The following is a 59,972-nucleotide window of genomic DNA, read 5'->3' on the forward strand; positions in this document are numbered from 1 at the left end:
AATTAGCGTACGAAAACTCCGAAAAAAGTATCTTTCCAAGACGTATTAAGAAAAGTGATTTAGCAACCCGAAAAGAGCTAAAAGTTTTGCGGTTTTCCGAAGGTTTGAGTAATAATGAATTACCTGTTGAAGCAAACGAAACAAAAACTGAGGAGAAAAAGAATAATGAACAAGTGGTGGAAAAAACAGAAACAAAACCTGCTGCTGAAATTGCTTCAGTTATTCCCAAAATTACGCAGCACAGTATTCCGGTGATTTCCATAAAAAGTGATTGGAAGAAAAATCCACAAATGCAAGAAACTTGTCGAATAAATATCGTGGATCAAAGAAACAGAGAAACAAAATCTGGCATTCCAAACAACTTAAAGTACGTAGAAATTACGTATGGACAACCACTTGATGAGGACACTCCGGCTACTCCAATTAAAGAATCCAGTCAATTGCTTACTACGCATAAAGATGAAGAAACATTTAAACCGAAAGTTATCATGAGAGTACCCAGATCGTCTATAGAAAATTCCTCTAAACGGAAATCAAGTACAAATAAATACTTGGAACCATTTTTAAACCTCACAAAGCAGACGAACACAAGCCAGGAAAAAGTTTTTCTTGTGGCAAGTTCAAGCGACCCCAGTTCTGGTTCAGAGGAAAGTTCGGATGATGCAGCTTTATCATCAGATGCCGGCGAAAGTTCTTCGGTCGATGCTGTTCAACAGTTGAATTTGAGATGTAAAGCATCCAAACGATCGCCGCCAAAACCATGTCAAAAAACTGAAACCACACTTGAAGAAATCACCCTACAAAACCTATCAGTAGTTCCTCGTTTGATGAGTCCCGCCAAGTCGGTCCAGCTTCAAGTACCGTCTTCACCTTTGCTAGTCAGACTACGAAGTCCACCAAAAACACCGCCTCAAAAAGACCAGCCAGAGGAGGACTCCGATTGCATACCTCCGATTGAACAGCCCCAGGAGCCTTCTCGCTTCTTAGAGAATCTACGCATCTGGAAGTCAGCCATCGAGGTACAATCGGAAAACATGAAGCTCGGTACCCAACTGACTCAAAACTTGGACACCCTCAAACAAAACATGGAAGCCATAGCGACGGAAACTCAAACCATCAGCAAGATCACCCAAAGTTGCGAACAGAACCTTAAGCAGATCGAGGAGATGAAGCATCGTTGCGCGGAAAATTTAAACCAGAAACAGTCCGATTTGAACTCACAAAAATCTCCTCAGTTCTCTAATAAATGTAACACGCAATGTGGCTGCTTCGGTTGCCAACCTCCGGAGTCCAGCGACCTAGGCCACAAAAACTTCCAGAAGGTGGTACTGCAGCAAAGTCCCCGATATTCGCGGGTTATACGGAAGATTTGCGAGGAAGGAGCAAATCAAACCTATCGGAAATCGAGCGATCTGGATGATTTTAGTCGTAAAGCTGCTGAACGAGCTACCCAACGATTCTTGGATAGTTGTGGCCGAACGCTAAGTTCTGTCGATAATGTTGACTTTATATCGTCGAAGAGCTCTTCTTCTTGTTCTTCTGTGGGTTCGTACAGATCAACGAATGGAGGGTATTCAACGGATGGAAATGCAGATTACTTGGGTTCAGGGAAAGATTCGACGAATTCACCACTGCGTTCAGAGGTTCAACGAAGATTTTCTTCAACATCTGTGTCAGCATCTGATGGTAGTGATTCGGATTTAGGAAGAATCAGAAGCAGCTCCAGTGGTCTTCACGTTGTACAACATACTTTTTCCGATGAAGGTGAGGTGTTGAGTCAAGGAGAGATAAGATGATTTTTAATAAAAGTAAATTTAGTTAAGATGAATCAAAACTTGTTGCACGTTTATTTTGATGACCGCCAATCATAAGTCTCAACCTAATAAATCTTAGTCTATTCTTTCATTCTCTACCCGAGAAACAGACAGTAATCTGACGAAATTTTTTATTACCAAGGTGATATGCCACATTACCCTTATCCCCAAACACCCTGTGGAGGGATGGCGTACAGCCGGTCTCCGAAAAACAAATCATCACATGTTCTGCACTTCCTTTTTCCCCTGTCAACTACATGGACCTGGCCGGCGTCGTTATTGGTTCATATTAAAGATTGAGATACTCAAATTTGGACAGTGAGAATGTGTTGCTTGTTCCCAGCACCTTTTATTATTAAGCTCAAGTAATCTGACAACATTTTTAATTAATAATCGATAATAATCTCTAGTTTATGGCGTTTACCAATTCAGGCCAGTTAACTCGCTTACGCCAAAGTTCGGCCACGAGTTTTCCGCTTGCAATCGAATTGATGATAAATACGTCGAAGGCGGACATCGGGTGGATACCTGTAGTAAACAAGCGAAATACTGACGGCAACACGAGCATCAACTTCTACTAAATATCCATCACTTTCAACCACACGAAGATGATAGTTTATGAAAAGTTTGACGTTGCTTAAGTTGTGTACCCATATGGAAGGGCATCAGACGGTAATGACGGTAGTGACGTCAAATGGTAAAGCTTTATGAGAACAATGCCAGAAGGCGCTTGAAGAATTTTGAACTATAGTGGACACGATTGTCGAGAAACTCATAAGTAGGAGAGACTTATACCGCATTTGTTTTCTCCCCTCGTTCAGTGTTTCACCGTACCCGATGAAAACAAGCACAAATCGTAGCCAGTGTATTGCTACCTCACTCACTCACACACCCTCTCGCAACACTGACAAAATTTTCGGAGCACTACCGCCCGATGGCAGTGCAACACCAGGTCAAAACAAGTGCAACACTGTCCGAATAAACAAACAGTTTGACAGCCCCTAGTGGTGCACCAGTGCAACACTAGTACAACACTCGGCATAAACAAATACGGTATCGCTGATCGTAGAAATTCTACTAGAAGCCGCTGCCCATGACGTAGAAGATAGCTTTCAAGTCGTCTAAGCCAGCGGTCAATGAGATCGAATCCCGGTCACGGCACCGTCCCGGCCAAAAACGAGCATAAATCGAGTTTTGCTCTCACCTATATAGTTGATGTGCGTGAAATCGATAGAGCCAACTTCAAACATAAACTTCCATACAATTTGTTTACATCGGGAAGCACGACCTTTCAAAATTCACAATAGTATTGGTGAGGGCACAAGCAACACTGAATATTTTCAAAGTGTGTTGTTACCCATATTAAACACGAACAAAGCAAAAAGTGCACTACCGGTGCAAAACTGAACGAATGCGAATACGGTATTCGTGTTAAGTTGTGTAGTCGGGCCGTTTTTCTTATGAACATACTGTTTTGGCGTCGCCAACAATGTTTATAGGTGTTTATAGTGCTGCCGCTCTGCGAGATCTAAGCTTTGCGGCATTCTTCTCAAGAATTGCAGCTTTACATTCAAGCTATGAGTAAAGGCACATCATCGCACTAAAACATTGAACATCAAACGTCATTTCACTCACACAATGACTACATTCATATGGTTTACAGTAATATAATTTGCAGTGGTGCAAGAGCGTGCGTGAAAAATGTTTAAACTAGAGGTTGAACCACTGACCATACTGACTGGACACTCGATTTCGTTTTCTGGATAATTTTTCCAACAGTACGCAATGTCGATTCCAGAGTGCGCATCGATCGATTTGAAGAAATGCTATGCCAGTTAGGAAATGCCACCCAACTTTAAAAATAAAACACGCTATTTCTACGATAAAATCGGGCTAAACTGGGCCATTTTTCCTACAGGGTATTTTTTGTCAAATTTTTCAGGTTCGCCACCTGCCGTCGGTATTGCGAACCTGCAAATTCTGACAACAAAAAATCAGACAGAAAATGGTTGAATTTTTGTTCTAAGTGTCATGTCAGTGTGGTCAGTGGTTGAACGTCGCCCGATTTGTCTCCTGGATACTGCTGGGAAGGTGGTCCAGAGCAGGATCCAGCTCTACACCGAAAGTGCGAACGGCCTATCCGATAAACAGTTCGGTTTTCGGGAAGGCCGCAGTACGGTGGATGCCATTCGACGTGTCATCGAAGGGGCAGGCGAAGCCAGACTGAAGAAGAGGAGAGGAAACCGGGTTTGCGCAGTGGTCACCCTTGACGTGAAGTACGCCTTCAACAGCGTCAGTTGGATATCGATTGCATCGTCGTCCATTCATATGAGGAATATGACCAGCGAGGAACTGGAAACAGTGAGTATCTCGACAGGGGTTCCACACGGGAGTGAGACTCGTGGGATTCGCCGACAACGTGGTTCTCCTGGCATCGGGCCCATTAACCGAAGAGGTCCAGCTACTCGCCACAGTAGCGATTGAGAAGGTGGAAAGTTGGATGCGCTCCAAGAGTTTGCGTCTGGCTCACCACAAGACCGATATGGTGCTGATCACCAACCACAATCAGGAACGATTACAGCTGGACGGTGCGCAATCGAATCCAAGCGTACGATCGACGACCGGCTGAGCTTTACGGCCCACGTCGACTACGCCTGTAAAAGAGCGGCAATGGCTACAGCAGCCCTATTGCGGGCCATGTCGAATAACTAGGCGATCCTCTTAAGCAGAAGGAGGGTTCTGGCGGGTATGACCTAGTCCATTTTGTGGTACGGAGCGGCTGCCGGGAATTCAGCCTTGAGCAGGCAGTGTAACCTGCAAAAGCTCTGCAGTGTGCAGTGTGCAGGAACGGTGTCTTCGGTAGCTGCTGATGTTGTGGTGAGGGTCATGCACATCTCGGTTTGGACACGTGGCTTCGCCATCCTGTCTAACCTGCGGAGACATAATAGAGACGCCAGAACACGTAGTGTTCAGCTGTCCAAGGTTCGAGGAGGTACGTGCTAACATGCTTGCCGCCTGCGGACCAGACACGACAGCCGACAACATCGTGCAGAGGATGTGCGAGGACGCCAACACTTGGCGCGTGGTCAGCGATGGGTTCACCCGGATCATGACTGCCCTGCAGAGGAGTTGGAACCAGCACCAGTCCGCGATCGGTGTAGGGTGACTCCTTCGTCGGGGAGCACCTGAGTAGTGTGCTTCCGACCCTGGCAGTAAAGCATACAAAGATAAGACTTTACCTTCTGCGTATGCCGAGCTGCTAGGTACGTCGCGCGTCTGTGTGTAGGATACCTCCATCGTTATCGTCACGGAGTATCCGAGTCGAACGCGCCCTCTGCGACGGAGGCTGTGGGGATAAGACACGACCTTCTCCGCAGTCGAACTCGTAGGGGGAAGAGTATTCACGTCGCGGAGTACTCTCGGGTAGAGTGGTCTCACGTCGCCGTCGGATGAGCCACTTGAGTCGGGTAGGATGACATCACCGTCGGGATTCATCTGAGTCGCAAGCGTCTAAGACCCGTACGTGTGCTGTGACAGGCGCGAGTCTAGGATAAGCTGCTCTCGATTCGGCACACGGCGGGCAAAAACCCTAGGGTTGCCAGCCAAGAAGAGAGGAGGAAGACCGGACCACGGTCGGAGTAGAATGCCCTTTCGGCGGAGAGGGGCATTCGAGTAGTGTGTCCGTCCGATCCTAGCAGTAAAGCATACAAAGATAAGACAATACCTTCTGCGTATGCCGAGCTGTTTAGGTACGTCGCGATCGTTGTGTTGGATACCTCCACCGCCGCGGAGTATCTGAGTAGAACGCGCTCCCTACGAGGGAGGCTGCGGGAATAAGACTTGACCTTCTTCGTAGTCGAACTCGTAGGGGGAAGAGTATTTACGCCGCGAAATACTCTCGGGTAGGGTGACTTCACGTCGTCGGCTGGTGAGTCATCTGAGTCGGTTTAGGATGAATTCTTTGCCGGGAATCATCCGAGTAGTCTTTCGTAAAGCCCCGGGCGTGTGTTGTGACAGGCGCGTGTCTAGGATAAGCTGCTCTCGATCGGCACACGGACGGGCAAAGAGGAGAGGGCCTCGAGCCAAGCCAGGCGGAGCCAAGATCTCAAGTCTTTAGAGGAGAAGTCATTGGACTCTTGCAGTGGTCTCGAACAGAGGCGGAGCGCACGATTATCGTGGGAACCAAGCTAGTCTCGAGTTGCGAGTAAAGGCCGCATCTCAAGTCGTTATAAGAGAGGTCCTTAGTCTTGAATCGTAACAAGAGGCAGGGTATATATGCAGGAGTTTGACTCGAACTGGAGTTTGCCGATGAGCGCTTAAGCGCGGACTTGGTCTCCCATCTCGGGTATAGCCTTCGTTGCAGGTACGGATGGGAATTATGGCCAGAGGCCCCAGGTGGACTTTATGGCGTAGGGGTACATAGTATCATGAGTCGTCCAATTGCACCCATGGACCCAGAGTAGCATACTGGGGGGACTCGGTCGCTCGCCGTTCTTTGGAATGCAATCCGTAAAAAGGATTTACCACCTGGGTGATCAACTAATAAAAAAAAGAGGAAGATATCTTCTGCTACGTGCATGTGCCTGTGCCCGATGTGCGGAAACATGCCAGAGAGGCCTCGATGTCCAGTTGGCAGCACCACGAACGGACAGCCCGGAATGTGGCCGGTCGACCCATCGCTTGATCCCTAACGTCGGAATTTGGATGGATCGGAGACATGGAGAGGTGGATTTCTGCATGACACAGTTCATGACTGGTCACGGATGCTTCATGCAGTAGCACCATTGGTTTGGACACGTGGCCTCGTCATTCTGCCCAGCCTGCGGTGACACAGTAGAGACACAAGAGCACGTAGTTTTCAACTGTCTTAGCGGAGGATGTGTGAGGATGCCAATACTTGGCGCGTCAGCGATGGGTTCACCCGGATCATGACTGCCCGGCAGAGGAGTTGGATCCAGCACCAGTCCGCGACTGGTGTAGGGTGACTCCTACGTCGGGGAGCATCTGAATAGTGTGCGGCAGTAAAGCATACCAAGATAAGACTTTACCTTCTGCGTATGCTGAGCTGCCTGGTACGTCGCGCGTCTTTGTGTAGGATATCTCTAACGTTACCGTCGCGGATCTATGTGCAATTTTGATGGTTCTTGTCAATCACGGAGTAGCAACTACTGAAATGTACGGTTTATCAATATCTCTAACGTTACCGTCGCGGAGTATGCGAGTCGAACGCGCCTTCTGCGACAGATGCTGTGGGGATAAGACAAGACCTTCTCCGCAGTCGAACTCGTAGGGGGAAGAGTATTCACGTCGCAGAATACTCTCGGGTAGAGGGATTCATCTGAGTCGCAAGCGTAGACCCGTACGTGTGACGTGACAAGCGCGGGTCTAGAATCAAGATGCTCTTGATTCCGCACACGGCGGGCGAAAAGCCTATGGTTGCCAGCCAAGCAAGCCTCAAGTTACGAGTAAAGGCCGGACCTCGAGTCGTCAGAGGAGAGGTCCTTAGTCTTGAATCGTAACAAGAGGCTGGAGTTTGACTTGAAATTGAGTAAGCCGATGAGCTCTTTAGCATGGACTTGGTCTCCCATCTCGGGTACAGCCTTCGATGCAGGTCCGGATGAGAATTATGGCCAGAGGTCTCAGGTGGACTTTATGGCGTAGGGGTACATAGTATCTAGAGTCGACCAATTGCACACATGGACCCAGAGTAGCATACTGGGGGAGCGGTGGCTCGCCGTGCCTTGGAATGCAATCCGTAAAAAGGATTTACCACCTGGATGATCAACTGATAAAAAATAGATCCCGTTAGAGGTTCGTTGAAGTGAACTTCTACATGACGTAGTTCCTCTCCGGTTCAGACAGACAAGTGCGGACGGGTCATCAAGAGAACATGTTAGACTTGAGTTGCTAGAGAGAAGCCTCAAGTCGCAGGGAGCAGAGATCGTAAAGTATGTATTTGCTGGAAGAAGATTCGGCTTTGCGTCTAATAAATACATAACAGCAATCCGGGGAGGGCCAACAATCAGAGACGCCAGGATAATTATACGTGGGTTTGATCCTCACCCCTAATCCCCAGTCGTCCCATTGTAGCCATGAGTTCAGTGTAGCAAACATTCGCTATGCTTTGGAACACAGTTCGTAAACAGAATTTACCTCACTGAAGAAAAACGAATAAAAACGTTGGTTTCCTTTGCTTGCTGAACAATCATCATGGAACATGCCAATTTCCAATTCTGATTCTTACTTATATGCCAAAGGCCGTAAATTGCAGTTTCAAAACATTGATACGTTACCTTCCCCTACCAAAACGTGAATACCTCAAGGAATATTTCGGAAAAATAAAACATAAAACAGATTTAATGAATGGATTGAAATCTCATTTGTGTTTGTTTATTACTTATAGCAAAATACTATTTAGTTTTTCTTTCAACTTCATTTTTGGTATGCTCTTTTGCTTTGCGCACCGCGATCTGCACCTGTTTCTGCACCGATTGTTTCGTGTTTTAATACCTACAACCTACTAGAAGTCGGTTGGATCACCTAATCACTGCTTCTTATACAAATTGGCAATCTCTAGAAATAACCGATATATTCAACCTCGAGTACCTTTCAACAAAGTTTCTCTTTATTTGAAGCTCTTGCTGCTAATAGATTATTTTACAAAGGCGAAACGACGTTATTTTGCGCAAGCTTCCAGCCTTAAGCCTTTCTTAATACAAACTTTGTCCGTTGTAACCGTTGCTTGTGTTGATTGTACGTGAATATGTGTAATGTGTACTGTTTATAATGCGTGTTTTTGAAGCAAACATTTTTTAACGTGGTCTGCCCTTCTAACTGCTATACAAATGCATAATGTTTCTTAACTTTTTGGAGCAAGCGTTTATGGTACCTAGGCCTTTATTGAGCCGAACTGAAAATTGTAGACTAGAATCACTGGAAAACATAAAGCCAACATGGGAATTAACATTAGGAACTGGACGAAAGTGCTAGTTGCAAACTATTGGGAGATATTGCAATTGCAGGAAGAGAGCTCAGTTTGTAGAAGTATTTGTACAAATACTACATCTATATTTGACAAAGAATTGAATTTTGGAAGCATAAAAAACGAAAGTACATAACAAACTAAAAGAAATTATATAATTATTTAAGCATTGTCATTTGTTTATAAATAAATGGATCTTTCAATGTTTAAGACCTATTGCGTAATGGTTGTTACTAGTTGCTATCGTAGATTTTGTAAACTAAACGCAAGTTACAACTCAGGATTCCTCCGGGTTGCTTTTCTACTACAAACCTATTTCTAATTTCAGTCTAGCTTAGTCTGTTAAATCCTTTTGATAAAAAGGGAATACAAAAATAAACGTGAAAAACGTGAACATTACTAAACGCAAGTTTCGACTGCAGTATGATCGAAACTTGGAAGCAGAACAAACGGGCAGGTGGGTAGACAACTAATAACACAACAACGAAAACACTAGAACATTACGGAGGAGAATACAAAATGCAACCCTTGGAAACGACCAACTAGAAACGTACCAAAGTAGAACAGAAACTATATAAAACAAAGAAAGAAAACCGGCAAATGTTTGTGAGTTACAACGTTGAAAGGCTTGTTTGTAGATTGGAATAGAAGAAAAACACCAACTCCCTCTACTCCAATGCAATGCCCTGAATCCAGGAGCTGAGATCCGAGCTGTCCGATTCCATCACGATCTCCTGCGGGGAATCTGGCGTAAGTAGGATTTGGGCAGCTGTTCTGCCGCTCAGATAAGCACCGTGTACCGTTGAGTAGAAGTTGGAGTGCGTGTGTTCTCCGGCAAATAGAACCGATGGCTGGGAATGTTAAGATTGAACAATGTTTTCATTGGAAAATTTCATCGGTCGAACAGTTTTTTTTTTTTTGGAATGAAGATGATTGTGAACAACACAATGTGTTTTATTTTTTAATGAAAATTATCTTTTTGCGAATGTACTTACCTTTGACTGGTGGGGACTAGAGTAGAGTGGCTGGGCAATGTTGTCGATATCATCCTGAGACGCTCCGACGGCAATGGCCGTATATGAACCCCGGCTATAGGGTTGCGCGTGCCAGCTGGTGCACACACAGCGCTTTGGTTTTGGAATGAAGGGATCCTGCAGAAACTTCCGCAATATCTCGGTGCACTTTTCAGCGACCACTTCGTGCGATATTGATTCCATGTACTCGGCCTCCCGGCCAGAAATCCATCCTAGTAGTAGAGTGTCGGACACTTTCGAGAAGGAGTAAATCTTTTTGAACCAGTTCGCCTTGAGGAACTCTTCCTGGTCCCCATCGGGATCGGGTTCAACGGTTTCCCAGAGAAACATTATTTCACTAATCTTAGCATTAAGGAACGGTCGATCGTACTCTAGGAAGATTTTGTCTACCGTCCCGTACAGGAGTGACTCAATAGATTCTAGCTTATACTGGGGTAAACTAGGAGTGAACAATGTTTCACCTCGCTCCTTAAGCACTCCTAACGGAACTGTGCAAATCACGTGATCTGCCTCAATGATTGTTCCGTTTTCGCATTCAATTTGCACGTTTGACGTATAATGCTTCAAGCTAGAGTTCTTATTATCACTTTTTGAGTCTCCTGTTCCACCAATCGGTACCTCGGTCACCGTTTTGTCTGAATCGTCAGAGTCGATATCGTCTTCATCCTCTTCGAGAATTGTTTCTGTTTGATTGTTATCTCGAGCCCGGCTTTTTCGCCTCCAGTGAATGGTCTTTACCGGACATGATAGTATTATGTTTTCAGGTGGTAAAGTATCACAGAGAGGCTTCAAAATGGAGCTGTAACCTGTAGGGAGCACAATGTTACCTCCCTGCAGTTCAGTATAACTGCCCAATTCCAGCAGATCTATCTCATCCATATTGTGACAACCGGTAATGCAGGTTTCCCGTTTCAACAAACACTCAAATATCAACTGTCGCAAATGTTTCTCCTTTTGGTCGTCTATGTTATTTAAGTAGATCTCCGATTCCAAATTGATATGCTCCCCTACACTGTGAATATCTGGCGGAGGAAGGTACTGGCAAAGAAAATATTCTTCGCATCGCCTCAGGAAACAGACATAGGCTTCGTAGATTTCCTGTAGTACCTGGAACGGTACCTGTTTGCCGTCCTCTGTTGCCGCCACTATTTTGTGGGGTTTTGGTATGTTGATGATGCTGATGAGTCCATGCTGCATCGCGAGCTCGAACATAGGATTACCGAGCACTCCGTGGATCCAGTTGGCTCCCAGCTCGATCTGAATAACGTAACGAGAAAGAAAAACAAAAGTTATATGGACCATTAGAATGTTGAAATAAGGCCAAACTTGTCACTTAATATTAATAGATTCGTGGGAAGTCATCAGGCCGGCTTCATGGAGAGACGACAGACCAGATCCTCAAATTAAGGCAAATCTTCCAAAAATGCCGTAAACACGTCCCTACGCATCATCTATTCATCGACTTCAAAGCCGCATATGACACGATCGACCGTGACGAGCTATGGAAAATGACGTTCTGAAGGTATTTAGGTGTTTAGGAATATCCGACATTCGACCCTTTTACAAAATGAGCAATTTTCTCGGGTTTAATACAATATTGGTAGGAGTTATCACGTAGCAGACCCTATTTATTCACGAAAATTTGGATGGTCAAAGATTTTTTTTTGAAATATCGTTGAGTTGAGAAGCTCAATATGTACTTTGGAATCTACGAACCTCCCATAATGTCCATTACTTCTGGTTTCCTTTGAGGTTGAAGACCAATATTCTTTTGGAAGTCCGTCTACAGGATTTCTAAACAATTTTCGCAAACTGTCTGCTCATTAAAGATTATTTCTTGCATTGAACAACCGTAAAACCTTGGTTAAGATTTTTATAAACCAGTGGAAGTTTCAATGTACATATTTTTCACACTTTCTTTGGGGATTGTCCAGATTTTTTTATGGAAACCACTAATGACCAATTTTAAACGCATCGCTTTATCCCTATCTTATCTACTCGTCTCAAATGACGTGTGCGTGTATCCAGTCACGTATGTGGTAATGGCATTAGAAAACGAGCTGATAATTTTTTTTTGTTTTTGTTTATGGGTTTATGAGCGCCTGGCTGACCCGGAAAGGAAAAACAGAACGGGGGACAGAAGAGGAAAATTTTAAATGAGAGTAGAATAGCTTAGAAAAGGATAGCGGCAACAGAGCCCGAGGGTTCTGAAGCACCAGTTTAGGGAAGCGTTAAGATAGTGCTCGACGGACTAGGACGGTTGGTGGGCCCCATATGAACTTCGAGTTAACCCAACCTTCAATTCAACCGAGCAATAGCAGTATGGTATCAAATAATATGATATCATATGCTAACGCCTCGATATCATTGTCAGAAGGGTTCACTATCTTACCGTAGTTGAATTTTCCCTACCTGTCATCTACCTTACTCGTTTCCATAAATTTGGATTCTTCCTAGTTTGATTTAGAAATAATCATAGATTTGCTAAGTAAAAGATATATTCAAGTGATTGATTCTACGCGACTACACGGTTATTCGATAACTCAATTAGGATATCATAAAAACAGAATCTAGAAAAGGTGTCTCTTAAACTCATCAACAATGAACTGTAAGCTTAAATAGCAATAGCTTTATTTATATCGTCAACTTATCAACGGTACAGGAAAATAACAGTGCTGTTCCTTAAAACCTTGTCACTAATTGTGGTCAACTACTCAAACAAACTTTTATACTCAATCTACACGATAGGGGTTCAATTCAAATAAACCGTGTGCCTGTTTTTAAATGCCCGAAATAAATTATCTAAACTATCTACTCATTCTTGCTTATCGAAATCATATTTTCTATTTTAAACTTCGATTTATGAATTTCAATCCTAACCGAAAAATGTATAGATCTACCAAAAGTAAATAAATAAATCAAAACAAATGTCGAAAGTTTATTACAAACTGAAACATCATATTTGTCAAAACAGCATTCCCGTCCAATGAGCCCCTAGTTCTTGTAAAATGCTTGATTTAAGAATAAGCCAACGAAATTCATAAACCGCAAATGCACACTTTCTAGAGCATTGGGGAGGCGAATACCATTACCTAACCTATCAATACTTGAAACATCCTAATTCTATGAAACTAAACTAGCTAACTACCTTACCAAACAGATTATGCCCTATTGAAAAGTATCACTTTATGACGGCAAAATGTGATATTTTCACTACAAAATTTTCCCATTGTTCAACGGAAGGGAGGGCAAGTGTTTCAACTCCCATTCATCTTATCAGCATGGATCATGAAAAATTTGGACACCATTGAACCTACCGCTAATTTAATTTAAATAAAGGTGTCCATCACGCCTTCTAATTTGAGTCATATTATGATCCAAGCTTGACAAGATGTGTGCAACGACCCTCTCAGGACAATGATAGTAAACCATCATTATCACAAGCATGCACACCGCCGCCGTTACCCATGGGAACCCAGGGTACGGGCATTAGAAAACGAGCTGATAATGGATCAATAGTGCAAGTGCAAGGTTGCATCGCAAATTTCACCAGCCCAAATCTTACATAAGTGGGTTGCATAGATTTCACAAAACAAACCACAGTCCTGCATAGTCATAACTCATAACATCCCCTCACCCATATCTGAACCGGAGATTTATGCATATAGGAAAAATAATAAACATACCTTCTGCGATCCCATATCGATTCCGATGATTCTTCCCCCGACACGGTTCCGCGCTTCCAGGATAGCGAAGTCCGAACATCCATTCTTAACGAGATGGTTAGCGGACGAAAGTCCGGCCATCCCAGCCCCGATGATGACCACTTTGTACTTCTTCTTCAGAGTACCCATCTGTTGGAACGATTTTCCCTTCGGATCCCCATCGCTACCCGCAGAAAAGGAACCAGCAGAAGTTTGCTGCTGCTGAGCCATTTTAGCTAGCCACGAAGCACGATTTTCCTACTCCCAGTGCGAAAGCACCAAACCGGAAGTGGGTCTGTCGCGAAAGATTCGACCGGATCGAGCACTGTGACCGGGAAATTCCGAATTTTCACTAACTTTTTCCACTACGCGGATGAAAAACTGCGGAACGATTCGTCGCTGCGGAGAGAAAATAAAAATATACAGAAACGTTTTGACGTTTTCGAGTTTTTGATTGTGTTTGTGCGGTGATGCAATTTAAAAGCCGTATTTCGCCAACTTCACAACGATAGGGTGGCAAGAAACAAAAATCAGTGGGATGAATCTTTATGCGTAAAATACTCATGGCATACATTGTATCGTTCCATCGATGGCTAGGTAGATTTCTTATTTTCGTTTTGTGCGGATGTTCCAACTGGATTGAGTTGTCGCATACGGTCAACGGTCAGAAATCTTGGCCTAACTATTTTCGATTATCGGAACGATGTTTTGTAATTGATTTTTATAGCCGAATTATTTTTATTATTTTAAGAGGAGAAATCATCGTGAATTTGTTTTATGAAATGAATTTGCGGCTTTATCGGTGAGGGTTAAAGAGTTGAAATGAAAGACGGATAGAAGATCAGAAGAAAATTCTAAGGTGGTGAAAAGAGCGAAGAGCATTTGAAATAGAAGCTTGACCACATACGAACCATCCATAATTAACTGTATCGAAAAATGTAGTGCCTTCTCTATTGGGTACTACTTCTTCAATACAGTTAATTGGTGTGGGACAAAGAATTTAGTATGTGGTCAAGCTTCTATTTCAAATGCTCTTCGCTCTTTTCACCACCTTAGAATTTTCTTCTGATCTTCTATCCGTCTTTCATTTCAACTCTTTAACCCTCACCGATAAAGCCGCAAATTCATTTCATAAAACAAATTCACGGTGATTTCTCCTCTTAAAATAACAGATACCTATATTAGAACTAATCATACTTTTAAGAAGGTGGGCTCTATTCTGTTTGTAAGATTCATCATTATAATTTCCATAGTTAAAATTTATTAAAATTAAATTAATTAATTCATTAATTAATTAAATAATTTAAATAATATTCAATATTTTAACATAAAAGTTAAATGAATAAATTGGCGAACGATGACAACAATATACATTGATGTTTTGTTTGGAAGCATAACTATTCTGATGATGATGTTAATTCTCTCAGATAAACAATCTCTTCCAAATATACTTATATAATAACCGGCAAAAATAAAAATGCACCCTCTTCTAAATGACGAAACTTCGATTGAAACTTAAGTAAAAAACTGTGAATATAGGCATTTATTGATTTGAAAGATGAATGATAGTGTCGTAACCGATCACAATTTTTCATAAACCGGCCAAGCCAAGCCAGTCTGTCAAGCAGCCATTTTCTTTTTTCAAACTTGTTCCTTTCCGTATTCTCTCATATCAACTACAGTCAAGAACGTCTGTGCATCAATACAACCTTTTACCAACTGACTAGACGAGTCGATTAACGACGCCATTTCCTATACGTTCATGGATGAACTTCTTAGGCTGATGTCATGCTGAAGCAACTAGCAACGCGACCTACAACGCAACGTTCACACGACTAACCAGCTCTCATTCGATCTCCATGGAAATCGCGCAGACCTGTCATACTGGTCGCTTTGTGTAGCGCGACCAATCTGATGCCAATGTGTTTAGTAGCGCGACTAGTAGGAAATCCAATAGGAACATTGTTTTTTCTCGATTTGTAGCAGTGATTCCGGGTTTTAAGCACAATAGTACGAAGATCTGTCCGAACTTGTGATAATAAACTAAAAACTATCTTAATCGGCGAGAAAATTTTCATGAATTCTTAGTTCCGGCAAAAAACAAGGAATTTTGTCGGTTCAAATTTGGGCATTCTTGCAATCCGGGTCGTGATTTGATGAGTTTTTGATGGCTCCGGAAAGAAAGGAGACGATTCAAAGCATTATCAGATGTAGAGAAGTGATGATTTGTAGGGAATTTCAAAGTGACAGGTCGCGCCAGCATGACATACCAATGCAATGCAACGCAATCTTATTGGAACGTTGCGTTGCGTTGCGTTGCTAGTTGTTTCAGCATGACATCAGCCTTAAGTTCTCAATGAGAAATTTATCTCTCTCGCGTCTCCGGCTGCGTGAATGATTTACACTGTAATATTACGTTCCAAATATTTACTAATCTTAATCTATGTTCTTACTTTCGAAGTTATATTTATTATTATTTACCTATCTTCTCTACAGATAGCACGATTCCAGTAAACTTTTTTTAGTGTTCAGAGTAAAATTTTATTCAAGAATTAATCATGAAATCTAATAACTTTTTTAAACTAATCCGAATTATTTAATCAGAATCTTTACATTTTTATTAATATTTTTGGCACCCCTAATAAATAAATGTCACATTTTTTTGGGTTGGCGAAATACGAAATCTCTCAACCGCATCAGATTCTGCTGTTTTGTTCGTTTTGAAATTTTTGCAAGTTGTGCCCGTTTCCCGAAAGAAAACTGGTTCCGGTCGTGAAATTCTGGACGTATTTGTACCCTTAACCTAACCGTTGAAGTGCCGAATATGCCTTTGGCAAAATCAGATCGAAAATGAATCGAAAGCGCGATGAAGACAGCAGCTTCGGATTGACGCAGAAAAAACTGCGCTTCCGTGGTGACTTGGCACAGCAGTACGGATTCGCCACGATGGATGGGAACCGGGTGGAGGATCTGTCCCAGGATGACGATCCCCGGATCCGATCCTCGGTAACCGGATCCCGAAATGGAGAAATTGGTGGATCCCAAGGCGCTGGAGACGGAAAAGGTTAGTTTGGGATGATATCCTCCGGGGTTCTTCGTTCCAAGGGGAGATGGATTCTAATGTTGGTTTGTTTTGGTTTTTTCTTGCACTCGACTAGGTATTCGAAAAGGCGAGAGTAAAAATAGAAATTTGTTAACTTTTCTTCAATTTCAATTTTTAAAACTTCTTTTTTATTTTTTTTGTTTCGATTATAGTCGTTTTACCATCTTTATGGCATTCGCGACTTTATCAACGTTGCAGTTGGCGGATCGTTATTGAGAAACTATCTGGTACAACTGTGTTCGATGTTTACTCTTGGGCTTGAACTCGCGAACATTGGCTCAGGAGACAACAGACTTGCCAACTGAGCTATATCACAAGCCCTGTTTTGAACAAATTTTTCATAAATCTTATATTTTATTTTTTGTTAGGTTCATTCTTATAAAAATAGCATCAAATTTAAAATATTGTTGTATTTATTACAACAATTGTATCGTAAATAAGTATTGTTTCTTCAAAACTATAAATATTTTATTAAACTACGGAGTAGAAGAAGGCTCAATCTCGTAATTAATCAACAATATATTTGAAATAATAAATAAAATTAACTTTTTTATCCCTATTCGAACTTAAATTTTGTATTTTTGTAATTTGTAATTTTTTAACTTTAACGCAGCCTGTCGATTACAATAAACCTTTAGTTCAGGTTAAGGAAATCAAATTAGCAAACAATTTCCTATGCCTAACTCCAATTCAGAATTTAGTAAATAAATTAAAAAAAATATTTCATATGACTGTTTCTATGAACTTTTACAGATCTTCCCGAGAAGAACAGTCTCTATGATTTTTTGCGCATCGAATTGACACGTGGCTATGTGCTGGAGCACGACGAGGAACGATACTCCGCTCGGCGGGAGAAAATATACTCTTTCATGAAAATCCCTCGGGAGCTGGAGAGCTTTATGGCCTACGGAGTGCTGCAGTGTGCGGATTCGTTTCTGTATTTGTACACGTTTCTGCCGATAAGATTCATACTGGCCCTGTGGGCTTTGATAACCAGACCGTTGGCTCGGTGTCTGGGTTTCCGAAGACCTCGGCAGCGACTGTTGGCACCTGCTGAAATCTGTGACCTTCTTAAGGGAACCATCTGGATCATCTGCAGTTGGGCTATGTTTTATGTGGACACGAATATGTTATACCATTTGATCAAAAGTCAGTCTATTATTAAACTGTACATATTCTACAATATGTTGGAGGTAGGAGATAGGCTGCTGTCCGCATTTGGTCAGGATATTATCGATGCCCTGTTCTGGACAGCAACAGAACCGAAGGACAGTAAGAAGCAGCATTTGGGAACGATCCCGCACTTCATCTTCGCCATAATTTACGTGACGATCCACAGTGCTTTGGTGATGTTTCAGGCAACCTCTTTGAATGTGGCCATCAATTCCAATAACAAAGGGCTTCTCACGATTATGATGTCCAACAATTTTGTTGAGTTGAAGGGAAGCGTATTTAAGAAATTCGACAAGAATAACCTATTTCAGCTAAGTTGTAGCGACGTGAGAGAGCGTTTTCATTTGACAATTTTGATGTTGATAGTTTTGATTCAAACTATGAAGGAATTCAGTTGGAAGGCTGACCAGTTTTTCGTTATGATTCCGGACTGTATGTACGTCATGTTGACAGAGCTGTTTGTGGATTGGATCAAGCACGCTTTCATCACCCGATTCAATGAGATTCCAGTCGATGTTTATCGAGAGTATACTACCAGTCTAGCTTACGACATGACTCAAACCCGCCAAAAGCATGCCTTCTCAGACCATTCAGATCTTGTAGCTCGACGAATGGGTTTCATCCCAATACCTCTGGGAGTTGTCTTAGTCAAAGCCCTCTACCATGCTCTCTCGTTTGATAATGCCGCTTCAATCATCATATTTATCATTGCATACATAGTGCTGCTTTCCTGTCGAGTTCTGAACACTATCTGCACCCTCGGCAAAGCCTGCGATCTAATGAAAAAGCATCAGGACGAAAAAATCCTTCTGCAACAACAGCAGCAGCAAAGTGGCCCGGCCACCTCAACCCCGATACAAATCCCACGGAACCCGAAAACCACTTCCGACATAGCCACTTCTCCAATACACCATCTGACTTCCATCCAGCGGTCTCAAACTGTCGAATGTGTCCCCACCACAGTACCCCAAATTAAAATACCCGAACAGCAGCTGGACAGCGTCATGCGGGAACCGTCCACCCTTGGGGCAACTGCACTCTTCTCCAACAGTGATGTCGATCTGGATGACGTCAAACTCAACGACAAAGTTCTCAATCTAACGCCAAGCGGCAAAACCGACGAAGAAGCTGGCACAGGCCAAGAGGAAAACCTAGCTCGAAGTTTTCCGGACCTACAACAAGAATCGGCTTCCAGTCCAGTTCGTGGGGATCATAGCACTTCACCAGCCAGCGATGGAGATAGCTTTTCGTCTCTCCAGGGCTTACACCATCGAACGCACAAGCGATCCGAATCGGAGCCTTCGATTCAGCTGGACACATCGGAGCGGAGTGGAAGTTGAGCTACCGGTTGCTATCGATAGGTATTGTACACATGCTGCACCAAAGGCTGGAACTGTTTGTTTTTTTTTGTGTTAAGCTTTGAATACTTATAATAAAAGTCTATAACAAGCGCTTTGTGTTGGTTGGTTTTAAGAAACTCTAGGAAACAGTTGATTGAAAAAAAAAAAACAATTGTGAATTTGATCGGAAGACTACTAATATTAGGAAGGCATATTATTTTAAAGTACCGTTTTTTGTACATAAATAAATTATTGATGAGCTACTTAATCGATGGTTTATTTTTCAGGAGGAAAAGGACGTAAAAGAAAGTTACATTTATTTTTTATTTCATAGTAAAATATCCAGTTAAGTACCTACTAGGAGCACATATGAATTCTATCTCAAAATAAAATTTTTAGCTCAATCGGTCTTTCAGAAGTGCCTTAAAAGTTAAGTTACCTATTCAAATATGTAGTGCAACTTCAGATTGGTATTTTTTTGAGAATGGTATATTGTTTCAATCAAGCGTGGTCTCCGAAACGACAACAAATTAAAGAAAATGTTAAAATTATTAAAAAAAAACTTGATAAGAGACCAATTAAAATGCCAATATGGAAAAGAAAAAACCATAAAAGGAATTTATAAAATAAAGAAAAATGACGAAAAATAAAAAAGTATAAAAATGAATTATAAAAGTGACCATAAAAATAATAACAATGACAAAAATAACAATACAGACAAAAATGACCGAAAACATAAAATTTGAAAAAAAAAAAACAAATATGACTCATAACAGAAATGACAAATATCTGTCTCAAATATTTGTGTATAGCAAAAATTACAATCATAATCTATAAAGCTATAAAAAATAATAAAAAAAGGTCAAAACTGAAAAAATGCCAAAAATAACAAAAATGATAAAATCACAAAAATGTTAACATTTAAAAATTGTTTTAAAAAAATTACAAAAATAACATAAATTACGCAAATTACAAAATTGAAATTTAATGTTGTTGAATTTTAGTTATTTTTTTGTATTTTTGTGGTCTTTTTCTAATTTTTGATATTGTTGTTATTTTGGACCCTTTTCTACAGTGTAGCTTGTAATTTTTGTTATTTTTGTAATGTTTCAAACGGTATTATCATAATCTGGTTCATTTTGTTATTTTTGTAAATTGTGTAAATTTTATAAATTTTAAAAATTTGTCAATTTTGTAATTTTGTTAATTTGGTCAATTTCGTAACTTTTGAAAATTATGAAAATTTTTTAAACTGTTTATATTTTGTAAATTTTGTATTTTCGTAAATTTTGTATTTTCGTATATTTTGTTGATTTATTTATTTATTTGTCTATTCAATCAACAGACCAAGTATAGGTCCATATGACGACTTAAAGTTAAAGTACACAAAAATATGATAAATTGTGCAAATTTTGTTCGTTAGATAGTTTAAAATTTTTTATAATTTTTGTCACTTTTGTAAGTTTTGTTTATTTTTTATTCTGTCATTTTTTTAGATTTTTCATTCTTGTCATATTCGATGTTTTTCTGATTTTTATGTTATTTCATCGTTTTGCAATTTTTGGTTTTGTTTTCATTTTTATAAAATTTGTTATTTCTGTCATTTTTTGTTGAATTTTGGTTTTTCTTGTAATATTTGTCATTTTTGTAATTTCTGCTATTTCTTGTAATTTTTTATATATATTTTGCAAATGTCTAGATTAACGAAGATTCAGATTTAGAAGAGAAAATAAAAAAATAAATTAATTTTGCATTTTTTTTTAAATTGTAGTTGTCCTAAATTTTGTTAATTTGGTTGATATGGTAAATTTGAAAAATTTGGCGAATTTTGTAAATTATGTTTATTTTAAATTTTCTAAATCTTATGTATTTTGTAAACTTTTAAAATTTGGTAAAATTTTTGAATTTTGTAAATTTTATAACTTTTGTAAATTTTAAGAACTTTGTATATCGTGTAAATCTCGGATTTTTAAATTTTTGTAGTTTTACTTTTTATTATATTTTTTTATTTGTGCCATTTTTGTTTTGTTTTTGTCAGTTTTGTCATTTTTTGTCGCTTCTGTTAAGCCGGTTAAGCCTAGTCCACACTAGGAAACGGTTCGTCTATATAGAGACGGTCTCAGCGTCTCCCATTTTCTTCGGGAGACACTGAGACCGTCTCAGGTTTCCAACAACAACAACAACAAACAACAAAGTTCGTTTCATAACAAAAATCACAGTTCATGTTGCCTAGTGAGGACTAGACTGTTTATAATTTTTATTATTGATAAATTTTTTATTTTGGTTATTTACATACGATGGCTATTAAAACAATACTGTGTAGTCTATTTTCAAACTTTTAATGCAGAATGTTAAATTTACTTGTAATTTCCCCACATACCCCGGTTTACATGTAATTTGGTTCTTAATTTTTTTTTTCATTTTTGCAATTTTCAATATTTTTGTGATCATTCTTAGATGTTTTGTAATTTTTGCCATATTTAAAAATTGTATCAGATTTTCATTTTTCGTCTCATTTCACATTTCCGTGATGGCATTATTTCTACAGTTTTTGTCATTTTTGACATTTTTCTTTTGTTAATTTTGTAACTTTAATGTTTTTTTTATATTTCTGTATTGAAAAAAAAATTCTTGGCAAATTTTAAAATCGTAGTCAGAATTGTGATTAGGTAGGTTTTACAACCATTTATTCAAGATCTATTTTAGCTAGTGAACGGTAGACAATGTGCAACTCGAGACCCCATACATCCAACCTTCGGGTAGTGGTCATATCACCTCTTGTCTGCAACTCTAATTCTCTACCTCCCCGTGGTGCTAGCTGGGGTGCGAGCAACCTTAGCAGAGATCGGGTACCCAACCCCGGTGGATGCTTTGGTCGCATGCAGACTGAGTTAAGAGGCTTCGTACGCGTCTGTTCTCCATGTCAGGGGCGGCGTGCGGAGTGCAACAACGTCCTGGTGGTGTTCGGGACCCAAAACAGCAACATCACGACGGTCCTCCTGCGAGATAGTGGGGTTAGCTGCGGGCCTTGAGAGCCCGTGACTACAAAAAACATAAGCAACGAACAACGAACAACGAACAACAAATTTCGGATGGAAATCGGCAAAGACCCACGCGACGAAAAGGGACCGCCGATCTCTAAATTTTGTGGGCAGTACCCACGTGCTCTCCAACGAATTGAAGAGCCGCAAATTCGACATCGTAGCGCTGCAGGAGGTATGCTGGAAGGGCTCCACGGTACGAACGTACCCAGATGGTCGTGCCATCTACCAGAGCTGCGGCATCACACACGAGCTTGGAACAGCTTTTATAGTGATGGGAAAGATGCAAAAGCGCGTGATCGGGTGGTGGCCGATCAACTCACGAATGTGCCGGTTGAGAATCAAGGACCGGTTCTTCAACATCAGCATCATCAACGTGCACAGCCCTCACCTCGGAAGCACCGGTGACGACAAAGACTAATTTTACGCGCAGCTGGAGCGTGAATACGACCGTTGCCCAAAATATAATATCAAGATCGTCATCGGGGATTTTAATGCTTAGGTCGGCCAGGAGGAGGAATTAAAACCGACAATTGGAAGGTTCAGTGCGCACCAGCTGACCAACGAAAACGGCCTCAGACTGATAGATTTCGCCGCCTCCAAACGAATGGCCGTACCTAGTAACTTTTTCCAGCACCGCCTCCCACACAAGGACACCTGGAGATCACCGTATCGAGATCACAGATCGACCACGTTTTGATTGACAGCCGGCACTTCTCGGACATCATCGACGTCAGATCCTGTCGAGGCGCCAACATCGAACCACTATCTGGTGATGGTGAAGATGCGCCCAAAACTCTCCGTAGCGAACAACACACGAAACCGGCGCCCGCCTCGGTTAAAAATTGCACGACTATAGCAACCTGAGGTCGCGGCAGACTACGCGCAATCGGTCGAAGCAGCGCTGCCGGCAGAGGGCGAGCTTGACGAAGCCCCTCTCGAGGACTTTTGGGATACCATCAAGACACCCATCACCAGTGCTGCGGAGATGTGGAGCGTACTAGACGGAACGACTGGTTCGACGAGGAGTGTAGGAGGGTGATGGACGAAGAGAATACCGCGCGGGCGGCAGTAGTGCAATAAAGCATCCGTCGAAATGTGGAAAATCACCGACAGCGGAAGTGGCAGCGAGTCCGAATTTCCCAGGAGAAAAAGCGTCGCCTGGAGGAGGAGGAGCTCGAAGAGCTGGAGCAGCTGCATCGTTCCCAAGAAACACGAAAGTTCTATCAGAAACTCAACGCATCCCGCAAAGGCCTCGTGAGGTGATCAAAAGGTGGAAGCAGCACTTCGATGAAAACACCTGAACGGCGCACATGCAGGAGATCAAGACGGTGGGGGTACATCGGCGGCGTAGCCAACGAGACGTAGAGGAGCCACTCCCAATGATGAGTGAAGTTAAGGAAGCCATTCGCCAGCTGAATAGAAACAAGTCGGCTGGGAAGGATGGCATCGCAGCTGAACTCATCAAAATGGGCCCGGACAGGTTGGCCGATTGCCTACACCGGTTGATAGTCCGGATCTGGGACATAGAACAGCTACCGAAGGAGTGGAAGGAAGGGGTAATATGCCCCATCTACAAGAAGAGCGACAAATTGGACTGTGAGAACTACCGAGCGATCACTGTCCTCAATGCCGCCTACAAAGTGTTGTCCCGAATCCTACTCCTCCGCCTAACGCCACAAGCAAACAGATTCGTGGGAAGTCATCAGGCCGGCTTCATGGAGGGACGGTCTACGACGGACCCGATATTCACATTACGGCAAATCCTCCAAAAATGCCGTGAACACCAAATCCCTACGCACCATCTATTCATCGACTTCAAAGGCGCATACGACACGATCGACCGTAACGAGCTATGGAAAATCATGAACGAGAACGGCTTTTCTGGGAAGCTGATCAGACTGATCAAGGCGACGGTCTATGGAACGCAGTGCTATGAGCGGATTTCGGGTGAATTGTCGAGTTCATTCGAATCGCGCAGGGGGCTTCGACAAGGTGATGGTCTATCCTGCATGATGTTCAACGTGGCGCTAGAAAGTGTTATTCGACGAGCGGTGGGCGAAATGCGGGGCACGATTTTCAACAGATCCAGTCAACTTATCTGCTTTGCCGATGACATTGATATAGTCGGCAGATCATCTGCAGCGGTGGAAGAGATCTACCGCAAACTGAAACGCGATGCAGGAAGGATTGGGTTGGTGATTAATACGTCCAAAACGAAGTACATGCTGGCCTGCGGATCCGAAACCGACCGAACCGAAGACTTTGTCTATCTCGGGTCACTGGTGACCGCAGACAATGACACCAGGTGTGAGATCCGGCGGCGAATTATCAGCGAAAGTCGTGCCTACTATGGACTCCACAAGCAACTGCGGTCGAGAAGAATTAGCCCTCGTAACCTGTATATGACGCTCATTAGACTGGTTGTTCTCTACGGGCACGAGATATGGATATTGCTCGAGGAGGACCTGCGTACACTCAAAGTATCCAGTATCCAGAAGACAGTATCCAGAAGGTGGTGAAGGCTGGCCGGATACGCTGGGCGGGACATGTTGCGAGAATGCCGGACGTCTGTCCTGCAAAACAGGTGTTCGCTACGAATCCGGTAGGAACAAGACGAGCAGGGGCGCAACGAGCGAGGTGGTTAGACCAAGTGGAGCGTGATCTGGCGAACGTGGGTTGTCCGAGAAATTGGATAACGGTTGCCATGAACCGAGTGAATTTTAGGAATTATGTTCGTCAAGTTATGTCTTGAGACGGAATACTTTGTAAATAAAAAAATAAATTTAGCGGTTGAGTCCTTCAAAAATGTCGGATATGTTTTTTTCTTTTTTCATTTTTTATATTTTTTGTAATTTCTTTATTTGAAACGGCTTTACAGGGCTAGTAGGTACATCTTTTTCTGGGGTGCAGGGTGGTTTCCCTAGGACCCGAAGAGATTTTTTTTATGTTTTATACTTCCTTTAATTATCGTATTTTTTTTTTGCTATTTGGTAATTATGTTATTATTGTTTTTTGGAGGTTTTGTTTATTAATGTCATTTATGATTCTTTAAACTTTTAACTTTTTTGTCAGTCTCTTTGCATTTTTATTATTTATGTTTAGCATTATTGTCATTTCTATTACTCCTGTCAGCATTATCATTTTAGTAGTTTTGCCGTTTTCCTCATATCGATTTTTTTTTCCTTTTTGTTATTTCATTCACTTGGAATAAGGATTATTTTTGACTTGTTTTATTATCCGCCCAACTGGATCACCATCAGTCAAGCCCGCTATTTAAGAGATACAAAATTATTTTTAATTCGCTATTTCCGCTACGCTGTCGGCAGATGAAATTATTATCATATGATCCCTCACTTTTACGGACTGGCCAAACAAACGGTAGCCCCTGTCAATATCACTCAATGGAATCTCGAAAAGTCAGCCCTTACCCCTGCTGCCTCAATCAGTGTTTCGGGCATTGATCGCACTTTCGCTGTGCCTATGGTCTCTAAAATGCTGTGTTGTCCGTATTGAAGTACAACTGGAGTTTGATGATCGAAAACTTCTGAGCTATAGCGTACAGATGATAATCAATATTTGATCGACGGTGTTTATTCCGACCCGAAAGGTGTTTTTTCAACTAATAACAATGCTGCATACATCATCGATAGCCATAGGTTCTCTTGACGGAGTCGATCTTTTGAATGAAGTTAGAAATTTCAATGAACCAATACAGCTCCCAGCGAAGCAAAAGAAAACATCATAGTGTAAGGAATCAAAGCGGGGAAGCCTTCGCTGGATGAGTTTACCTATTTATCGCATGACTACCGGTTGAATCACGTGCCATCGCCCTTTTGATGTTCATTCAGTAACATCATGTCGATAACAATTCAATCAGTATTGATTTCTTGGAATGTTCAAAGTATCGATTTCTTGGAAAGTTCTGAGAGTTGAAAGAGATTCCGTCCAATAGATCACATCAATAATCTTGTCTCAAGCGTTCTTTAACGTGCTTTAACCTTAATCCAGAATAGTCTAAATGGCATTTATTTGAAAAAAAAATAACACTCTTAAATGTATTTTTAAAAAAATTTCAATACATTGTTGGCCAGAAAATTCCTCAAACAGATACGAGATACAGACCCAAAATCGAATTTTGCCGAAATTGAACGGTTTTTTTTTCTTAATTTTTATTTATTCTTAATTTTCCATGTATGGAGTGATATCTTACCCCAGAGGTTCATTTTTCATTGTAATCGAATTGATAAATACAAGAATTTTTGGAAGGGCAACTCCCATCAAATAAAACCCATTTTTTAATCAGTCAATCATATTTAGACCTTAGTTCAAAAAGGGTTATTATTTAATTTTTTTATAATTTTGATAGCGCTTCTGAATTTTACAATAATTGGTTTTATTAGATATCTAAGCAATTCATATTCTTCAAATTCGGTTTCCGCTCAGGGTTTCGGTACTATAGGGTGTCTCATTATGTCTAAGCACGTTTTGAAATGAACAGTAAACACAGTTTAGGAACAAATTAATATTTTTCTTCACTTTTATGTTTTCTATATTCAGTGAATCAATAGGAAATAAGATTCCAATTAATCGTAGGGTAATGATCGAATTTTTGATCGGAGACTGCTTATTAGTTTCAGCACAGAGGGATTTGCGATGATTTTGGCCACTTTTTTCCAGGTTTTTGCGATGTTTTCGATAGAATTTACAGGCTTCCCATGATTTCTCAAATACGATTTTTCATTTTATGTGCCAACTTGCACAAAACTTCGTAATGGTTCTTCTTTCCACATTTTCGACATTTTTTACCCTATGCTGGACACGAACCCTTGCACTATGGGGCATCTCCATGCAAACTGGTGGCCTTAAATTTATCTCCGCCAATTGAAGTCCTAGACTAGAGGGTTACTGTCTTGGGCAAAGTTGTACAGAATATCGAATACTATCCGACCCCCACCATGTATAAAAAATATGTTGTATTTATTTATTTATTTATTTATTTGATAACATATCAACGGATCACATGTTGATCCCAATGATGAAATGAATATAAAACAAAATAGTTTAAATGATATATCTATAAACGGGATTACACACTACGATGTTTTCGATGCTGTCAAAATTCTTCTTTTAAATAAAGGGGAATGTAGAGCTGTAAATTCCGGTCTCGAAGTCCTCGAGGACGAACACTGAGGTTAATCGATTCCAAAAGCGTAAACAGTATAGGGTAACGGACCAATTTTGGACCGCTTTGGGAAGTGGCAATGCTATTTTCTGAAATAAAAAAGCACATGTTACAATTTTTTACTGCTTTATCCGTTCATAACGAAGACCAACGCTTTTTCTATCGAAACATATCGTCGTTTGTTGCAATGTAACAAGATTTAAGCCTAAAAGCTCGTTTCTTTGATCATTACTCAGGTCGGTATTTTGGACCACCAGGTTTCTATTTTGGACCACCCTTTGGACCTATTTTGGACCACCCTTAATCTGAATTAGTTTTTTTTCTCAATTTTGCTTTACTTACAACCGCGATTGATGCTCAATTATAACAATAATTCAGTTAATCTCTACCTTTCCTGTTCTTGTAGTAAAGTTTTGATTATTCACGTTAATTCAATCCAATTTTTTCTCTAGCCTCTATTTAGGTACACTTGTTTGTATTAATAGTTCCTACTACAACCATCTGTTATTTTTCAACAACTTCTACTGCTTTAGACAGTAGTTTTTGATAAGAATAGAGTAAAAACAGGAAAATTCCCCAGTTATATAGTGTGTTTCAAATGTATTGAAAATTCCGACAGCATACTACTATCTCGACGAAATTTGTTCTGCAGTGTTTTATACTGACCAGTTGACTTATTTTTAGGATCAATTTTAGAACGCAAATCTCCTTCACGCGACCCAATGATAAGTCTGACATCATCAACTGCGCAACATTAATTGATGCATTTTGAGTTCCAAAACCTCAGTGGATTTGGTTTGGCCTTAGTACTGTAAAGTAGAATATATTTATTAAAAAATATATATATATACGAGAATTATGCGATATTTTTAACCATCTTATAGCCAGATTTTTGTTCGCTTTAAAATTCTCAAAAATTCTGTTTTCAAACAACTTTTGTTCCACAAAAATTCTTTAACACTTTTTTTTTAGAAATTGCACAACCTTAGGAGCTGAAAAACTAGATTTTTAGTACTTTTTCGCTTGTAATATTTACAAATTTCAACAATTTTTTCTAAGTTTTGAATCATGTAAAGAGCTTTAGAGAGTTGATTAAATAAAATAATGTCAAAATTCAAATTTTCTACATATCAAACGATTAAAGTAGGGTGAATTATGCTTTTCATATCGCCGTACTACGTTGTATTACGTTCAAGAACATTTAACAGCAAGTTCAATACTCAGGTTATGTTGGGTGGTCCAAAATAAGTCCCTAAGGAATTCAGTAGGACCTATTTTCGACATGGGTCAAATCGCTATTAAAACAAGTTTTTTTGGTTCTCCGGGCTTGCAAACCAGTTTTCATGTGTTTTGTCATAGGTGTGAACATGTTTGTAGTTGTTAAATTCATCACAGCTTGGCAGAAAACTTCTTGGAAGTTGACTCCAATAATGACACGTCCTCCTTAAATGGGCTTGATTTGGTCCAACCGTTAAAAATCAAATCTTCTTTTTCAATTTTCTATGTCTTATCAGCTTATTTAAATGAAAGCTTAGATATGATTAGAATCATAAGAAGTAGCTTTAACTATATTTGATCAAAATTTTCATGGTTAACATGATATATGAGAGAAAATTGGAAAAAAGCTGCAAGGTGGTCCAAAATAGGTACCCGGTCCAAAATAAGTCCGTTACCCTACGTCTTTAAAATCCTTCGTTAAACGGAATATAAAGCCCAAGCATCGAGAAGATTTATCAACTACAGTACCGTTCATAATTGTATAGAAATTGGAAGCAAGCGCACTGTCACTTCGACTTTGAACTTCCATAACTTTTTACTCTGATGATATTTTTTGATCCAATTTTTTGCGTTAGATAGATCAATTATTACACTATTATAACACAAAATTTGAGCTTTCTGGAGTTTTTGTGACCTGAGAAACAGTAATTCTACGAAAATCGGAGTTTTTGGACTTTTCTCATTCAAACTGCAATTTCTCTGAAACTATATACGCAACATTTTTTATTGAAAATTTGCATAGTGATTGTTGAGATATGAAGCTAGCATGGCTGAATTTTTCGAAAGGTTCTATCGATGAGATCAAAAGTTACGCGAGGTGCAATATTTCAGGCATGAACCTTGAAATGCGATTTCTATAGAATTTTGGACGATTCATGAGAACAATATCGTTTCCTCCACCAATCAGACAAAAAATGTCTAGCAAAAGCAATGAAGTAAAGAAAAAATGGAATATATGATCCATTTGTGTTTTGAAATCAGAATCTCGCGATATTGTTGTGATTTTTTGGTTGAAATAGATTTACTGGTTGTTAAACAGAGAATGTGATTTTCCTATGAAAAAAAAACGTCCAAAATTCTATAGAAATCGCATTTCAAGGTTCATGCCTGAAATATTCCACCTCGCGTAACTTTTGATCTCATCAATAGAATCTTTCGAAAAATTCAGACATGCTAGCTTCATATCTCAACAATCACTGTGCAAATTTTCAATAAAAAATGTTGCGTAGTTTCAGAGATACTGCAGTTTGATTGAGAAAAGTCCAAAAACTCCGATTTTCGTAGAATTACTGTTTCTCAGGTCACAAAAACTCCAGAAAGCTCAAATTTTCTGATATAATAGTGTGATAGTTGATCTATCTAACGCAAAAAATTGGATCAAAAATTATCATCAGAGTAAAAAGTTATGGAAGTTCAAAGTCAAAGTGACAGTGCGCTTGTTTCCAATTTCTATACAATTATGAACGGTACTGTACATAGTTGGTATGTCTCTTGATGTCCAATTTTGGATCAAGAATTACCCCTAAATCCGTGATGTGGTTCACACGAGCGATTGGATGGTCCAAAAGAAAATAATCTGCAGATATAGGGTGCCGTTTGCGCGAAAAAGTTATGCACCAGGTAGCAAACAGGTGGAATAGCCTTTACAGTGAAGCAGTGTCCTCTGGGGTTTTAATTGCGTTGAATAATTTTAGATCGTCGCCGTAGGCGAGTTTCGGTCCGTCAAGCATAAGAAGAGCATCGTTAAAATAAATTAGAAAAACAATCGGTCCACGATGGCTTCCTTGTGGAACCCCTGATGTGGCAGGGAATTGTCTTGAATACGAATCCGCCAATCTAACGATGAGTTGCCTTCCGCTCAGGTAACTGCGAAACCAGTCCAATAAGGAACCGCAGATGCCTAGACGTCCGAGTTTGGCAATATGGTATTGTATTGTTTACCAATCAGGTATTTTGATGAAGAATTATTTGTCTACGAAACCTCTTCCCCTAGCCCCACACAAAATGCTTGCATAATCGATAATCATAACTGACGCAGATAGTATAGATTCCAAACTAAACTGTGATGGTGGTCTCTTAAGACTGCTCGGCCCTCCTCGTTAGATATGGGCGTTGGGCGCGCTCGCAATCCCAGTATACGATTTCACGTGTGTTAAACGGAGAAAGCTATAGCCTTCACTCCAATATCACTCCGATTAGCTGTCATTCTTATGGAAATCTGTGTAAGAGTGAAGAGCATGTAAGCTTTATTCTTTTTAGCAGGCCCAATCCCAATAGACCAACTTTGGCCAAAAAAATACATTTTTTCAATAATTACCCATTTTTTGCTAATTTAAATAAACCGTGTTTCCTTTAAATCAAACCCATTTTAAAGTTCAGACAATTACCTTTCCAACGGTGTATTACATTCAAAAATTGGACCATTATTCGCTGAGAAAATTGCATTTGTTTAAAATGCATTTTTTCTACAATTTTCACAATTTTGCTAGGCCTGATGTCTGTGGCGCAATGAATTTTCATTACAGACGGCTGACATTTTGGGAATCTAGGTTTGAATTCTCTGGCTATCAAATGGTATACAAGACACGTCATTCAAAGCAAGTAAATTTTTCGATTTTTGGCCACCACTTTCCCCATAGTGCCTTGTCGAGGTTGTGCAAGTCCGCACAAAATTTACACTTTCCCAATTTTTTTTTTTTTTTTAGCGTATTAACATCACTCATCGAAAAGTCCACAGTCGTAGAATTCTGCTCAGTAATTTCTTCCGCCCGACACAAATTTACTGCTTTCTCTTCCGTTAACTCTGACATTGTCAGAAATTTCAAACGCAATGTTTGCCACTTATTCGATGTAGCATTCTTGTACGTTACAAGTTTTTCCTCTAAATCACCAAACCGGCACAAACGAGCAAGCAATTTCAATCACGAAACAAACTCGTCGATGCTTTCTATTGGTTGCTGTTGCATTGAGAAAAAGTCTAACCAATCGACAAGCTGGTTCCGTTCACGCACCACTTTAGCTTTAATCGCAGCAAGAGTTTTTTCTGGATTAGCTAATTGTTCCGGTGTAAGATCGAAATTGATATATTTCTTTAATGCTGACTTCCCAATCACTGTCAACAGAACACTCGTTTTCAGGCGATTTTTCTTCTGGGCCATCGATCCATTCCCACTGCCCTCGCGTAATTTTTCCAATTTTGCACAAAAAAATTAAAATTTTCTTCCATATCACCCACCAATTCGAGCGATGGAGGAAGAGGGAGAGAAGATATTTCAGAACTTTACATCGCGACAGGCCTTGCCGATGCACTTGCAGCTTCATTAGCCACATTCCTGTTTTGAACACTTTGCACCAATGTAAGGAGAGCCTTATTTTGCTACTCCATAAAATACTTGAACTGTTCGGAATTCATTTTGAAAATTTTCTTCTTCACTCCGGCGCGCAACAAGAAATATGGCCGCCAAACAGTAACGAAAATGCACTCAGCTAACAATGCAAAAAATTGTGCACTGTTCGCGAATGATTCCGTCACGCCCGGAAATGTCTTTATTTTTCAACACACGGAAACTTTTTGCGATTTAATATGACGCAAAATGACTTTAAAAGACTACAAGAACTTCTAACACCATGTTTCGGATGTTAATGAAAACTCTAGAATTAACTTTTAGAAGAACTTTATTCACGCGTCTTTCTCTACTGAGGTACAGAACTCGAATGAAACAAGGAGCAGTGTTGCTGTTGCGTATTTAGATTGGCAGGAACATGTCCATAAACTACGAAACTAGGTGACTCCATATATTATGTCACATAATATAACACCAAGACACACCGATATTCAGTATTCCATTTGTCAGAACTCACTGGACCAAAAGTTACAAATTTAGGATCTTTGGTCCACCGAAAGTGTTGTGTTCAATTTCGTACACTCAGAGGAAATCTTATTATAAATTTCATAAGATATATCTTATGAACCACTTTTTTGCGTCCAAACTAATTTTTCATAAGAGTCTTATGAAATTCTTTCAGTTTTCATACGATGTTCTTATGAAAAATAGAAGAAACGGCATTGTGAAAAAATGATGAACACATTCATTCATAGCATCAGTTTTTTTTTCATTATCTAACAGTACGAAGCAATCGCCAGTTCATAGTTATTATAGTTTTCCTTCAATGTTGAATGTTATTGTTATCTCCGGAATGGTAAGTTCGATTTGATGTTTTTGGTGTGAACGTTGAATATATTAGTAAACTAAAATACATTATTTGTTTACTTTTCAGCAAGCTGATCGGCAAAAAACGAAAGGTCGAAGATTGAAATGCGGCGAAAAAAAACTTTGATGGAGCTGTCTGTTGATGCGCTGCTGATGGTGACCATGAAGGATTTAATTTTAAACAAATTTGGCAAACAATAAAGTGAATGTTTTCAGCATGAAATATCGAGAATTTTTCTTATTAGAAAGTGATTTACTGTTTTCATAAGAATCTCTTATGAAAAGCAACAACCTCTCATTGAAGTAGGCGTTCATCTTCAGAATTCATTCGCGTCATAAGACAATCTTATGAATTTCATTAATTTTTCTTATGGCGCCACTTCATAAGAGAATCTTATGGCATACATAATAGTATTTTTCTGAGTGTAGAGTTTCATGATTAATTTTATATCATTTAGTTGGTCCCGAACTGCCTCAGCAATTGATAAACTAGCATATGTAAATATTATGAAGGTGTTTTGTATCCTTTATGATCAAGAAAACTGGTTAAAACTGTCAAAATAGAGACTGATTATTGTTACACCAAAGCATCAAATTCTAAACAAAAACGAATTTGATTTTTCAATAAAATTTAAAATCTATTATATAAAATTCTCTTGTAACGGTGTTTGTAGTACTACTCCTCCGAAATGATCCAACCGATTCAAATGAAATTATTTTTAGAATATTCTGTGGGCATGCGAATCGGTTTATATCGAACAAAAACATCAAAAAGTCGCATCAATTGTCCGTAATCACTAAATTTGTAATAAATTGAATCAAATTAAAGTCATGGCCTTCAATTTTATCGAGATTTTCTTTCTGTTCGGCGCCGGGCGGTTTGTTTTTCGTCTCCATGGTCGAGGCGTCGCGAGCAAGCGTCGTAGGAGGTTAGTAACTATGGCATAGCATACTGTTTAGTGAGAACATTTGGGCGCGCATTTCTCAACCAAGTATAATTTCAATGCATGTGGTGGCCATATGAAGCCTAGATGTGTTTTTTCTTCTTGATTCCTAGATCATTTGTACAGCACACAGTAAAGAATGACGCTTACATTTGATCCAGATTGATATTTTGCCGATCAAATCAAAACCATTTACACGATATGAAAAAAAAAACTTTAATTCGTGTTATTTAAAGAAGGAATTGTTGTCTGAATAATATGAATTTAGTACTGATGCGTATGAAATAATGGTGTGACTCTTTGCGGACATTTGAAAAAAGAAAAATGGAAAGATTTGGATTATAAATTCGCTAGAAATATTTTTCGAACATGTACAAATGTGCTTCACAGAAGTTGTATCAAGCGCCTTTAATTTTATAGAACAACCACAAAATCCGTTGCAAATGAACAGACACATGAACTAAACAAGAACCTGTCCTTTAAAATAGATTATATAGGATTGATGTTCATTTAAAGGCCGAATGCAAAGAATTGCAAACGTTCAACATTTACAAAAAAATGTATGCATGATTTCTTAATTTATAAATGGTTTTTAAATCGTTCACCAAAAAACTGTTTACAGGTTCCCTGTTTGTTTACACAGAATTCAAGTACGTACTTAACATAAATGTGTGTTTTTGTTTAACAAATTTTGACTACATAGAAGAGACTTTAGATCCGATTGTTTGTTGTAAATTTTTTTTGTGATTGATTTTCCAGAAGCATAATTTTTTTGATAGCAGAAGCAGGATTTTTTTTTGATAAGTTTTTATTATGACCTAAAAGTGTTGAAAATAATATTAACTCCTGTCATCAAGTGGCAACACGCCTTTTAGCCATGAAACATATACCAATTTTTCTCTAAAATAGTCAGATAGGGTATCCCGAGTGTTAAATTTGAAGCGGATATTTAAAATTTTTAAATGTCGTGGTAAATTTCGAGGTAAATGTACATGAAAATTTCCAGAAAAAAGAATGAAATGATCGTAAGGCTAAGATTAGTTCTTTTTTATGTATTTAATTTTTCAAAACCTGTATTCCAATTAAATGTTATTGAATCTTGAAAATATCACATAATCTTAAACAGAATCGCAAATCACCTTCAACACTGTTTAGGAAAATTTTAAATCAGACAACAATGGTTTAAATTGGCAGGTATGTCTTTAAGGAAAAAATGAAAATAAAAATGCTTTAATACGGTTGAATAACAAAAAAATTAAACATAAATTTTCTCCTTTCAAAACCAAATTCAATTCCTTTGAACATTAACCCAATAAATAAAGTCTTCTTGATTTAATTTGCATTTTTTGCTCGAACAAAGAAAAAAAAGGCGAAATTTTTTTTTGATCATGATTTTGATGAAAATATGGAAATAAAAAACCACTGCTTCCAAAGGCGAGGAAAGCGAAGCTGCTTGAAAATGGTTTGTAAAAAATCTTATCTAATGTTTTTATTTCTTCAGTTCTAAAAAAATATACCATCAAAAGCTACTCGGGAGCTAAAAGTGCTGCGCTAGGCAGAATATTGGGCAAAACTCCATAAATTGTCCCGATATTAAAAATTCTTCTTCCATAAAGTTTCATATGCAATGAATTCCAATAAATGAGAAACTTTTGATTTCGATTTAAACCTTAAAGTGAACTCGAGCAAAGCGGAGAAAATCAACTAAATGGTATACAATAATTAAAACATAGATATAATCACATATGTTATTTATGGAACAAGTTATAAAGAGTAGATTTTTTTTAAGCAAGAGGCTTGCCAAGTTTGATGGTAACGTTGCAACGCGTTGAGTGCTGAAAAAATCGAATTTGCAACGGGAAGCTGTTACCTGATTTCATTCGCCAATATTCAAAGCATCCGAATCAAAGAAAAGTAAACGAAAAGGATTCATGTCATATGCATGTAAAATTGATAGGAGAGAATTTTTTAATAATTTATGAAAAGACCCGTGGAATTGAGTTAAAATTCCTAGATTTGATTCCGATATAATTGAGCGGGACAATTCGAGCAAACGGAAAAGATGGATATGTTAAAAAACTAGGACATGTTCAAGAAAGCGATACGATTAACAACTCAAGACTTGATGTTGTTTTTAAGCCAAACAGCGAAAAAAAAATTGACGCCAAGTTTAACATGGTAAGACGAAGTTTACCGGGTCTGCTAGTAGTCTAATAAATTTCTCCAACCATGTTTTCGTTCATAAAAGTATGAAACATTCCACATTCCCTTTAACAGAAAAATAATCGAAAAGTATTGAAAAAAAATGATCAATCTTACCCCGGATGACGGTACCTTTACAATTGGATCATAAGTGAAATATGAATTACTTAGTAAAGCTTCTAATTATTTTTGCATCCTTCTTTCGAAGCCAATTTTCATTCAAACTGTCGGGGTCTGAGTTGGTTCAATTGCGACATAAATTAGCACGAACAGCCGAAAGCCCGAAGTAATTGCATGCCTAGCTGTGATAATGTTCATGAAATATGCTTAACAACAATCTAACAAAGTTCTCCCGAGAGAATCCGCCGTATGGCATAGCGCCAGCCGGACAATGATGATGGCCATCTCGAGGCGGCATGGCCATAATAAGTGTTGTAGATATGCAAGTTACGTTCCTGGTCCGGCGTTATCGCAAAGCGACCAAGTTTGGCTGAAGTAGAGCAAAGTCTCCGGAACCGGTTCGCGTAACATGAATATGTCTGGGAGAGACGTTTCGCGCACGAGGTTTCCTACCCGGATGAGGCGCCCCCAGCTGAGCTAAGCTGGCCGATGGCAGTAGGAAATGATTGAATTCATGTTTTATTTACATTACATCTGCATGCCGAACGGGTGCGTCTAGCTTAGTAAAATTCGGACCTCAGAAAAATAAAATTGCAACATTACAGTCACTTCCGCTTGAAAAATGCTTTAAGCAGTTCTGTAATGTGAGTTCTTAATTAAGGGGGGAGTAGGGTCTAACACTTTCAAAAAATCGATTTTTTTATATTTTTATTTTCTTATTGTAAATCATTTCAAGAATATTGTGTCAAATTTTCAAGTCAATCAAAGCAAAACTGTAGAAATTATTGGCCTTTATCTCCTCTTATCTAATACTGCAAGAAAGAGAGAGCAGAAACTTCAAACGCGTTTTTCTCGAAAGCACATTTTTAAAGTCTACTTCACCGATTCTTTTCAAATTTGGAACATATTTTCTACATATAAAATACCAAACCCCACCGACTTTCTTTTTTTTTATTATTACTTTGGGGAAATTTTACAGATAAAAAATGGCGGATTTTTTCGTGAAAAATCGTAGTTTTTACTTCAAACAGCCACAAGAATTTAATAAAAAAAATTTTAAGTTAAATAAAATCGTTGGGGTCCAGAAAAACATCTATTAAAAATATTTTGCTCTGATTTTTTGACTTCAGACGATTCTGTGCTGAGATACAGTGTCCAACGCAAATCCTGTTTTCTAAAAGGCATCCTCGAAAGTGCTCCGTCACCGGCTCATTTTTCAATATGTTTCTACGAAAAAATTACTAAATGTTCATTTAACAATGCTTTGTATAATGCAAAAAATTTGAATACATTTGTTTGGACGATAGCTCTAAAAAATTCGTGAAAATGGTGTTTTTTTTACCCGTTAGACCCTACTCCCCCCTTAAGTTTCGGTAATTAAAAAAATATTTTTTTCGCTTAGGATATAATTTCCCTTTTTTAAGTTGGTTCCCGAAACGTGCGGCGGTGTCGGAAAAAAGAACTCTCTCGCGCCTCTGAACAAGCACCATTTATTTCAATTGATTTCAAAGCCTTATTTCAATGCTTGTTTCAAACATTCTCGCACTCTTTCCAACGATATTAGGTAGGGTAAATGATCTTGAGCGGAACTAAATGGCTCGATTCGACGCAACTCGGAACAGTTGATCAAGCGGTATTGATAGAAGTTATATCCGAAAGATTTTTTTTTGTTCAGCGAATAGATCTTGGTTTCTGCTTTCAAACGATGATTTATAGAATATTTTAGAGTAAATCCTAACAACTCTATAGCTGTTTTACTGAAGAAAGAATTCTGATCTTGAGCGGAACCATTTTTTTACTGTTAACATCTTTTGTTACTGTGAAAAATTTCAATTGAATTTCATCTTTAAGGATTTTTTAAGTTAAAAAATTAATGTTTTTTCGTAAATTAAATAAACTTATCCTTCCAAAGCTATTTTCAAAATATCCGTTCAAATTTATTGCTAACTTCAAAAAAGATATCCAATTTTCACTTTGATTCACTGTATCGAGTTTTGAAAATTTTTCGATTACCTAAACTAAAATTCTTTTTTTTTATCTCAAAAATTAAGCTCGTTAGTAAATTTGATTGATTATTTGAATGTACGCGTTTAGGGTCATATTGCCTCGAACAACTTTTGAAGGTAAAAGTCATTAATACAAAAGAAGATGCATTAAATTATAGATTTTTCAAAGAAAAAAAACTGTACATTGCTTTAAATCAAGGTGTTTTTGACACAAAATTCTGATTTGTTATGATTTTATCCGAAATATTTGTGCTGGATTTATGTGATTCTTATTCCTTCAATTTCATTGAAAATTCATGATAAATTGGGTTTTTTTTTTCATATTTTAGTTGAGAAAAATCAGTTTACATTGAAAATCTTATCATAAATTTCTGATTCAAAGTAAGCAACCTAAATTTTATGTTGACCAAAAAATTATAACGAAGGAAATCAATTCAAAATTCAAAAATTCTTTGAAATCAATATTTCAAAATTCTGTGTTCCGTGACACAGATTTTGTGACAAAAATTTGCTCAAAATTTTGTAAAATTGTGCTCTAAACAACTCATTTATAGAATAAACATTTTTATAAATTCCAGTTTCTTATGAATCACAATAAATGGAATGGAATATGGAAACAATATGGAAACATTAAGTATTTAGCTTCATTGATAAAACAATTCGTTATCGAGTTTTGAAACGAATGTACCAACATCGCTGTTTCGAGAAAAACGCGTTCAAAATTTTTTGCTAAGTCGATTTCCATGAGTTCGAGCTCAAGTGTTAACACTAAAAACTAGTGCGGATAATTAAAAACATAATAATTTTCGGCTTTTTTGTTCAGTTTTTATTCTGCGCTGCAATTATTTCGCTCACCGCTAAAACAATATGTGGTAGATGAAGTTGGTTTTTTGCTAAAACTGTTCAAAAATGCATAACCATTCAAACCAATTTCATAATATTCTTCTTTTTTATTGCACACAACCATATTACAGTCACTTGACGTGACTGATTCCTTAAATCACTCAATGCTAAAATTTTTAACTTAGATGAACTTTTGTTTAGATTGAACGGTTTTTTTTCTCAATTTTTTGTTATAGGAGAGTGGGGAATCATGGGCCACTTTTTTCTATGCTCTACAACTTACAATTTTTAAAATTTTTAATTAGTTACTTACGAGGGTTTATTTTTATTATCTGACAATTTGCGCCGGGGGTCTTAAGATTTTCCCCAAAATTGAAAATTTGGTTCATTTTTGCGACTTAAAAACACATGTATTTTCAGATTTCTAACATTTTTATTTTTTGAGTTAGCTTCGGTTAGATTTTTTGTAAATAAAAAATAACCATTTTTCAAAGCTACATAACTCTGTTGTTTCTCAACGGAAATTATTAAATAGCACATCAAAATGCATTGAAATTTTATCAGCTTTCCGAATAGAATAGTTGAAAAAAATTAAATAATGACCTTCAACATGAAAAGTTGTAAATAAACTTTAAATGGCGTCTAAAAGTACCGTCTGCACCACCGAATATTTTGCAAAAATACCATTGTATAGCTCGATTCATGATGCAACTTTCATCTGAAGACACCAAAGTGGGCCATTAACACCTTGAAGAGTTATGAAATAAATAATGACAATAAATCTCTTTTTTTGCATCGAAGACAAACAATGGTGGTACAACTGCACTCACATATGGAGATAGCAAGCACTTCTAACAACATGGAAACAAAAGAACTTATTACACTATTTTTTCGTCCTTTTCAGACTGCCCTTACTCGCATAACAGTCCCATATGAATTTTCGTCATTTTAGGTCAACATAAGGCTTCAACATAAAAGACTAAAAAAAGAGGTTTTGTTCTAGAAATTTCGAAAAAAAAATATCAATTCGTGGCTGCCCTATATGAAATATACCTGAAAAACAGTCCCATATGTGAAATACCACGGACCACAGAAATCTGAAAAAATACATGTGTTTTTAAGTCGCAAAAATGAACCAAATTTTCAATTTTGGGGAAAATCTCAAGACCCCCGGCGCAAACCCGTCAGATAATAAAAAAAATCCCCTTACCTCAAGTTCTGACTGTTTAAAAAAGATTTGTTTTGGATTTTGAAAGATTGTGGGGAATTGTGGGCCACCGAGTCCAAATTGACTAGATAAATGAAATTTCATAATTCATTTAGTTATTTTAAAGAAATATCTTATGGTGAAATAAAAAAGAGAGTTGTGTATGATCGAATAATTCCTAAAACCTGGTTCGTGAACGTTTCGGCAAAATTCCGTTTCCGAACGATTCGTACAAAATATTTTTCATAACTCTTCATTTGGCATAAGAAAACTTTACAGATAGGAAAAACGTATTTTTAGTTCTGAATGTGTATGAAAACATAAAAATATAGGTGGCCCAAGATACCCCATTGTCATTTTAGATCTTTAAGTTTATATTTTTTTTATTTAATTTTTTAAATTTTCGAGTGCCAAAATCGAATGTTTCCAAAATCGAATGTTGTTAACCTTCCAAAGCCGTTCGCGAAATTTCCGTACAAATCTATTTTTGATAAATTTGACCTGCAGTTTACGAACGTTCTCCTGGCCGCAAATATTGACCGATTTCGATGAATTTTAATTCATTGTATAGATAATTTATTCTAGTTTCTCAATATTGAAAAATAAAGTCGAAATATTTTACAAAATCACCAGTAGCTGATTCCGAATGAAAAAAGTCCCGAAAAAGATTTCAGATTCAGATTTCAGATTCAGATTTCGATTTCAGATTCAGATTCAATTTCAAATTTCAGATTCAGATTCAATTTCAAATTTCAGACTCTAATTTCAGATTCCGATTCAAATTCCGATTTCTGATAAAAGTTTCTGATTAAAATTTCAGGATATTGTTACTTGAATCATAGATTTTGTGTCTCCTGCAGTAGACACTGCTTGAAATAAAAGAAAAGAATCATGATAACATTCAAAACAAATGTATCACTGAAGAATTCTAAAATTCAGAAAATTCAGAAAAGAATCATGATAACATTCAAAACAAATGAATCACTGAAGAATTCTAATGATAAAATATCTAAAAAATTCAAGAAGTTTATTTCAATCTGGAGAAATAATCTTTCTCTATTTGAAAATCAAAACATTTAATACGCAAAGAGGCATAAGCATCAGCACAATCAATTAACAAACCACGCGGCGAGACGGCAGTTCCTCCTGCTGCTGGGTTGGGTGGTAGATTTGGTGAGCAACAAAAAGAGAGCTACAGGATTTGTTTCTCCCGCAGCTACGTGAGGGGTGCGAGATTTGTACACCAACCTGTTGAAAACGTGGACCAAACTGGTTGAAATCTGGCAGCTTTCAGTAAATTAAAAAAACGTTGCTACAAAATTTCAAAACACAACACAAAATGTATGTCAATCGAAAGAGGAGATTCTAATGAATCTCTAGGTATATAAAAAGTGACCAATTTGAGTTCAAATTTTAGAGAAATCACGCTAACAAAATCGCGTAAACCCACCGACACGAGGGGGAGTTTGAAAAATGACAATAAAGATGTGAGTTTCATTACCTAATACTGAACAACTGAGATTTTTTAGGAACCAACTATGTTCTACGAAAATAATAATAAAGTTAACGAAAAAAAACTAAAATTTGAATTTAGAGAATCGATCCATTGGTAAGCGAGATACAGCAATGCAAAGCCAAAATTGGGTGACTTTTTTGAAGTAAGAATTTTTTCTGCCGGAAGTTCCGGGATAGCGGCCAAAACTTCCTTTGGACCACCAAAAATTTATAAATCCATGGATAGATTTATTCTTGACAATTCCAAATATTATAAAATCAGCGCAATATTTGGAACCTGTCTCAAGTTATAGGCATTCTAAAAAGAGCTCTTTTTCGGGACTTTTTTCATTCGGAATCAGCTACTGGTGATTTCGTAAAATATTTCGACTTTATTTTTCAATATTGAGAAACTAGAATAAATTATCTATACAATGAATTAAAATTCATCGAAATCGGTCAATATTTGCGGCCAGGGGAACTTACGCAAACTCTCGGGTCATATAGACCCGAACAGCCTAATTACGGATTTTTTTGAGGGAGCACTTCCGGTGGTCACAGGAAGTTGCCTGGTACTACAGATTGTGTATTTCGTGATTCCCCAGGGATGTTTTTAAAATCAAATTTTTGCGATTTTTTCTTGAAGAGTTATGATGATTTGAATGTGCGCTTCGGGTCATATTGACCCGAACGACTTTGGAAGGTTAAAAACGAACGGGGTCTGTACTTCAGTTATTCGACGAGGTAAGCTTAGGAGCAAATATAGTAATTGTGGCATCTTGATATGAGTTGTCTTTTCGCTCTCACCATATAGGCAGTGTATGAGAGTCGAATTCATCCAACGATTTTGAGCCATCGCTAGCACAACTGTAACCTTTGCAGGATCTAGCCAGCTATCAAGTCGGTTGTGCGGGAGTCTTGATTTGATCTCTACAGTTATGATACCTTCACTGTCAGCCTCTCCAAACACCTCAGTGAAACAAGAAAAATATTAAAAATATCCCAACCAACCAAAAGTCTACTTAAACTCGTGCCTCCAAAGTTCGAATTTCGCTGAAAAAAGGTTCCAAACGGAATTGGTACCGAATTTTCTCGAATGTGAGCATGAAGGTTACAAAAGGTTCCTCAAATAGCCTTCTATTGACTCGAAGTTCCCCAAATAGCCCTTTTTGTGACATGTCAATCGCATCCATACAGTATAAAAGTTACAAGTTTGGACTCGAAGTTTCAAGATGTTTCTCAAATAGCCTTTTTTGAGACATGTCCGCCATTTCATGAATATGAAATGTGAACGAACATCTCAAAAGGGCATATCATTTTTTGTAGCTTGGAAATTGTTGAAATGCTTAATTTATATTACAATTTCAACGCAGAACCACTTAAAGCTAACTCGCAAAGGATTGTTTTTGGAAAGAGTAAGTTTTTTGACTTTAGAAAATTTCGTCCAATTGTATTTTCTTACCAGGAATTTATCACACATTGAAAGTCAGTTGAAGCAAATCATGAATTAAATATCAAGATAAGTTCAAGAATTTGTAAAATTTTATGCTTAACAGTTATAACCATGGAATTCCAATGTTTTTTAAAACCGATATTATTTCAACGAATGTTGATTTTTTTTCCTGAATTTTTCCCGAAAAACGGAGGATATACTGTTGATTAATTTGATGTTCCTCGTAAGATGGCTGATCAAGGCTGACAAAATCACTGAAAGATCCAAAACTTCACATTTTTTAAAACAAATCTCGTTAAAGTTATATTTTACATCCTTGGTTCTTATATTATTCAGATTTCATAGATTGTCTTAATTGAGCTGATTAATGAAAATCTTATGAAGTTGGTAATGTGGATTGCTAATTTTCAAGTAAAATGACTCATTTAACAACGCATGATCATACAATCTATTTAAGCTTGAACGAAAGGATAATGATTTCACCACCGCAATTAAAAATGCCTCTGATCATCTGAAGCCTTACGATTTTTTTGTTTTTCCGATCCGCTTTTATGCATTTTGCATTCCAAAGTGAAAGTTTTAAAAATTTAGGTCACCGAAAAACAAAAATCCAATTTTACGTTTTGAACAATATTTAATATTGCACTTATTCCTCTGAAAGTGATAAAAAAAGATCCGATCGTCGAGTCGATTTGGGGTCATTTTTTAATTTCTCTAAACCTGAAGTCTAAAAAGCTTCGTTTTGGTTCAATACTCATCCATGATTTTTTGCAGAATTTTTAAGTAACGTTCACATGAGTAATTTTGAACTACATAGGTTTGTATAGGAAAATTGAATATTTTGTACTGAAAAATCCACATCATTTCTGTGGAACCAAGCCTGCTAAAGAATTTCGTGCCAATTTATAAATTCTCCAAAGGAAATTTTCCGCTGAACAACTTTGTCGAAGATCGTAACTTCGTATTTTATAAGGCAACAAAGTTATTAACTGTTTAACAGGGGTATGTCTTTTGGCATTGGCAATTGACACCACTGCTGGGTGCCTAAAGCTTAGTTCTTTTAGAAATGGGACAGTTACAAATGCCTGTATCTCAAAAACCATTCGTTTGAACGAAATACTTTCTATGAAGGAAAAGTAGGCAATGTTATGATATTTCATGAAAAAATTTGAAAAAAAATATTTACCGTTTTTTGTAAAAGAAATTTCTACTTTATTCTTGGTGTCTCCCATTGGCCGGCGCACACTTTTTTCTGTCATGGTATTGATCAGTTTCTCCAACTTATACTTTGTAAAATCTATATTTTAGGTGGCTTCACCTTTCTTCTTCAATTTCTGATACTTTTTGGTCCAATACTTCTCTGGAAACTGGAAACTGGAAGCATTTTAGTGGATACAGTTGTTTCAAAATGAACAAATTTGGTTATTTTTTATCACATTTTTGAACGTTTTTTTTTCGGTACCGGTTTTACAGCTTAAGAGCTTTGGAACTATCAAAAAATGGCTGTTTGAGGTTGGATTTCAATGAGTCATCACTAGGCAACACTTTCAGCTTATCGGAGAAAATTGTTTTGGACATTTCAGCGATCTACCCTTAGCTTTTCGTTTATTGAAAATTAAAAATGCTGGTATGAGACTTGCATTCCTTGATGATCCTTAACCGTTGTTGCCGATCATCTGCTTCACTCCAATGCTTGATTTGAACTTTGTGGACATTATTGACAGTGTTTGCATACTTATCCACCACATAAACTCAGTAATTCTTTGAATAATCAACGGTTTTTTCAGCTATCAATTTGATAATGACGAATTTTAAAGGAATCTGTGCAAAAATTTTTTTTTCTTTTTCTCAAGCATCGTACATATCTCAAAAACGCGTAAATTTTAAATTTTGAAAAAAATAGGTCGAATAGTACTTTTTACAGGCAACAAAATGCTGTTCAAATTTTTAATATCCAATAACTAGTTAACGAGCTATTAGCAAATGAAAGTGTCCCATTTCTAAAAGAACTAAGCTTTAGCAAGGTATTGCATGACTTTTTTTCATGATATAATTCGCGGGGTACAAGCAGTGGTGGAAATTGAATTTAATGTTTATCAATGTCAAAAGACAAATCCCTGTTAAACAGCTAATAACTTTTTTGTCTTATAAGATACAAAGTTACGGTCTTCGACAAAGTTGTTCAGCGGAAAATATCGTTTAGAAAAGTTACAAATTGGCTCAGAAACCATAAGCAGGCTTAATTCAACAGAAGAAATAAAAATTATGTTGATTTTTCAGTGCAAAACATTCAATTTTCTCAAAAAATTTTAAAAGTTAAAATTGACTCATGTGAACGTTACTTAAAAATTCTGCAAAAAATCATTGATGAGTTTTGAACCAAATCGAAGCTTTTTAGACCCTAGGGTAAGGGAAATTTAAAAATGACCTCAAATCGACATATCATTTTTGGTCTAGTATGGACACGTATTTTATGATAATAGACAAGCTATAGCAATAAAAGTAGAAAAATGCTTATAACCCGTTTGACATATCTTGTAAATTGTTCAACCAAGTGTATTTATATTTTGATTTCAATGTAAGTAAGGATAGTTTTAAGATAAGATTAAGTAATCAGTCTGTATGACATTAAATTGCCGTAGACAGTGACCAATAAATGAATAAAATTAAGTTTTTTGAGAAAAGCTACGCCGGTCGCACAAAAGTGACTCAAGGGCCGCTTGTTGCTCATCCCAAAAATCATTTTACAGAGGGCCTCTAAACGAGAGGAGTCGAGGTATGTTTTTTTTTTAATTTGAATCGAAGTTGTATAGTTTTTAAAGAATTGATCACGCTGTATTTTAAAAATATTGCTATATAAAAAAATCCCTAATTGTGACGAGAACCACCTTGAAGTATTTCCGCAAAATTGAGCAAAGTTCACTCAATTTTTTGCCAACAATTTGACCGCGGCCTTGCCTTTTCAAGTTGGACACGTTCTCCAGTACTGCTACCGAAGAATGAACACCGTTGAAAGGCAAATGAGATGATTCTCTGTTTGCATTTTGCTCACGATTTGCTCCGGCTGTTGCTGCTGCTACCTTTTCGGGTTGTGAAATCTCACACTTGCTCCCGGCCACCGACATCCAACCCTGGAGGGCTTCAGTGGAGCCACCATTCTGAGGCCACTTACGAACTTGTGATTTCTTCACCTGATAAGAGCGTTTGTTGCCTCCCAGCCTAAAATGAAAACGGGAGGCAAAACGAAATTTTCGGTAGTTGACAAAAAGGAACAAACCGAATGAATACGGCCACAAAAAATTCCCCATCGGTTGTGGTAGAATTCAGGAATCAATCTTGCCTGTCTCAGAAATATAATTGCATTTCTGAGCCGACCTGATGATAGAGAAGTGGTGGGGTGAAGGCGCAGAAGAATCCGGCTTATCATCCGTAGCATCGCATCTTGGACAATTAATTTTCTCCCTCGGCTTGTGTTGCTCCACCTGAGGGAAACTGAAGGAGTATAGCGTCTCCGGTGGGGATCGCCATACGACAACTGCTCCACGGTACATATGGTACTCCAATCAGGAACCATTGCCTGAGATGACCAGCTCTGCTCGAACAAATGTGCCCCTGAAGACGGAACAGCTCAGTAATGGAGCATGGTGGCAAACCTCGAAGCGTATGTATATTGCACACGATCGCTGTGAATGATCCAGCCCAGAAGCTTATGTGACGATTCCATAAAAAAAACGAGCTCTCGGGTCAACTCGTTACGTGCTTCTGGCAGTGTTGTCGAAAAGGAGATCAGAATTTTGGTTCTGGATTTGAAAATTGAAAAACGATTGTTTCTTAATTTATTTTCAAACCTCCTAAAATTAAAATTCACTAAGCTTAATCTTAGAATTTTTGAAATTGTTAAGATTTTGTTTACACCTGTTACTTAACTAACTGTGCCGAATTCCTTTATTGTTCAAATCAACCCGTTTGGCAACACTGGTGCCTCCCCTGAAGGGGCCAATGATTCTCTCGAAGCGAAACCGTTTAAGAGCCGCTTCAGAATTACCGAACCGTGCGGTGCCGTGTTGCCCCTGGCTGGCCGGGGTCCAATTGAAGCGAACTCATTATTTATTTGAATTTGAATAATTTATAAAATGAGAATACAGGAGCTGATAAGTATCGACATTTTTCCCCAACAACTTTATTCATTATTTGCTTTCTTGCACTTCCACACCGCGGTACCTTCCCTAGTTTCTTGGAGATTTTAAGACCCACAGATGCCTAACCGGTAGACGCACTCTTGAAGTGCTTTTCTTTTTCTCTCCCTCAATTTCTTCAATTCAACCAGAACTAAAATCAACACTTAAAAATTGGACAACTGAGCCCTACGGGGACCTACCCGGGTGTTTGATTGCTGATGTCGTATGTGACCTACTGGAGGGCAGAATGATTTCACCTTGCTTGGAGGACTCTCCTCCAGTTGGCTGTTTCAAGGGGGTCTGTGGATTGTTTGTGGTGCAAATAGCAGTGGGTAGGGGGAAAGAAAATATATCTTCGGCGTATTAACCTTACCAAATAATTAGCCTCACCGGAAGCATCTACCCAAATGATAGTTTTTGATCTTTAAGAAACTACAAGGGTACAATAAAAGTTCGTAATAAATCGTCACGAAGTTTTATAAACACCAATTATCAATGTTTTAAGATAACATTCTTTAATTAGTAAATAGCCGTTCGTGGCCTTGAGGATAGCATCATGTCTTTTAAGGAAACGTTCATGAGATCGAATCTCGGTCACGGCATACGTATTAAGTATAGGTACTATTTATATGGGCTGGTGGTTTTTATCATTTGTTGAATAATCCAATCATTTCGTTAGTAGAGGTACGCTTTAGTGTTTAGTAACTGGAAGATCTCTTCAAATATGTATTCGTATTTTAAAATAGGATTCTCTTCAGGATTTCCTTTAGATAAAAATAAGAGCCATTAAGGTTTAGAAAAACTTCACTAAGAGTTATTCTAGGTGTTGATGTAAGTACCACACTAAATGCGATGTTAAACGACCAACTAAGCAAAGGATTGATTAAACATTTACGCGAAGAGTGAAACAGCTGATGTTAACAGCAAATAGTTCAAAGCACAAAAAGTAATAAAATGCCATCCGAAATCACAATTTTTAAATATGTACCATAAACTGGGGGAACTTTGATCGCCGGGGTAACTTTGATCAACATGAAATTTTTGCAGATACACCCCCCACAATCATTAGTCACTTAACGTATCCTTTCACCACAAAATGCATTTTTATTCGGGTGTTAGTTGACCAAATACCAAGCTTTGCATGAATTTCAATCATAAAATGCTTCCTCTTTGAGTTCAAATGTGTTATTATTGTCAGTGTTGTTAAAAAATAACAGTATTTACCGAAACAATCAGCGTTTTTCAAAACCACAATTATGGGTCAAAATTGTAGCCCGTAACAATTATTAGTCAAATTGTTCACAATTTTTAGTCACATAGAAGTCCATTGTAACACCCGAATATCAACATGGAAATCATCACGTTTCTGGCAAACATTCAGGGGCATTCTTTGATAGTATAAATTGAAGGGGCATTTGGGTTGAGCTATAGCAACCAAGAAATGTTTTGCTTTGGAAGCAAAAAAGTGACCCATGATTGTGTGAAATTTGGTATATGTTGTAACAATTATGGGTCAATTTTGTTTTGCAAATAATTTTAAAATGTTGCGTTTTATTCGCTCAGTGTCATTAGGAAAACGTGAACTCGTCTTGTTTGCTTATATGAGACCTATTTATTTTGTTGGAATTTTTCAAATACCCGCATAATGGGATTAACGGTTTAAGATGTCAACCTTATAACATTGGAAATTTTTGCGATAGTTCAACACGATTAGTTTAACGTATGATAAAAACTATTCTTACATCAATTTTACTGGTATCAAGCGCACACATAATATTTTTAATGCATTTTTATGATATTATCGATAAACTAAAAATAGTAGTATGAAAAAATTTCAATTAGTTTAGTAGATATCAGCAGTTCAAATGGCCGTTGACTAATATTTGTGTGTGACCCATGATTGTTGGGGAACTGTAATAATTATTAACTAAGTCTGATGTTAAAATATCTGAAAACTGTTTTCTACCTTTGAAAGCCTATAAATTAAGTTTTAAATAGGCTGAATTTGTTTTGTAGTAACAGATTTTTTGTAATATTACTTACAATGTAGTTTTAAAGTTTTAAAATGCCGTAAACTAGGGGAACTTTGATCACTGGGGTAACACATCATGAAATTTGGCCGTGGTAAAAGACCTCTTCTGTCGCCGATCCGGAGCCAGAGTCTTCACTTGGTCCTAGTCAGCGTGGCATGGTTACAAAACGCTCAAATCCGAAGCTTTGATAAAAATAAAAAACAAAAAACATATCAATTTTGGTTAAATAAGTTTTGGTAACCTTTTTTATTTGGTCGTCAGTTTGAATTTGCATTAATAAACGTAGAATCTCTACAATTTCATCCATAATCCGTAGACAATCCGTAGGAAATGCTAAACACCGTAGATTTCGAACATCGATTCGTAGGAGTGCTTAAAGTCCGTAAGCCACGTTGGTGCTAGTCAAAGTTCTCGACGACAGTTCGAATTTCGACGGATTCCCTCTGAATTGCATTCGAGTGCTTTTCTGCAAATCTCGTTTTCATCTCCTCACACAGCTTGTGTCCAATCTATAAACATCGCAATGTAAGGAGTGTATTTGAAAAAAAAAAAATGCAACACCTTGTTTTGTGAATAACTTTTTAATGCATAAATGTAAATTGATAAAATTTTCAGCGAAACTACCTGGTAATGGGATGTTTACATATGCAAATTTTTGTGATGTTCTGTCAAGTGGTTTATGAGATAGCGTTCAGATAGTCCAGAAATTGTTCGACTTTAATTTTTGGGTAACACGTGCCCCAGCTATAATGCATGCTATGAACCACCTTTTTTTCAAATCAAGATTATTTTTGATTACGTTTGCTTTTTCCTGAAGTTGGACCTTCAAAATAACTCAAAATTTGGAATTTAGTCGAAGTTATAACAAATTTAGCCAATAGTCCTTCTTCAGCACATAAACAACATATTTGACTTTTTATCACTTCACCACCGTTTTTGCGTAATGGCACGATTTCATATTCAATTTGAACAGAGTATGAACTTTGTGGAACCCATTGAAGTGCTTTGCAGTGAAAACGGCGCATTTGGAGGCTAGTCGTCCTGGTATTCTTAGCCATTCATCGTGTCAATCGTGGTGAAAGACTGGGTAATTTGCAGTTTCTACAGATAGTTAGATAGTTAGCTTCCTCAAATACAGGACATTATTTTTTTCATTTTTTCCCCTTGTGTATCTCCAAAAAAGGCAGGCGAGACTTATCATCGAAAAGTTGTTGGTTGGAAACCTGACAAGTGACCGCTAAAAAGTTCGTTGTGCTATCCAATACGATATTTTCCAAAACATCTTCATACAAGAAGTACAAATATTTTGCACACGATTAGACCACCGTATTTTGTTTATTTTACCGGTGGGCAGCTTTTCTGCCTTGTAGAAATGAAGTCAGGCCTATTTATAAGTCATCCAGAAGAACCAGTATTGTACATGACTACTATCAATAATTGTTAAATGCCTAATGACTTAACCAAGCGCATTCCATAAGGTCGCGGGACATGTATGCGTGGAGTGTCAAAAATATTGTTCATTTAAATGAAATTTTTAGAAACGTCGTTGGTGAACCGGCAACAAAACACAGACTTCCGACAATTTAGTACTTCACTTGAAGGAAGTCTGCCGGAAGTCCGGACTTCTGAAGTAAAATTTAGTGCAGGCTCGTTAAAAGCACATCACATAATGGCAAACCGGACGAAATGTGAATGAATTGCTAGAAAATTTAAGAATCAATTCACTATTCCAATTAATTATATCCTAGATTGGTTCTTGTGTGAGGAGTAATGAGCAAAAAAAAAAAAAATGAAAGAATGGAAAAGAAAGGCAAGATGAAAGGGGTAAAATTTCGTCAATCATTGAGGCGTTGCTTGCTATGATGTGTTTCTGAATGCAATCGGTAGAAAAACACAAACGCCAGAATAAGTGTGAAAGTGATTGCAAAGCTATAGGTCCACGTTCAAGGAGATGGGGGAAATTCATCATGATATTATGATAATGGTCTGGAGTTCAGGTTGCCTGGTGTATGAGATTCAGAACCCATCATTTGCGGTAGGTTAAAGGCTCAAATTCGGATATCGGCTTATAGGTAAGATGTCCCCATGTCTTTGAAATCTATTAAAAATTCAAAACATGTTTATCCCTTTTTTAAATTTAACCCACAAGTATTGTTTTCTATTTTTTTTTGCATTTTTCATGCAGAATAAATGTGAGGGGGGAATAAATTTTATGAAAAAACCTTTCGAGTTCTAACAGACCTCGAAAAGTTTCATTGATCTACTGATATTTTCCGTTTCTCTTTTTTATTTTCAAGAGCGAGTAAAGGCGCTTCATCCTTGGTCGATGACCAGAAATGATTGTACACTGAAATCCGCAACAGTTTAACAATGAGAACAAAATTTAAAAGATCTGCGAAAAATCATCTTTGCAAGTTGTTGTAACCAACTTGCAAAGATGATTAAATTACTAAATGATTAAATGATTAAATAAAAAAACGGAATCAGATAATTTGCTTGGATAAAAGAATTATCTTAGAGTGCTTTTATATCGCGTGGAGGTTTCTCAAATTGGTCTTCGATTTGAGGACGAATTGAGAAGCTTTGGACTATCATCGCCTATTACATGTGACAAATTTTCTGGTTTGTAGCAGACTCCAAGAAGTTTTCCTGTTGTTCCTGAATCATTATTGGAAGATCGATAATATCAATATGCTCTGCTTCGAGCAGTTTTTCAGCTGAAACATGTGTATAAAAATGCTAAATACACATGGCCAGACAACTGCTTTCTAAACCATGGAGTAATATTTATGTTGAAAGCTCCTGCAATCTTAGAGAAATCAATTTTATTGTAAAAATTGTTTGAATTGCCGAACCTCAAATCATGCGGATTTAATGCGCTTATTTATTTTGTTAAAAAAATCACTTTTACGGCAATATTTTTGTGAAATTTAATTGAAATAGCAAAAATCTGATATTTTTTATACTCCACTGTAGTTGATAAAGATCTACATTTTTTTTAATTATTTGTAGAACAAAACAAAAGTTGGGGTTTACATATTTTGAAATCAGTTCATCCATTTGGAAAACTTTATCAAATCTGTTTTGAGAATGTCTGATCTCTTTTGGTATCTTGATACGAGCCTAAATTTAAATGATAAAAATCATAAATTTATTCCGTTTTACCTGTTTTTGGTTAGTGAAATTTTACAAACATGGTTGGACCTACAAAAACTTTCTCTTATTCCTCTTTCTAATCATTATTAAGCCTTCATTAAGACCTTATATTTGCTATACTTTTGAACTTTTGATGTTCAACTGAATAAGAAACCCAACTTATTTTGAGCTTCATGTCTATTTCTAGATCTTCTTCGGGTTTCTTATAGAAATATTTATTCAAAAATATTTTTTCGACATATACATATAGCTTTGAAATCCACTAAAGACAAAAAAAATATCATGTTTTAACTTATAACCATTTATTTTACAGCTCCGTCAAATAAAGTTAAAATAATATTAGTTTTAACAACTGAAATTCAATCATGTTTATTTCAAAAACATGATATAACTTCAATATACTTGGGAACATTTTGACTATGTCCAACTTTAAGAATACACTGAAAAAAGTGTTCTTTATTATGGACATAGCATTTTTTTTAATTTTTACTTGAAAAAAATAAAGGTTTTAACAGTCTTATTACAAAAATCATTGTGATTATCAATCCGACAAAAACTTGCGAAAAAAATCGGATGAAAAATTCAGCTGATATCTTAAATATCTAAAACTGTGGTTTTTATGAAACATGCTAAGTATCCCGTTCAATTTGGTCATCTTTTGAATCAAACCGGTTTTTTACTAAAAACCTTAGGAGTTAGAAAACTTAATTGTATGTATGTTACTTGGGACTCACTTTGAATATAGTTAAATTAAATTTTGTGAAAAATTTCTGCAAGTCATTATAGTATTTGAACTTATTTTTAAAAATCTCTGAATGGAAACATAAATATTAGTACCCACAAGTTAGGATCTACTCCAATCACGAGATGAAGATATTCGCACATAATTGACGCTGGATTCTCACAATGTTGACATTGCGAAGCTTTGCACCGAATGGCATAGACCTCCCTGCATATTCATGAGAAAAAAAAACATTTTGTCGTTTATCTAGTTACCTTTCTCTGCTTTCACATCACAAGCAAAAAGAGGATGCTAAAAACATTGGCCAAGCGACACACCCGGCAACATTATATAATCCGTGTGGAGCACATCTCTCAGATTTAAGCTTTTTCGGTCAGATTTAAGCTTTTTTCCTCAGATTTAAGCTTTCATCTCTTATGTTCTCAAGACAAAAAATGCTTAAATCTGAGGAAAAAAAAGTTTAAAAACGAAATTCACCAGCATTTATTTAAAAGATGTTGGTCACACGATACATAGACAAATCGTGTAACGTTGCCGGGATCTGCACATAGCAGACAAGAATAAGATATGGGTGTATTGGTAACCCGGTAAGATTCAATGCTTGATTGACTTTGACTGAAAGACAACGAAAATAAAAACCCCGTTCTCAAACGGTAGAACACGACGAGGCGAATTTAGGAAGCAGGAATTTCGAAGTTAGATGCTCACTCTCACTTTTTTAATTTTTTTTGTTTAGCATGAATATTTTATGGTGATCCATAATTTTACCCGAGAGCTTGAATCTCCATGCCAATGCTGGCACAGCCGTTTATGTCGTCTTTGGAGTAGTCCAAGTTTTATTTCATTTTAGGTATAGATTTGCAGCAATCGGCATTGAAATTCTGTAACCATTTTATTGGGTGTAGGTAGGTACTGTAGTTCATCTTTCGTTACCGTTTGGTAAGCAAACTAGTTCCCGAAGACAAACATTGACTTCTCCACATTCCATTGATACCAGCTAAAGTGCTCACTAAATAACTGAAAAACGGAAGACTTAACGGGCTTTGATGGAAATGTTACCGCATATGCCAGGAATACCTACCCACCAAATGAAGCCCGGAATCGAAACCCGAAAATTGAGCACAAAACGGGTAGCCCACTTGACACTTCCTTTGCGGACAAATTTAATCTGCTTATCAGTGAGAAATAATCTTCGGAGTCACATATTCAGCTCAACATTAACCTCTCCTGGACATGAATCGAGATCGTCCCTGCTCCGAGGAACTGCACTGCAGCAGCGCGGACTCCAGTAGAGTTTAATGAATTTTAAAGTCTTTTATATTTTTTGTTTTGTTTTTGAGAAAGCCGCTCGGAATGATTGGCCCCGGGATTCCTCTCATCACTCCAACACTTTAGGAACCGCGGGTCTCGATTTTTTGCCTACTTTTCTTGGGCTTTGGTGTGAGAGTGATTTCGCGCTTGACGACTTTGTATATTTATCAACGGTGTTTTGGGGTGCTGCGCGTGCATTCATTCGTAGATCCGAGGCTGAGGCTGCGAGTTGTGCAAGTTGACGACGGCACAACCCGGTGAACCTGTTCCATCGGAATGAGCAGCCTTTTGGGGGTCTGATTTCCATTTTTCATAGATCTTTGTCAGTGATAAGTAATCAGAGCGATCGTGATCATGTTTACGACGACTCGAGGCAGGGAAGAGCTTTTTTCTGGTCCCGGGTTTTTTTTTTCTTTCGAATTGTTTCGAATCGATCGCGGCATCGCGATCCGATGCCTTTGAGAAGTGGTTCTACGGCTTTGTCTTGGCGGGAAGATTAATTAAAAATCGATAGCACACTATGTGGTACTCGATAATGGGTCTCATTATATCGAATTCGTTGTCCAACAGCCCGTATTTTTCTTGGCAGGAAAGAAATTCCGGCGAAGCCTCGGGTGACGAAATTCTGCAGGTATCCCCACGGTTTGAAGCAGGTAATATTTTACCCCGCGAGGGTTGATAATATTGTTGTTGAACAGACTCATTAGCGATGATTGTTTGTGAATTGTTTTTATTATCAAAGGACCTTTTCATGTGTATTCAGCCATAAGATTTGACCGAACCAGTCCTTTCAGTCCTGAAAAAAAAGTTGTGAACCATGGATATTATTGATTTTTAAATTTCAAAAGTTCATTCAAATATTGTTCAAGGCACGGGAAAAAAGGAATAGCTTGCGATGCGTGGGTTATGTACAATTCTTTTCTAAAATAAAGAAAAGAGGCTTCAAAACATATTTTTTAAGCATGTTCGTGGCTTAAGCTTACTTTGCAATAATAAAATTGATTCAGAATGTTGTATAAGCTACCGTTTCTTAATTTCCTTATTTAATCAAATCTGTCCTCAACCAGTTGACATTGAATTTTCCGATGACCGTAAGTCGATTTCAATAAAACCTGTTCACGCTAATTCCCTCGCTGAGATCTAATAAAATTTCACGATCATTTAATTTGCTTTGATGAGCGCAAGTCTGCATTCAGCTAGAAAAAAAAATCGAAATTTACTACCGAAATCGGTGCTCAGCTTCAAGAGTCATCAAATATGCGTACGGCGACAAGTGCTGCTAATCCGACTAAACTGGGACCACGCGTCAGCCAGTCAACGGAACATTATGGGATCTTAATCCGCAAGGATTGGATCATATGCACATTCTGCACTTTATGGATGCATCTAATTAGATTTCACTATTTATGTGAAATAATCCCCCAGTACTGAGCTGTGCGTAAATCGTACACGACTCAATTAAATTTGAAAATTTATCGCTCTTTATTATTGGTAACCTCGGAACGCTCGATAATGTGCGGCTCAAGATACCGACTAGGTTAAAGCCCTAGCATTTTTCTCTGATCTGCTGGAAATTGAGGGTCTCCCAAGTCGCCATGCCACACGAATAGGGATTGTCAAACAAAAAAGAGGAGGAGCAAAACTGCAATACTACAGCAAGGACAGCAAACGAGACTGTTGTTTGTGGTCTGTTTTATTAGTTGTTTATATGCGATAATTTCTGCTCGTCGTCTGTGACTTTGATGGCTTGTTGAAACAAGTGGACAAGTAGCATCTTCTGATTCGCGAAGAGTTTTATTCTGTACCTTTTCTTTACCATTCGTCCATATTTTCTTTCTCTTTTTCGTCAGACATAGACCGATGAGACAAATATGGGGTCGAGTTCTGTCACCGGATCAACGTCTTCAGCTTCTGACAATTGATGATATTTTAAAAATAATTTACTGGAATGTGGTATATTCTGTATGGGAGATTTGTCGAACTTAATTTATATAAAATTTGTGAACCTAAATTTTTGATGAACTCTAAGTCGAGGAAGTATAGTTCAAACTTAGGCATTTATTCAATTTATTTCTTATAGTAAGTTACCATATCAAACTACGAAAAATAGTAGGACATTAAGAGATGTTTTCGTAAATGATTATGGTAAAAATATATTATACAATATCCAGCAATATAATTATACAAACAAAATTAAATACCTTACTCAAATTAGTTTTGAGCAAATGAAAATTTATAAATTTCATACTTTCAGGCTAAAATTGATCACTGCCAACCAGAAGTATACTAGAAAAATTTGAGGCCGTTTGGACAATAAGAAAGATTCGCGCAAATATTTAGAATTGGTTTGGCGATTTTGTTAGAAAAAACATGAAAACAGGCTAACCTTAAAATCTTTCTCAAAAACTGCATAAACTTAGATCAAAAAGTGATAAATCGATTATTTGTTCATTTATAAAAATCAAGGTATCTTTGTTTTTGAAGTTCTAATTCTAATTTCTTTTTTTTTGCGAAGATTTTAGTCATCGCAGTCATTCATCCTCCATTTTGAAGATCAATATGTATAAAAAAATGGAAAAAATTACTCAGCTAAAATTCCGGTCGACCTAATCCAAATTGGCGAGCGTTTCGTTTGACGTCTGCCATCAGATTTTGTACAGTCACTATATCTACTTTCTTCGCCGCAGAACGTCAGTTTGCATTGAACTGCTTCTCGTTGCTAACAGTTTTTTGGGTCTTTTTAGAACAAGTTCACTGGTGTTGGGAAAAATGGTAGGAATTTTGACACTTGTTTCACATTTATCATGCAAAAACCATTTTCGAGATCTGCAATCTTCAAGTTTTTTGGTGACTGATTATTATCTATGATTTTTTACCCAACAATGCACGAATACAAAAAATAAATAAAACAAATTATGTTTGTAACTATATGATTATTAATTTTTAAAAGATTTTACATTAAGAGTTCTCCAAATTAAATCGTAACTTTAGAAAATTGGTCCTAAACCTAAAATGTGAGCTAAATTCGTGTTCATCGATGGTTCAAATCTTTGAATTTGTTAAGGAGTCTAGTAGATCAAACTTAGTTAGTTTGGGCATAAAACAAGCTGTTTTTGGGAGAGCTTTCCATTTCTTAAAATAAAACCTATTCTTTACTCGAATCAATCAAACCCAATCTTACAAACTATTTTGTAAATTTATAGATTTGAACCTTTGATGCAAACATATAAAGTTTTCAAAAAAAATGTGAGTGATTCACACAGATTTTTTTTTTGCTAGAAACCAGCAAAATTTTGCTGGTTTTTGTCCCGCTGACTTTCCATTAAAATTTCCAGCAATTCAAATTGCTGGAAAAAAACAGAAAACGTTAATGCTGGTTTTCAGCAATTCAAATGGCTGGAAGATCAGCAATCCAGATAGCTGGAAACCAGCTATTTCTTTCAAAACAACCGGCTGTATTTTGTATCAAATTTATATTTTAATTCAGAATTAAATTTTGAATACTGGCTGTGCATATAATGAGCAATAAAAAACGAATATTTCCTTAAATTTTTTCAATAATTTTTGTATTTTAACAACTTATTTTTAAATCTCCCAACACCGGCTCTGGAGTGACAGCTTTGTGCCAAAGTGTTGATCATTCGCCGCCTGAGAAAAGAGTTCTCATTAGTATCTTTTATGAATTTTGTCCAATAAAAACTCACCCTTGACTTATGTCTGCAGACCATGGTTGCTAGTAGGAAAATAAAAATAATTATATTAACCTAACCAAAATTTGTTGAATAGAGTCTCACCTTACTTCAGCGTACGAAAACAAACAGTGAAATGTGACAACTCGATTGCTGATTTTCCAGCAAACTAGATCAATTGCTGGAAAGTCCAGCAATTTGAAAACCGATTGCTGATTTGACTGTAATTTTTTTTTTTTTTTATTTGTAGCGGCCCACCACACTCCCCCACACCAAGAGGCTCAATTGAGCCCCCTGGTAATGGACGCTACTGTTCTCAGCACGTCTGGCAGCAAAACAAAGAAATTTCAACGCGAACAAAATTTTAATCATGCTGAGAACACAAAAGTTTATTATTTACTGCGAGGAAATGTATGCTATAATTAAACAATATTACGATAAGGATCTCAATGGAAGAAAATTTCCTTTAAAGAGATCCATTTCTTTTTTTTTAATAATGTTAACTAATCAAATATTATGCTACATTTACTTAAGTTTACTTATTAATAGTTAAAAATACGACAAAAGAAAACTACGATGCTACAAAAACAAACAAAATTTGATTTAAAAAAACTGGTTGTTGATCGACTTTTTTAACGATTCAATTTTTCTTTTAATAACTGTACTACTTTGACTTTAAACATGGAACGGTTGTTGATGGTCTTTATTTCAGTAGGTAAAGCGTTGTATATTGTAGGTCCTATAAAAGAAATTCTTTTTTGCCCTAAAGATGTCATGGATCGGCATCGTTGCAAGTAATTATTTTGACGGGTATTGTGGGTTCTTAATCCCGTAGTAAAATTAAGGTTTTGGTTATTGCTACTCGAGTGTATATTATCATGAACATATATAACGGTTTGCAAATTACAGAGTTCGGTTATTGGAAGAATGTTGTGCGTTCCCAGAGAGTATAGCTGTTGGGTAGGAAAAAGCAGGGGTAGTCTGAAGATGTTTTTCAAACATCTATTCTGTAGGGTCTGAAGTTTTTGAAGATGTGACAAGGAGGCTCTTCCCCATATCAAAATAAGATAGATGAGACTGAATAAATGCATAGTAAAACTTTAAAAGAACATGTTGGGGTACTAAGTTTCTTAATTTCCACAAAACACCGCAAAGAGGAGAAATTTTTTTTACTAGGTTCTCTGTGTGACAACTCCAAGAAAGTGTTTCATCCAAGAAAATTCCTAGGTACTTGAAGTAGTGAACTCTCTCAATAACAATTCCATCCATAATTGGGTCATTATTTGACAGTATTTTTTTATGTGAAGAACGAAACAACATATATTTGGTTTTTGTATAGTTTACAGAAAGCAAGTTGCATTTAAAATATTTTGATAGTAACTTCAAATCATTTTCAATTTGTTGAGTTATAACATTCGTTGATGCAGCTGAATAAAAAATAGCTGTATCATCAGCAAATAATCGAGCTGTGCCTTTCAGTGGTAAATTACAAAGATCGTTTACATACAAAAGAAAAAGTAACGGACCAATGTTGCTTCCTTGGGGTACACCAATATGAATGTTTCTCAAATCGCTTCTAGTATTTTCGATCGCTACGAATTGTTTCCTTTCCGATAAATAACTGCGAAGGATGTTGTTAGCAGCACCTCTTATTCCGTATTCATTCAATTTGGACAATAATATGTCGTGGTTTAGTGTGTCGAAGGCTTTTTTAAGATCCAAGAACAAA

General features: G+C 37.6%; 2 protein-coding genes across 2 annotated transcripts; one reads left to right on the plus strand and one right to left on the minus strand.

The window, feature by feature from the left end:
- Positions 1–8,169: 8,169 nt before the first annotated feature.
- LOC129755952 (peroxisomal N(1)-acetyl-spermine/spermidine oxidase-like) lies at positions 8,170–31,957 on the minus strand. The gene is made up of 4 exons (XM_055752671.1): positions 31,939–31,957; positions 13,517–13,933; positions 9,792–11,087; positions 8,170–9,647 (listed from the first exon to the last, which is right to left on the minus strand). The coding sequence occupies exons 2-4, from the start codon at positions 13,763–13,765 to the stop codon at positions 9,465–9,467; spliced, it is 1,728 nt and encodes a 575-aa protein (XP_055608646.1). The 5' UTR covers positions 13,766–13,933; positions 31,939–31,957; the 3' UTR covers positions 8,170–9,464.
- LOC129755951 (protein TAPT1 homolog) lies at positions 16,218–19,405 on the plus strand. The gene is made up of 2 exons (XM_055752670.1): positions 16,218–16,598; positions 17,391–19,405. Exons 1-2 carry the CDS (start codon positions 16,385–16,387, stop codon positions 19,148–19,150), a joined length of 1,974 nt encoding a protein of 657 aa, XP_055608645.1. The 5' UTR covers positions 16,218–16,384; the 3' UTR covers positions 19,151–19,405.
- Positions 31,958–59,972: the final 28,015 nt, after the last annotated feature.

This window comes from Uranotaenia lowii, chromosome 3 (genome assembly GCF_029784155.1).
Source record: "Uranotaenia lowii strain MFRU-FL chromosome 3, ASM2978415v1, whole genome shotgun sequence".
In the NCBI taxonomy this organism is placed as follows: Eukaryota; Metazoa; Arthropoda; class Insecta; order Diptera; family Culicidae; genus Uranotaenia; species Uranotaenia lowii.

Coding starts and splice junctions, on each gene's coding strand:
- LOC129755952 (XM_055752671.1), bottom strand. CDS start 13,765: ATGGCTCAGCAGCAGCAAACTTCTGCTGGTTCCTTTTCTGCGGGTAGC. Junction 11,088..13,516: donor TCGATATGGGATCGCAGAAG/GTATGTTTATTA, acceptor TACGTTATTCAG/ATCGAGCTGGGAGCCAACTG. Junction 9,648..9,791: donor CTAGTCCCCACCAGTCAAAG/GTAAGTACATTC, acceptor TAACATTCCCAG/CCATCGGTTCTATTTGCCGG.
- LOC129755951 (XM_055752670.1), top strand. CDS start 16,385: ATGAATCGAAAGCGCGATGAAGACAGCAGCTTCGGATTGACGCAGAAA. Junction 16,599..17,390: donor AGGCGCTGGAGACGGAAAAG/GTTAGTTTGGGA, acceptor GAACTTTTACAG/ATCTTCCCGAGAAGAACAGT.